We start from the raw sequence: 62231 nt of genomic DNA, 5'->3' as shown, positions 1-62231 counted from the left end.
CATACATTGATTCCCTCCCACCTGTCTTGGTCCCCATTTCCCTCCCCCCCCCCCCAGGGTATCTGCTTTTATCTCAAAGTCTTTGATCCATTTGAAATTAATTCTGGTACAGGGAGACAAGGATCCAACTTGAGTTTTCTAAAGGTGGTTAACAAATTCTGCTAACACCATTTGTTGAAGTGGCTATTTTTCTTCCATCCTATTTTTTTTTTTTTGGTTCCCTTAGTGAAGATTAGGTGGCCATAGGACTGTGGGTTGATTTCTGGGTCTTTGGTTCTATTCTATTGGCCTTCAGGCATGTTCTTGTTCCAGTACCAAGCTGTTTTTATTACTATAGCTCTGTAATAGAGTCTGAAGTTTTAACCTACCCTATTTTTGACACACACAGTGGCACATCTATCACCTGAATCTAGTTATAGGACAGTTTTACATTCCCCAATTCCTCCGAGCTCTTCTGTAGTCAAGCCACTGACTCCTAACTTTATAACTATGGATCTATTTTCTGTTCCTATTGTTTTACCTCTTCCAGAATGTCATATAACACACTGTGGCATGTTCCCAATGGTTCATTCTATCTATTGCTGAGAAGAACTTCATTGTAAGAATGTACCACAGGTCATTTACCAGTTCACACACTGAAGATCAGTTTGGTTGCTTCTACATCTGGCAAGCAGCCTCTGTCAAGTACAGAACACTCACAGTAGAAGCAAACATCAAGGTCAAATAGAAAAGGGATGGGCTAACTCTTCACAAGACTGGACATTGGAAATAATATAAGTATTTACCTTGTTTCAGGATGATTTTACTAAGCAGGCATCCTTAACAAGAGAACTTTAGATTCATACACAGTAAGTCTTAAACATATAAAATGGTATGAGGGGAAGGTAAATACAGAGTCTGATTTCTGGTCTTTTTTGGGGGGAACAACGGGTGTTCAGTGGTAACTCAGAGTTTCTGGGGAGAGTGTAAACCTCAACTACAAGCCCACCTATTCAGTGTCTTCCCCTCTGCAGACCACTGGAATGAGACAGTTTCTGTGAAGAATTTGTGTTTGAACTAGGGATTATTATAATGAATATTTGATGGATGCTTAGAGTATGAAGACCTCTGATGCAATATGCAAGATACTTGTTGGGAGAAAGCTATTCAGGCTCTCATTTCAAGACCACTCAGATGAGCTGTGCTTTTATCCCCAAATTTACACAGCTGAACAGCTAGCTCTCTAGTGTTTTCTCTATAAGTCCTGTGCGTCTCTTCTGATCACTATGCCAGGCAGGAGGAAGTCCTGCCTCACCTAGGCAATAACCACCACACCCCAGAACCGCACCCTATTAAGGGGCAGCCAACAGCTCCTCTTTTCACAACTGCCAACTCTGATGGATGTTAAGTTTTCAGCAATCATCTTTCTTTTTGTTAAATTGTTCTGTAAATGTTTTGGCCTTATTCTTGGACTTCTTCAGGAAGATTTCCTATCTCAAGTATCCAGCCATCTACTCCTGGTCGTTTTCATGTGCGGAAAACAGCCCAGAAGTGGGCCTCCAATTTCACCAATAGGCGGCAGAACCACCTTTTATCAGTTCACCAAGTCTCCTGGCCGCCCGGGATGAGTCACTGGCACTTGAGTCATTAGTACACGGACGCCTAAGCCTAGGACTTCCTGGGCCTCCCTCCCTGACTGGACGACCCTAGACCGAGCAGGGCGCATAACCGGTGCCAGGCCACCTTAGCCCACAGCGCCCCCACTTCCTGCCCGCCTTCTCCCGGGGCGCAGCGAGTCCCCACTGCCTCCCTCCCCGGCCTGAGCTCGGCGGCCCCACCCCGCGGAGCAGCTGTGCGGCCACTCCCTGCGCCAGCCTCGCGCCGGCCCAGCCCGGGGTTCCTGCTCTCGGTGGCTCCCTTGCTCCACACCAGGAAGCCTCGCCCCCGACACCGCCCCGGAGGCTCAGCGGCCCCAGACTCCACCCAGCCTGGCCTGGCGTCCCGATCCCTCCGTGAGCCCCTCGGCGACCATGCTGCGCTGGTTGCGGGGCTTCGTGCTGCCCTCGGCGGCCTGCCAGGAAGCGGACGTGCCCGCGCGCTACGAGACCCTCTTCCAGGCGCTGGACCGCAATGGGGACGGCGTGGTGGACATCCGCGAGCTGCAGGAGGGACTCAGCAGCATGGGCCTCCCCCTGGGCAAGGACGCCGAGGAGGTGGGTGCCGAGGGCCGGCCAGGGGCGGGGGAACTCAGCCAGGACCCAGGAGGGCGGTGGCTCGGCCTGGAGGGAGGCGGAACTGGGGCTTCCAGCGGGTGGGTGGGTTCAGAAAGTAGGCAAGAAGGCGCGTGGCGGCTGGATCCGATCCCGGGTCTGGATGGGAAAGGCTGCGGGGATTTTCCGGGATGTCCCGCAGGCCACACCGCACCTCGGTCCAGGGCATCCCTGGCTCTTCGCCCACCGTGTCCCATAGGTCAGGTCTTTTCTTTCTTCTGTGTTACGCCGTCAGATTGCAATGGGTCCCAGTCTCTTCCAAAGATACACTCTATCCTTCTGAAGCTGCTTTGTTACGCTCACTGAGGCTTACGGTATCAAGCTTGGAAACTTTCAGCCTTTTCCCGTTTTGCAAAGGCATTCCGAGGTGACATACGTCGATGTGAAGGAAGGGCTGGCTTGTCACCGAGCCGTTTTATCTCCTGTGAGTCATTCTAAAGATCTTCCTGAGCTTCAGCCCCCTTAGCGGGTGGAGATCAGCGTTTGGGCCTTCTCCAACCCTGCTCAAGTGCAAGAGAGGGCGATCCGATTACTACGGGGGCCAACAACTGCACCATGGTTATATTTGAAACTCTGCTGTCCAGATCTCTAGTAATGATAGACTCTTTCAGTTTGTTCTTTTATTCTTTTGTCTTCAGTGAGGTATTTTTCTTTTGCCCATCTTGCTCAACACTCACACACACACGTATATGACTACATCTATAGGTAGATTTTCTATTTCATTTCTAATCCCCATCCTTTCCCCTAATGTTCACATAGGTTTTGTCCATTTTAATTACATTTAAAAGGAACTTTTAGATCTTTTTGCTATTGTGTCTTTTAAAATTTTCTTCATTTCTGCTTATTTTCTTTTCTGGATACTCCTACTTGCAAAGCAGGCATCTGCCCACCCAAGTCATGCTTCTAGCCCTAATTTCTGATTCCTTCTACTTTCTTTGGGTCGACTCATTTGGTTTTTGTAATGAATTCCCCCCCCCCCCTCTCTTTCTGTCATGGGACTTGAACTTGGGGCCTTGGTGCTATCTGCTCAAGGTTAGCATTCTACCACTTTATGCCACAGCTCCACTTCTGGGTTTTGAGTGGTTAATTGGAGATAAGAGTCACAGAAGTGGTGCTGTGGCTCAAGTGGTAGAGCACTAGCCTTGAGCTGAAGAGTTCAGGGACAGCCAGAGTTATAAGCCCCATGACCAAAAAAACAAAAGGCTCAGGACTTTTCTGCCTGGGTTGCCTTTGAACCTTGGTCCTCAGCTTTCAGCCTCCTGAGTAGATAGGATTACTACCAGTGCTACCAGTGCCAGCTTAATTATTAATTTTTGTTTTTATGTTCTCTACTAAAAAATCCCCTCCCACCCCTGTGGTACTAGGGTTCACATTTGGTGGCTATCCATGACTTGAGCCGTGTCCCTCAGGACTTTTTAAAAAATCTTTACCTTTTCAGATGGGGTCTTGCATTACCAGCCCCTCCTGGCCAGATTCTGACCTTGATCTACCTCCCCTTCCTATGTATCTGGGATTACAAGGTTACCCTGTCCCATTATGCCAGGCCAAGTCTCTTGAGGATGAGGATCCTGTCACCTAATCCATGTAAGACAATAAGATTTAAGGCTATGGTTTGAAATAACCTGACTAACCAGATACTGACCCGCTTCAAAATAAAAATTTTAAAAGAAGCCAGGCGAGGTGGCTCATATCTGTAATCCTAGTTACTCAGGAGGCTGAGATCTGAGGATCGTGGTTGAAATCCAGCCTAGGCAGTAAAGTCCATGAGATTCTTATCTCCAATTAACCACTAGAAAACCAGAAGTGGCACTATGGCTCAAGGGGTAGGGTGGGAGCCTTGAGCTGAAGAGCTCAGGGACAGCACCTAGGCCCAGAGTTCAAGTCCCTTGTCTGACAAAAATAAAAAAAAATTAAAAGACAAAACTGAATTGTAAATGAGTTGTTAGTGATTCTATTAGCAGCACTGGTAGGAGAATAATATTATATGATCACTAGAAATGGTGGGTAACATAGGATAAACATCTTTTTCCATAGCTAAGCTTATAAGAAAACAAAGAAAACACAATGAAACTGCTTTGGTTTAGGTCTTAATTTTGTTATTTCTACTGCTGACTTTGAGTGGTTTTTTAAGTGTCTCTAGCCTCAGTTTCTGTGAAAAAGATAGCAGTAAAAGCCTCATGAGATTATTGTGAGGAATAAATGGATTAGATTATACAACGTTCTTAGAAGACTGCTATTACCCAGAAAATGTAAAATAAGTAGTAGCTTCCCTCCCCCGTCCCCCACCATTCTGTTGGTCCTGGGGCTTGAACTCCAGGCCTAGGCACTATCTTGGAGATTTTTTTGCTCAGGGCTATCACTTTCCTACTTGAGCCACACTCCACATATGGTTTGTAGACAGAGTCTCATGAGCTTTCTTCTTTCCTGTCCAACTGGCTTGGAGTCCCAGTTCTCAGATCTCAGCCATCTTAGTAGCTAGGATTATAGGTATGAGTTGTCAGTATTACTTTTTTCTAATCAGTACTGAGAGACAGGTGTCAATCTTCCTCTATAATTCTGAATTCGACAACTTTTCTTTAAAAAGCTGCAATTCCCCCATCCCCATCCAGATTTTGAGACCATGCTATTAATGTATTAAAAATCATGAGTGTTCCTTTTATGATTAAAATTTTCTTCCCTTGAAGCATAATTTTCTTGTAGTTTCCAAATTCCTGAATCATTAGTCAGAACATTCCTGTAGGATAGGTTTTTTTCCCCCTGTCACTTCTGATGAAATCTTTAGCAGTTTGAGTCCCCTCTTTTTGTGTAAAGGAAAATACTTGCCCCACACTTTAATAGGATCTGTGTTCTTTGCCTGCCAATCAGTGAGTGAGTTCTCAACCCTCTTGTTACTGTGTCATGTCTTGGACTCCTGCTGGAACTATATCAGTACTGATCCTCCAAGAAGCAGAAAAGAGGGATTTAGTAAGCAAAATATTGAGAAATGATTGTCAAGAACAAGCAAGAGTAGGCTGGGAGTGTGGCCTAGTGGTAGAATGCGCATCTAGTATGCAAGAAGCCCTGGGTTTGCTTCCTTGGTACCACATACACAGAAAAAGCCGGAAGTGGTGCTGTGGCGCACTGCACAGCACACACAGAGCACCTATAGAGCACTGGCCTTGAACAAAAAGTGTCTAACCCAGGCTCTGAGTTCAAGCCCCAGGACTGGCAAAAAAAAAAAAAGAACAAGCAAGAGTAGACAGCAAGTACGAAGTCAATAGGATCTTCAGAGTGTGATGCAAACTTTTAAGAGAAGTGTTAAAGAGGACTTGTTTAGGAAGAACTGCAGACTGAAGTGTGGTTCTGCTCAGGTAGGTTAATGGGGAGTCACTAATGGGAATCCTGCATTGTTTGCCAAATCATGGTACCAGGACGGAACAACCCAGGGCAGATATGGACTTGACCGGAGAGCTCCCATAGGTCAGAGGTGCTAAGGTGTGGCGGGGGAGTGGGGGGGTGGTTTTCTAGAAGGTTCATGGAGTCATTCAACTACTTGGACATCAATAACTGCTCCTGGTAACACACACACACACACACACACACACACACTCCTCTCTTCCTAAGGGAGGTCAGTGGGACACAGTAATCCTTTTGGTTCACAATTAGCACTCCTTCTCTTTTGTGCTATCTTTTTGATCCCACATACATCCTTACCATAATCTCTTCAGGACTTACCTTTTTTTCCCCAGGGGGTCTGAGCATCTCAGGCCTATATTGTGGCACATGCTCATTTATAGTTATGTGAGTATCAAAACATCTGTGTGGGTCACTGAGTTTTATACACAGTACCTCTGTCTCCATTGTGTAAAACTAGCACTGCCTCTCACCAGTCAGGGTCAATTTACATTTATCAAGGTGGTGACTTCGCTTCTTGTCTGACCCCTGGCCATGAGAACTGGTGGCAACCATAGCTTATAGCTCTGTGGGTCACTTCCTGTGTTCCTTACTAAGAGTCTATCCTGTTCTGAAGTCAGAAACTAATCCTGCTGGGCTGAGAGTGTGGGGACAGGAAGCATCCCTGGTGTCACTGGGCACTACTCCTTCGCTTTTCTAGTCAACACTGGTGCTCTACCATTTGAGTCACACCTTCCCTTACGGCTTTTTCTTGCCAGTTGTGGGCCTGAGCTCAGGGCCTGAGCACTGTCCTTGGGCTTTCTCAAGGCTAGAGCTCTACCACTTGAGCCTCAGCACCACTTCTGGCTTTTTCTATGTATGTGGTACCAAGGCATCGAACCCAGGCCTTCATGCATGCTAGGCAAGCACTCTACCACTAGGACAAACTCGCGGCCTCCCTTATGGCTTTTTGATGGTTATTTAGAGATAAGACTTTCATGGGCTTTCCTGTCCAGGCTAGCTTCTGAACTACATCTTTAGATCTGAGCCTCCTTAGTTGATAGGATTACACATGTGTGCTACCAGCACCTTAGTTAAACTTCTGTTCTTTATAAGTTACCTCATCTTAAGCAGTTTTTGAAATAGTAATGGAAAATAGATTAAGCCATATGTAATATAACCAGTGTTATTTAACTGGTTATGTGATATAATCAGAAAGTTTCTTGGTCTTGTGACAACACCCACACTGTATTTGCCATGTATTAGACAGGCCATATGCCACTGTTGAGGAAATCCATATAGTCTCACCTCAGGCCCTTCACCTCCCTTACCCAGCGAATGACTCCTAGCATTGAGATTCCTGTGCTATAACTTCTTAAGGCTACTTCTCAGTGCTGCTTTAATATAACTGCTTGTCTTTATTTTACACCTATATACTCAGATGACCCTTTATAAGATAACCAGGTTCCCCTTTTTCCTAGCTAAGGATTGTATGGGAAGAACTTCAGACAACAGAGAAGCTCTGCGAATGTCTGGACTAGATGTGATACGGAGTTGGCTGTTACTCACAGGAGGATCCTGTACTGGGTAGAAATGGCCTAGCAACTTAAGTTCTCCAAATCCTTTTCAGGATTTTCATACATGACATTTTCTCTTTTAGCAAAGAGATTTTTTTAATCATTATTGAAGTTGTCAGAAACTTTGTAGTTTCTTGCACAATGCTAAACATGATATGAAAATCATGGATGTACACTTTTGGGAATAAGCAGGGAGAAACTGTGATATAAGAAAAACAATGGGATGGGCATCAGTGGCTCATGCCTATAATTCTAGCTACTCAGGGGGCTGAGATCTGAGCATTGCAATTCAAAGCCAGCCCAGGCAGGAAAGTCCATGAGATTCTTTTTTTTAATTTTTTGCCAGTCCTGGGCTTGAGCTCAGGGCCTGAGCACTGTCCTTGGACTTTCTCAAGGCTCAAACTCTACCACTTCAGCCTCAGCACCACTTCCGGGTTTTTCTATATATGTGGTACCAAGGAATCGAACCCGGGTCTTCGTGCATGCTAGGCAAGCACTTTAACCACTAGGCCAAATTCCCGGCCAGTCCATGAGATTCTTATCTCCAATAAGAAAAAGCTAGAAGTGGTGCTGTGGCTCAAGTGGTAGAGTGCTTCCCTTGAGCACAAGGAAGCTCAGAGTTCAAGCTCCAGGACTGTAAAAAAAAAAGTGGAATTCCAACTATATTTATATCAAATGTTCCCTTGATTTATGTTCTAAAATCTGATGTGATCCTTTCCCTGTGGAAATGAAGGGTCTAACAGTGAAAAACAAACCAACAGTAGACAAATTCATTAAAAGGGAAAAAATTCTCTTCCCATTCTGGGAACATTCTGAACCTTTTTAATCACCTTCCCAATCCTATGACAATATAGAATGTTCACTGACTGGGCCACAAGCATATACCTTTGTCCCTGTATTTTCTTTTCTTTGCATGCTATTTATTTTATTCTGTTTGGTAACTTATTACCATTATCCAGTCAGAATTATTTCTTTTATCAGTATTCCAATTATGGTAGTTTGAAATAACTAAGTTTCCAAAGACAGTGTTCTATAAGAATGCTCTGTAAATTGATCTTTAACTTCTGAACACAGGGCGACATGGAGTCTGCTGATAAGATTTATGAAACAGTGTTTGTTGATTGATTTTGAAGCTTCATTGTGATGGTAGATCACTGACTCTACTGCCTGTTCACTGACCCCAACACATGTAGCAATTATGTTTTGGAATATGGAATTGTTAGGCCAGACTCTGTTTTTGCTGCTTGCTAGATTTGTGGCCTTGGGAAAGTGATTTAATTCTTGGGTGCCTCAGATATAAACTAGGAATTAGAACTCATAACTTTGTACAAATACTGAATTCATTTAATGCTTTTGAGCATGTTGGACAATGTTAAAAAAAAACTAAGGATATAGTGGCAAACAAAGGCCAAAGTGTTCATCACTGTGTTATATGGTAACTTGGTGACTTCCTTCCTTCCTTCCTTCCTTCCTTCCTTCCTTCCTTCCTTCCTTCCTTGCTTCCTTGCTTCCTTCCTTCCCATCTTTTTCTCCACCCTTCCTTCCTTCCTTCCTTCCTTCTTTCCTTCCTTCCTTCCTTCCTTCCTTCCTTCCTTCCTTCCTTCCTTCCTTCTTTAGGTATTGGGATTTGAACTCAAGGCCTCCAGCTCACTTGACTTGCTTGCTCAATTGCTCCTCCACAACTGGAGCAATGCCTCCAACCCAGTTTATTTTGGAAATGAAATCTGACTTTTCTGCCCACACTGCACTTGAACGCCAGTCCTTCACATGTCAGCCTCTTGCTTAGCTAGGATTACAGGCATGAGCTACTGTGCCTAACCTATAGTTTATAGGGCTATATCGTTCATCTGTGTTAGTTGGTTAAGTGAGGGAAGAAAAACAAGCAAATAATGAGTAGAGTTATCTCAAAAAGTGGACAAAGCTATTCAACAAAAATGTGTGTTATGCAATGGAACTATCAGCCTTACAGTTTGCTGTCTCCTATCAATTCTGAAAAGACCATCTATCTATTTTCCTTATTATCTTGTCCTGACTTCTGCCTTTTTTTGCCTGGTCTTACGGGTACTTCTCACAGAGGCTTATTCTTTGCCTATGTTGTCTGTGATTCTTTGCCAAGATCTGTGTTCTCTGCAGTGAAAAGGGAGACCTGTTCCTTGTGGACTACAGAATCCTATTTTGTGGAAGAATTTATTTATGAATAGGCCACTTCACATTTTGTGAAACAGCCTCTACACAGCTGCTCTGAGGGGAATGTTTTGGTGTAGCCTGTGGTCTTAGCTGTGCTTAACTGATGGAAAATGTGAGTAATTCAGACACTGGTGAAGGTCCTCTCCACCAGTCAGTGCTGAACACAGCTGGAGACAGAGAGCCAGAGGGAATAGAGACGGTCAGAATTAGCTTGTCTTAAGACTGCTAAAGGAAAGAATATTATATTTAGGAAAATCCCATTAAAGTGGGCATTTTCTTTTCTGTAACTGCACCTCTCCCTTCACCTGAGTGGGCTAAGTATATAGATACAGGAGCCTGGCACACCTTGGTTCTGGAAGGTGTGTTATAGAAAGCTGGGTGCAGGTGGTCATATCAACAATCTTAGCAACTCGGAAGGCTGAGAGCTGGAGGATCAAGATTTGAAACCACCCAGAGCAGAAAAGTGCTAAACTCCCAATAACCAGCTAAAAGCAAGACTGGAGGTGTGACTTATGAGGTAGAGCAGTAGCCTTGAGCAAGTAAGCAGAACATGCTAGAGGCTTTGGTTGTAATCCCCCAGAAAAAATGGAGATAGGAGGAGGAGGTGGGGGAGGAGGAAGAAGAAAAGAAGAAGAAGAAGAAGAAGAAGAAGAAGAAGAAGAAGGAGGAGGAGGAGGAGGAGGAGGAGGAGGAGGAGGAGGAGGAGGAGGAGGAGGAGAAGGAGGAGGAGGAGATGAGAAGACACAGCAGTAGCAGCAGCAGTAGCAGTCCTAGATATTGTTGAACTGAATGCCTCAAACCTCTTCCACTGTCTCTTTTGGACCCCCAGTTGCTGTTTTTGTGCCAGTATGAGATTCTTCTTCCACTGCCCAGCCACCTCTTCCACTATAGAATGGCCTTGCCCTGAAGCTATTTGGCTATTGGATGAAGATAAATGATAAATAACAAAAATTTGATGGAAAGTAGGAATGGGGCAACAGAAAATATAGCAGCAATCCTAGGGGAGTTTCTAGACAGAGGTTACTACCTATTTTCCTCTGAAAAGGTTGGCTGCCCTTTTACCACCAGCCATTTACAGATGTCGGTGCTCAGTATCCTTTCCCTCTGTCACTGAAACCAGCTCTGAGGCGCCGGGTCTGAATGGAAGTTTCTAGAGGAGGAGCATCCTGAGTCCTTTCTCGGTGCCCCATGGAGCGGAATGGGGACCTGCTGAGCCGCTGCTGCCCCCGCTGCGCCAGGCCTGTGGGTGCCATGCGCGCGCGCGGCCAGGCTGTTCCAGGAACCGTTGGGGGTGCCAGGGATCCTTCCTGCACGGTAGCCCCAGCAGGTGCATTGCTTTGGAGGCTTCTAGGAAGCAACTGTCTTAGGTCTCTTGTAGCTACACTTCTGCTATATGGAAATTTTTCTGGTTTTACAGCCGGGAGAACTCACAGGACTGGGGTGCTTACTGAGCACGTTGTAAATGGATGCCATCTATGGAGACCTCTTTTGGTACTTGGATTATGATGAAAATGGGTTCTTGGACTTATTTGAGTTTCAGGAAGGCCTGGAGGATTTGGGGGTCGAGCAATCCCCGCAGGTGGAAGAGGTAGGCTTCATTCGTGGGGACTCTGATGAGAGATGTTGGGCCTGGGAGCCCAGTCGAGCGGTAAAGCCACATCTCCACGTTCCTGTGCAGGACCGGGCCTTCTGTGATGTCTGTGCTTTATGAGTGCTTCGGGTTTATTTTTGTTTTTAAAGGATAACCCGACAGAACTAATACTCGTAGTTATTTTTTCTCCTTGACTAGCACAAATTTTCTTTCCCCCCAACTTTAGAGTGCTCTTTTACCAGTTAGTTACCATTTTTGTTGTGGAGGTCAACTTTTCATTGCACTCACCTGTCATTAACAGCTTAGATGGCAAACGAACAGTAGCTAGGTGGGTACCTGCCAGCTGGGGGTGAGGAGAATTGTGGGAAATTCTCTGTTATGTTTTGGTTTCTGTTCCTAGGAGGGGATGGTCTGAATGGAGTTATACTTTTGGGCTTTGACAGGGCTGGAGTATCCTCATATTGTAACTTTAATTATAAAGCTCGAGGTTGGACACCATTTCCTTTATGAGCTCTTCTCTTTCCTAGCAGTCTGCTTTATAGACCCTCCCTCAATATTATCCTTTGTGAATAGTTTTATTCCATCCTTTTTCAAGAAATTATTTCATAATTCATACTTCATGCTCACAAAAATGTTTTATCATTAGGATTTGTAAAACTCTTCCCATCAGTCATGGGAGTCGTGTATGTGTGTGCGTGCGTGCCAGTGTTGTGGCTTGAATTCAGGGCCTGGGTGTTTTCCTTTAGCTTTTTTGCTCAAGGTTAATATTCTACTACTTGAGCTGTACCTCCACTTCTGGCTTTGAAATATATTGTTTTTCTTATTAAGTTTAGTACAAAGATTTAGAAATGTCTTGCAGTGGGATACTTTTATGATGGAATTATTAGTCATGTATGTTTGTGTGTATATGTGTGTGTGCTTGCATGTATACATTAGCATATAATTAGATTGAAGTATTTAGTTAACTTAGCACTTTGGCTCATATTGACAATAAAATTGTTTCTATTTTTATTTATTTGTAGAAAATTTTTGATACTGGAGATACCAACAAAGATGGGAAGCTGGATTTTGAAGAATTTACGAAGTACCTCAAAGAACATGAGAAAAAAATGAGATTGGCTTTTAAGACTTTGGACAGAAATAATGATGGTGTGTTTTTTTTTTGTTTGTTTCTTACCAGCTGTGCAGAAACAGTTGTGCGCTTTTGAGAGTCTAAATTGATGCATATTTATTTTCTAAGATGTAATTATTCCTTGTGTTACTACTCACTTATTTATTTTAATAATCCAAGTTTTCTGCATAGTTCATATTTTAATTAAGAAAGTTTACAGATAACATGATCTACTGACTTAAAAATGGGCATGAAATGTTAACTATAGAAGAGTATGCTGATGTGACTTAAAGCTAAGTGTTTAAAAAATAGGCTGGGTATAGTTGTGTATGCAGATAATCCCAGCTACTTGGGAATCAGAGATTGAAAAGATCACAAATTGAAGCTAGCCCAGGAAAGAGACTCCCATCCTGAGAAAAAAGCTGAGAGTAATAATATATATATATATATATATATATATATTTATAACCCCAGCTACACAGGAGTTTGCAGACAGGATAGTAGTCAGAGACTGACACCTGGGCAAAAACTTGAGATTCAATCTGAAAAAACAACTAAAGCAGACAGGGCTGGGGGCATGCTCAAGTGGAGAGTGCTTGATTGTAAGGAGGAAGTCTGAGTTCAAGCTCTAGAATGGCAACAACAACAATAATAATGTATACTTGCCCTTTCTGTAAGACAGATTTGTTTTTTTTCCCTTCCTACTTCAAATAAACACACACACACACACACACACACACACACACACACACATACAATATTATAATATACCAGGTAACATAGTCAGATATACTGTAACAATATGAGATTAACCAAAGGGCAACACCAGAGATTTCTTTCATTTTGTTTGGCCAGTCCTGGGCCTTGAACTCAGGGTCTGGGCACTTTTTCAAGGCTAGAGCTCTACCACTTGAGCCACAGCACCATTTCTGGCTTTTTTCTATGTATGTGGTAGTGAGGAATTGAACGCGGGTCTTCGTGCATGCTAGGCAAGCACTCTACCACTAGGCTAAACTCCTGGCCCTTCTTTCATTTTTTTTATTAAAGAATTTATTAACGTTGATTTTTACATCATATTTTAAATGACAAGTTTAACAAACAAGTGTTCAAGGAGGGAATCTCTATTTACAATCACTGAAACTTAGTATTTAGAACTTAATCACAATTAGGCTAAGGGTTTGTATGTCATAGAAACACATTAATTTATGAAATAAAACATTATGTCTATAGAGTCATAGGTTTTTTGTCTATATAGTTACGTTTATATTTCCATTACCATGTCCATAGCTTTGGGTATGCAGTTATTGAGTCCTCGCTCTTGTACTCTTTGGATTTACTAGCCACATATTAAGGATACCACGTGCCTTTTGTTCCTTAGGTCTTGACTTGTCTCACTCAACATGATTCGCTCTAGATTCATCCACTTCCCTGCGAATGCCATTATTTTATCTTGTCTGTTGGCTATGTAGAATTCCATTGTGTATATATACCACATTTTCTGTATCCATTCATCTGCAGTAGAGCATCTGGATTGTTTCCATTGCCTGGCTGTTTTGAATAGTGCAGAGATGAACATAGCTGAGCAGGTGTCCTTATAATATCTTGGGTCATGATTTTCAGGATAGATGCCCAGAAGTGGTATGGCGGAATCGTAGGGAAGGTCTATTTTCAGTTCTTTAAGAAACCTCCACACTGCTTTCCAGAGTGGCTGAACTAGTCTGCATTCCCTCCAGCAATGTAGTAGGGTTCCTTTTTCTCCACAACCCTGCCAGCAACTGTCATTATCTGAGTTCAAAATCTTGGCCATTCTTGTTGGGGTAAGTGGTATCTTAGGGTTGTTTTTATTTGCATTTCCTTTATGACCATAGATGATGAACATTTTCTCATATGTTTTTCTGCCATTTTAATCTCTTCTTCTGATAAGTCTCTCTTTAGTTCCCTTGCCCATTTAGTGAATGGTTTATTGGGTTTTGGGGGGATTAGTTTCTTGAGTTCCCTGTACCTACTGGATATTAAGCATTTGTCAGATGTATTGGTGAATATCTTTTCCCAGTTGGTTGGCTGTCTCTCTATTTTTGCGACTATGTTTTTATCTGTACAGAAACTTTTTATTTTTAGGTAGTCCCATTTATCGAGTCTCTTTCCAATCTGTTGTGACCCTGGGATTCTGTTCAGGAATCTTTTACCTGTGCCTATGAGTTCCAGTGTCTCTCCTACTTTATCATGTAGCAGTTTCACGGTTTCCGGTCTGACGTTGAGGTCTTTAATCCACTTTGAGTTAATGCTTGTGCATGGCGTAAGGCTAGGGTCAATTTTTAGTTTTCTGCATGTGGCTGCCCAGTTTTGCCAGCACCAATAATTGAATAGACTGTGTTTGTTCCACTGTATATCTTTGGCTCCTTTGTCAAATACATGTTGCCTATAGGTATGTGATTCTATTTATGGGTCTTCTATTCTGTTCCACTGATTTTCTGGTCTGTTTTTGTGCTAATACCAAGCAGTTTTTGTTATTATGGCTCTATAGTAGAGTTTGAAATCTGGTATTGTAATACCACCAGCATTGCTCTTTTTGCCTAGAATTGTTTTGGCTATTCTAGGTCTTTTCTTGTTCCATATGAATCTTTGGATTATATCTTCTATATCCGTAAAGAATGTCTTTGGGATTTTGATGGGGATTGCATTGAATTTGTGTATCAATTTTGGCAGTATAGCCATTTTCACTATGTTGGTTCTCCCTAGCCATGAACATGGGATGTCTTTCCATTTCCTAGTGTCCTCTTTAATTTCTTTCATTAGGCTTTTATAGTTTTCATTGAATAATTCCTTTACATCTTTGGTTAAGTATATTCCTAAGTATTTTCTTCTTTTGGGGGCTATTGCAAATGTGATCATTTTCTTGATTTGGCCTTCTGTTTGTGTATTATTGGTATACAAGAAGGCTACTGACTTCTGAAGGTTAATTTTGTATCCTGCCACTTTGCTAAAGTAGTTTATTAATTCTAGAAGTTTGGGAGTGGAGTTTGTTGGGTCACTCAAGTAGAGGATCATGTCATCTGCGAATAGGGATAGTTTAATTTCTTCTTTCCCTATGTGGATCCCTTTGATGTCCTTTTCTTGCCTTATTACTCTGGCTAAGGGTTCCAGCACTATATTGAAGAGAAGTGGAGAGAGTGGGCATCCCTGTCTAGTTCCTGATTTTAAGGTGAATGGTTCCAGTCTTTCACCATTTAGTATAATACTGGCTGTAGGTTTTTCATATATGGCTTTCACTATTTTGAGGAATGTACCTCTTATTCCTATTTTTTCTAGTGCTTTCAACATGAATGGATGTTGTATTTTGTCAAATGCCATCTCCGCGTCCAGAGAAATTATCATATGATTCTTATCTTTAGCTCTGTTGATGTGATGTTTTATATTGATTGATTTGCAAATGTTAAACCAGCCTTGCATCTGTGGGATGAAGACCACTTGATCATAGTGTATGATTTTTAAAATTTGTTTCTGGATTCTGTTGACTAATATTTTATTGAGGGGTTTTGCGTCTGTGTTCATTAGAGAGATAGGTCTGTAGTTTTCTTTTTTTGTTGGGTCTTTCCCTGGTTTGGGGATGAGAGTAATATTAGCTTCATAAAATGAGTTTGGTATTGATCCTTCTGTTTCTATTTCTTGGAAGAGTTTCAAGAGTATAGGTGTTATTTCATCTTTAAACGTCTTGTAGAATTCCACAGTGAATCCATCTGGACCTGGGCTCTTTTTGGTTGGCATTTCCTTGATTGCTTCCACAATTTCGTTGTAAGAGATTGGTTTGTTCAATTTGTTTACCTCATCGTTGTTCAGTGTGAGTAGCCTATATTTATTTAAGAAATCATCCATTTCTACTAGATTTTCTTGTTTCTTTGAATATAGGCCCTGGTAGTACCTATTCATTATGGACTGGATTTCTTGGGAATCAGTTGTGATTGTTCCCGTGGGGCCTCTAATCTTGTTTATTTGAGTTTCCCCTTTCCTTTTTTTGATTAATCTTGCCAGGGGTCTGTCTATTTTGTTGACTGTTTCAAAGAACCAACTTTTTGATTTATCAATTTTTTGTATAGTAGATCTTATTTCAATCTCTGATATTTCTGATTTTATTTTTGTTATTTCTGTCCTTCTAGTTGTTTTAGAATTAACTTTTTCTTGCTCCTCTAGGTGTTTCAGTTTTTTTTTTAGGTTATTTACATGCTCTTCTTCTGTCTTTTTAATATGCACTCCTAGTGCAATAAATTTGCCTCTTAGAACTGCCTTTGCTGTGTCTCATAAGTTCCTTTGTGATGTTTCTTGATTGTCATTACATTCAAGGAAGTTTCTAATTTCATTTCTGATCTGATCTGTTACCCAGGAGTTATTCAGAAGTGTGTTGTTCAGTTTCCAAGTGATTGAATGTTTTTTGACTTTGACTGCATTTTCAGAATTAGTCTGACTACACTGTGGTCTGATAGAATGCATGGGATTATATCAGTCCTCTTGTATCTGCTTGAGTTTTCTGTATGAACTATTATATGATGTATTTTGGAGTATGTTCCATGGGCTCCTGAGAAAAATGTAAAAAGTTTCGCCATTGGGTGGAAGACTCTGTGTATATCTGTTAAGCCCAGCTGGGCTATGGTGTCATTTATGTCGATGGTTTCATTGCTAAATTTTTTGAGTTGACCTGTCATTTGTTGAGAGTGGTGTATTGAGGTCTCCCACTATGATTGTGTTTGAGTCCATCTTGTTCTGTAATTCTAAGAGAGTTTGTTTGACGAATTTGGGTGCTCCCATATTGGGGGAGTAAATGTTTATAACTGTAATATTATGGGCATGGATTGTACCCTTTACTAATATATAATGGCCATCTCTATCTTTATGTACTGATTTTTACTGAGAAGTTAATTTTGTCAGAGATTAAGATTGCTACTTCTGCTTTTTTGCATGGTGCATTGGAGTGGGAATTCATTTCCATCCTTTCACTTGGAATTTGTTTCTTTGGCAGTGAGGTGGGTCTCTTGTAGGCAACATATGGATGGGCCTTGTTTCTTAATCCAGTCCGCTGCTCTGTATCTTTTGATTGGATTGTTCAGCCTGTTCACATTTAGGGAAATTATGGAGAAGTGGTCAGTGTCCTTGTCGTTATTTATTTTTACTTCTAAGTTTCTTTCTCTTTTTTCCCACTTTGTGTTTAGTGAATTAAAGATATTTGTTTCTTGATGGGGGTTCTTGATGTTTTACGATTTGTTCTTGATTAATTAATATTTTTTTGTAATGCTGGTTTAGTGTGCACGTATTCATAAAGCTTCTCTTTGGAGTGAAATATTCTTGTTTCTCCCTCAAATGTAAATGCTAGTTTTGCTGAATATATCAGTCTGGGTTGACAGTTGTTGGTCTTCAGGACATCAATGATGTTTTTCCAAGCTTTTCTTGCATTTAGGGTTTGCGTGGAGAGATCTGCTGTAATTCGATTTTTTTTTCCCATTGTAGTATAGCTCTTTTTTTTTTTTGCAGCATTTAAGATCAATTCCTTGGTATTTGGGTCTAGTGTCTTTACTATGATATGTCTAGATGAGTTCCTTCTAGGATCTTGCCTGTTTGGAGTCCTGAAACCTCCAATAATGTGAGTATTTTCCCTTTTGAGGTTGGGGAAGTTCTCTGTTATGATTTTGGTGAATAATGGTTGCATTCCTTTGTCCTGAAATTCTGCGCCCTCCTCAAACCCTATTATACGAAGATTAGACTTCTTTGCTGCATCTGCCAGTTCCTGGAGTTCTCTCTGGTGGATTCTGACTGATTTTTCCAAGGTGGCGATTCTCTGTCCCAGCTCTTGTGTTTTATCTTCCGTTCCTGATGTTCTATTCTCCATCTCAGTCAATCTGCTGCTTAATGCCTCCATTTTTGCTTGAATTGTGGACACTGAGCTGATCATGTCTGCTGAGAGGGTATTGAACTTTTCTTCCACTTCTCTTTTGAATTCGAAGTGTTCCTTGGAAATTTCTTGCTTATGTTTTTGGAATTGAGACTTAATTTCGTTAGTCATTTCCAAAATCATCTCCTTGAATAGGGTCATGTTTCATGTCTCTTCATGTGTCATTTCTTGGGATGGTGACATCTCTCTCGTCCTTTCACTCTTGTTTCCTTTTGGGCTTTGCGTGGGACTTTGATTATTTATGTATGTCATAATTCATCTTTGTGCTCTCCTAGGCATCAAAAACTGTTGTTGTAGTTTGCTCTGTGGTCGGTAGGTGGCGGTCTTTACTTGGATTGGGACCGGTGATTCTGGGAATCTGTGTAAACCTGTGGTTCTCGGCCAAATGGATTCCTCTGCTGACTAGATCAGAGTTTGCAGTTTTTGAAGGTGTTCGGCCTGTTCCCAGAGGCTGTGTGCTACTGCATGACTAGCTCTCAGCCCAACCAGTGGCCTCACAGTAGGCTATGGAATGGATCTGTGCACTTGACAGATTTATTTTTATTCATATATAGGAAGCTCGGAAGCATGAATTTTTTTTTTTGCCAGTCCTGGGCTTGAGCTCAGGGCCCGAGCACTGTCCTTGGACTTTCTCAAGGCTAGAGCTCTACCACTTGAGCCTCAGCACCACTTCTGTCTTTTTTTCCCCTATGTATGTGGTACCAAGGAATCGAACCTGGGTGTTTGTGCATGCTAGGCAAGCACTCTACCACTAGGCCTAATTCCCAGCCCAGCATGGATATTGTTTATTCTAAATTTTAAAAATCTTTGAGATTATCTTATATTTAATGTATTTTTTAATTAAGAAGGAGCTGGGGGCCGGGAGCAGAGCCTAGTGATAGAGTGTTTGCCTAGCATGCATGAAGCCCTGGGTTCAATTCCTTGGTTCCACAAACACAGAAAAAGCTAGAAGTGGTGCTGTGACCTGAGTAGCAGAGCACTAGCCTTGAGCAAAAAGTGTCCAAGGACAGTGCCAAGACCCTAAGTTCAAGTTCCAGGGTTGGCAGAAAGGAGGAGGAGGAGGAGGAGGAGGAGGAGGAGGAGGAGGAGGAGGAAGGCAGGAACAGCAGCAGCAGCCAGGTGCTGGTGGCTAGTATCTGTAATCCTAGCGACTGAGAAGGCTGAGATTTGAAGTCAGCCGAGGAAAAGTTCATGAGAATGTTTTATTTCCAACGAACTACTCAGAAAAAGTTGGAAGTAGTACTGTGGCTCAAGTGGTAGCATTGAGTATAAAGGCGAGAGAGAGAGAGAGAGAGAGAGAGAGAGAGAGAGAGAGAGAGAGAGAGAGAGAGAGAGAGAGAGAGAGAGAGAGAGAGAGAGAGAGGGAAATGTAAAATTAAAGGAAAAAATAGATACCATGTAACAGTTAACTATCAACTTTCTGGTTGGATTTTGTCCTCTCTATTTAGAGGGGGAGTTTAGAGTCCCAGTTATGTAGGGTATAAAATGAAAGCCATGGTAGGAAAGGAAGGCACTGTGAACCTCCCATCTCCAATAAGTCAGGGAAAGAGGAAGTTTATAAAGGGTACAACATAGCCCCATATTAATCTCTCTTTACAAAGAGTCAGAGTCACCCACTCACAGAAGCTGAGCAAATAGGTTGAAAGAAAATGTTCCCGTCATAGCGGCAAACATCACATAAAAGTGTGGACATAAATATTTCAGCATCATGGGCCCTGTAGTCTTAGCTGTGGCTACTTAGCCATGGACAATCTAAAAATCAGTGGGCTCGACTTGACCGTTTTCCAATAAAAGTGTTAGGAAAGCCAAAAGTAGAGAGATGGTGCTACCTCAGGATCCTCTGCCAGGTAATTAGTGGCCAGTAATCCCAGCACATAGCTGTACACACCCATGTCCTTCACAGAAAATTCTAATAAAATAAAGATGGACTTGTGGGTGTGTGTATATGTATGTGTATGGAGGACTTGAATCAGGGCCTGGGTACTATCCCTGAGTTTTTTCCCCCCTTCAAGGCTAGCTACTCTACCACTTGAGCCCCAACTCCATTTTAAGCTTTTTGGTATTAATTGAAGATAAGAGTTTCAGAGACATTTCTTCTTGGACTGGTTTTGAATCATGATCCTCAGATAACCGCCTCCTGGTAGCTAGAAGACAATGATACATTTAATGACACATTTATAATAAATTAAACAGTATCACTTTAATTTATCTCTTTTTTTGCCTACTTTATTTTGTTTTGGTGTCAGTACTGGGTCTTGAACTCAGGTACCAGGGCTTAAACACAGACCCTTGTGCTCCTGCTTAGCTTTCTTGCTCATGACTGGTGCTCTATCTGCTTGAGACTTAGGAATTGCCACTTCTTAATTCATCCTTGAGTAAGGCCATTGGAGCTGTGGGATCTACAGAGGACTGTCAGGGTTTTTCTACATAACTGTCAGTGTTTAACCAATTAAATGATGAGTGTATACTTGTTCAATGTTCATGTTTACTTGTTCAAAGTTTGAGTATTGATGTGGTAATATGTATTTAAGCTGATCTGCAACATACCTAAATGCACAATCTTACCTTAATCATTGTAAAGCTTTCTCTTGAACAGAAGATTTGAAATTTCAAGTTCCAATCCCTTTGTCAATTCTGAGTCTGACTTTCTGCTATTTTTATCTGTTTAAAGGAAAAATTGAGGCTTCAGAAGTTGTCCAATCTCTCAAGACCTTGGGTCTAAATATTTCTGAACAACAAGCACAGTTGATTCTAGAAAGGTAAGCTCTTTGTCATTACTATTAATTATTATCGTTATTATTATTTTGTACTGGTGCTGGGACTTGAACTCAGGGCCTAGGCTCTGTCCCTTAGTTTTTTCACTTAAGGCTGGTACTCTTCCACTGAGCCATAGCTTTACTTTCAGCTTTTATTGGTGGTGAACTGAAGATAAGAGTTTCACAGACTTTGAGCCATGATCCTCAGAGCTCAGCCTCCAGAGTAGCTAGGATTGCAGATGTTAGCCACTAGTGCCCAGCCTGATGGTTATTTTCAACTTTGACATCCTGCATTAGAGAGCAGCATTTGTTTAGTGTGACTTTAAAGCATTTTTTTCTGCACTACACTATTCATTCTTCTCAATGGCCACTGTTTTTATTTCCTTTTTCTCTGTGTTCATTTCCTGTGTGTATTTTTTGTGTCTACAGGCTGGGATGGGAGAGGGAAACCAGACAGTGGGATAGCAGTAGCTGTGACAGTGGGACACAAAGTGACAAGGGCTTAGCTGTTTCTTGTCATTCTCCTTTTGCTTTCTATGGTGACAGTAGAACTAGTTGTTTCCAGAAATGTCTAGCAGAATGTGATTTAACCTTCATGTGGCCAGATGAGGGAAAATTCCAAAGGTTTCTCAGTGATCAGAGCAATATTGATTGAAATTCTCAGCACTCACTGCCAATCTGAGCATCAGTGTCTAGACTGTCAGTTCAGCTATTTAGACATTTACAGACTTAATCTTTCATTTTACAAAATAGGATTCTACCCTCTGAAGTACAGTCGTTTTTTTTTTTTTTTTTTTTTTTTTTTTGTTTTGTTTTTGGTTGGTTGTGGGGCTTGAACTCTGGGCCTGGGCACTGTCCCAGAGCTCTTCAGCTCAAAGCTACCACCCTACCCCTGGAGCCACAGCCCCACTTCCAAATTTTTAAATGCTCTTTTATTATGACCTTCTCCACCTTCCCCTTCCCTCCATAGTGGTACTGAGTAGTATTTTTTCTTTTTCAGTGGTACTGGAGTTTGAACTAAGGGCCTTGTGTTTGCTAGATGGGCGTTCTACAGTTGAGCCATTCTTCCAGCCCTTTTATTTCCCCCCGACTGGTCCTTTGTTTAATTAAAGAATTTATTAATATTGATTTTTTACATCATATTTCAAATGTCATGTTTAACAAACAAGAATTCAAGAAGGGAATCTCTAAATACAATCACTGGCACTTAGGTTTTAGAACATAATTAAAATTAAGCTGAGGGTTTGTATGTCATAGATACATATTAATCTATGTCTATAGAGTATATAGCCCATCATAGATTTTTATGTCTATGTAGTTTTTATATCGCACTGGTCCTTTTTGAGATAGGGTCTTGCTTTTTCCTTAGGTATAAGCTCAGATTGTAATCTACTTGTTTTATACTTCTTGTCCTATTGGGATGGCAGGGACTTGTGTTCAAATGTAATCTTATGGACCTTTCTGCTCAAGCTAGACTGGAACTATGATCCTCTTGATTTCAGCTTTCTCTTGTATCTGAGATGACAAGTGTACATTGCTCCATCCAGCTCATTTGTTGAGAAACTGTCTCACAGGGTCTGCCCAGGCCGACCTTGAGATGCAGTTCTCCCAATTTCAGCCTCCCATAGTAGCTAGGATTATGGATGTAAGCTACTGGTGCCTGACTTCATTCATTCATTCATTCATTCACTCATCTATTTATTTGATGGTCTTAGAGGTTGAACTCAGAACTTTGCATTTGCTAGTTAGGTCCTCTACCACGTATGCCCCTTTTTTGTTTTATTTTTTAATACTTTAATTTTATTTTATGTTTATGTGGTACCAAGGAATTGAACCCAGGGCCTTATGCATGATTGTCAAACACTCTACCACTAAACCACCTTCTCAGCCCTTTACTTCTGTCCTTTTTTATTTTGGTTAAGTTTTGTGCACTGGGGGACAAGTGAAAGTATAAGTATAATTTCATGTATGCAGATCAGAATGCAAAAATGGTACCAGAAAGCATAATGAGTATTTCAAAATTACATTTGACTGCCACTTTTCTGCAGCCTTTCCATAGAACTGCAATGGTGAACAAATGAATCAAAAGTCTGGCATGATTCTGAATTGTTCATAGGGAGAAAAGTACAGATGGACTCTATTTTCAATACAGTTTTAAAACAAGCAAAAAGTTTGTGGTAAATATTTAAGATTTAACATATTAAGTTTTTTTTTTTTTTTTTTTTTTGCCAGTTCTGAGGCTTGAACTCAGGGCCTGGGCACTGTCCTTGGGCTTTCTCAAGGCTAGTACTCTACCACTTGAGACACAGCGCCACTTCTGGCCTTTTTTCTGTATATGGTATCGAGGACTCGAAGCCAGGACTTCATGCATCCTAGGCAAACACTCTACCGCTAGGCTACACTCCCAGCCCATAACATGCCAGTTTTAAAGGTAAAAATGAGGTGCTTGGATTTCTTTTCTTTTCTTCTTTTTTTCATGTACAGTTTATTAACTGTCATGCATGACATGAGATGGCTTGCCAATTTTTGTGTTGTCTTCAATTTTTTTCTTCAGTGTTTTATAGTTTTCATTGGAAATTGTTTATATCTTTGGTTAAATGAATGCTTTGGGTTTTTTTGGAGCTATTGTATTGATTCCTTTTGTAACTATTCTCTATTGTAATATAACATTGATATTTATTTATTTTGTGTCGGTACTGGGGATTGAACTTAGGACCTGAGTGCTGTTGTTAGGCTTTCTCAAGGCTAGAGCTCTACCACTTGAGCCACACCACCACGTCAGGTCTTCGAGCATGCTAGGCAAGCACTCTACCACTAGGCCAAACTCCTGGCCAGTGATATTTTTGTATACTGATTTTGGTATACTAAAACTTTCCTGTATTCATTGAATAGTTTGTTTTGTGTGCATGTTGTCTCTGGAGTTTTCATCTACAAACAGTGGCAATTTAATTTCACCCTTTCCACTCCTTTATTTCTAGCATTTCTGAAGCACTTAAGGGCCTACTCAATAAGAGTTGAATTTCTTACAATTAGTGCTAATTGTTTTTTAACTTAATATAAGCTGGAGATGCAAATTCCTACCATTTTTGAGTATATTTCAAAATTGCATCTGAATGTTACAACAAAACAGTAAAAAAAAAGAAAAAGCAACAAGACTTCCTGAGTCCATGCAAGAAAACACAGATCATAATCCATTTATGACTACTTTCTAGTATTTAATTGTGTAGCTTTTGTGTTTTATAGCTCATGACAGAGTGCCTATGGCAGTCTTTAGTGAGCTCTCTCTGTAAGTTAGACTCTATTTTTATCTAGGTAGTTAAACATACCTAACAAGGCAATAAAATGCCTGCTGCTACTTCTGACAACTTATTATGATGGAGCTTAAAATTTTAATAAGGGTATTACATTGGAATACATGTTATTGTATAACATGGCCAATAATGTCAGCCCTCTCCATATGTCCTTCACTCTTTTAAAAATTCTTTCAGCATTGATGCAGATGGGACAATGACAGTGGATTGGAATGAATGGAGGGACTACTTCTTATTTAATCCTGCTTCTGACATCCAGGAAATTATTCGTTTCTGGAAACATTCTACAGTGAGTTCCCTTTGTGTCATTATACTTCCTTGAGACCACATGCCATTCACAGAATTACTACACTTGAGCCTGGGTGCCCAAACCCCAGTAGCCTTAACTGGAAAATCTGTTAGACAGATAGGCAGAGGGTCTTTAAAACCCTGCCATCTTGAGGACCACCTTCAGGAATATGCTGTGCAGCTTTAGATGGCACCTACATTTTCCACCACGAAGAAGTCTAAGAGTCACATATTACCCACAATATCTCAAGCCCCATGACTGCTAAGGGCTCACCTTGTCCTTTGTTGATGTGGCCCCTGGTCCCTTGTGGAACTTAAGCTTGTTTAGTCAGGTTCCTACATTTATCTCTGGCATAGGCAATGAACTCACTAAAGGTTATGCAATATTTTTGGTTATGCAATCATTTATGCAGCATTTCATACCAGTTGGCAATTCAAAAAGCTTTTAAATTTTGATTTTGATCAGTATTCTGCTGAAATAAGGTGGTATTGAAATGAAATTTCCTCTGTGCCATCTCCTCTGGAGGCCACTGGGGACCCTCCTGAGGCAGAGTGGGCTTCTCTTCCATATTCATTAATGGATTTCACCAGTTAAATGAAGCCTAGAGTGCATATATTGTCATTAGCAACAATGCCTAAGCACTATGAAAATTGTTGGTGATTAATATCCTTTCAACTGTGAGTATAAAATAAAATAATGCTGCATTTGCAGTTCAGTTGGACATGTTTTATACTTGTATGAAGTATTACTTATTTTATTGATAGTAAAATGAAAGAAGAGAGGGTCACCTCCATGGCATAGCTCTTTACCCTTATATGCTTGCCTATGAATCTTTGATGCCAAAATGACTTAGATAATTATGTTATAAGAACATGATTATAGAATTTTGTTTCTTTCAAGCTACATTTATAACCTGTAGCCATGTTTAGAATAAGTATGATGAATGATTATTTCATTAGTATTTTCCTACTGGTTAAATCTATTGCATCCTTTAAGTAACAAGCCAGATTTGTAAAACTATAGAGAGTTAGTATTGAAACTGAGCTTAGGGATAGTCTCATGGTATTTGTTTCATTTTATAATGTAATATGCCATGGTTTGTATGTGTACTTTTTTCCAAAAATTGTTTTATTTTATTGTCGGGGTAATGTACAGAAGGATTATAGTTATTTAGGTAGTGGGTGCATTACTTCTCGCACATTGATACCCCTTCTCATGTTTTTGTCTCTTATTTCCCTTCCCCCACCCCCTCCCAATCATCTTGTTTTGAGGTAAAGATTATTTTTGAGAAACTGCCAAACCTCCCTCCCTCCCTCCCTCCCTCCCTGTCTCTCTCCCTCCCTCCCTCCCTCCCTCCCTTCCTTCCTTCCTTCCTTCTTTCCTTCTTGGGCTTGAACTTTGGGCCTGCACACTGTCCCTGAGCTTCTTTTTGCTGAAGGCTAGTGCTCTATCAAGCACTAGACAATAGGCTCATGGACTTTCTTGCTTGGGCTGGCTTTGAATTGCAGTCTTCAATTCTCAGCCTCCTGAGTAGCTAGGATTATAGCTGTAAACCACCAGCATTGGGATTAAATTTTTAAAAGTTGTCATCACTAATGCTTGTCTAGCATCCTGGAAAGTATCACTAGATATAATTCACTTTATGAGATGAAAATGCTGTTATTTTATTATAAGTTAAACAGACAAAAGTCACCCAGTCTGTAAAGAAAGAATATACTGATTGATTTGGTAAAAGTGGCTGTTATTGATTTCATAAAAACTAGTAATTAAATGTGGTCATGACTGATTTGGTAAAATTGGGAATTGCTTTAGTAGAAATTGGTAATACATTAAATGAATGTCATCAACAATTTGGTAAGATTGGTAATTAATGATTAATTTGGTAATTGGTCGTTAACTTTTTATTGGTAAATTCGATTGGTAATTATTTTCATTTCTTGTGAACTGATAATGTTTTACATTTAGTGTCAAAAAAATTATAAATCATGTAAGTGCTCAGATTGGCTTATTGTAAGTTCTAAGGAGCATAGGTGATCTTAACTAACATAAAAATGGTTCTCTAGAACTAACAACACCAGGAACCTCTCATTGGATGATCTGTTTTCAGCGGAAGGAGTAAGGTTGTCTTTTTCTCCCATGTGCACAGGGGATTGACATAGGGGACAGTTTAACTATTCCCGATGAGTTCACGGAGGAGGAGAAGAAGTCCGGGCAGTGGTGGCGGCAGCTGTTGGCGGGAGGCATTGCTGGGGCTGTCTCCAGAACTAGCACTGCCCCTTTAGATCGTTTGAAGGTCATGATGCAGGTGAGTTCCAGGCCTTGCTCAGGACTCGTGGGCTGCATTGAAAAAAAGGCTCTAAGTTTCTGTTTTTAAAATGTGCATATGTTAGTTGTACAAGGATAATCTGTGTAAACCATGGAACCCATCAGCCTTCTTGCCGCCTCCATCTCCTATCCTACTTTCCCTTCTTACAACAATTTCAACAAGTGAAACAGTTCTGTTTTTATGCGTATGAATAACCTATGTGGACCATAGTCACCCTCTTGTTAGCCTTTTCCCCTTTCCCATTAATCCCCCCCATTCCATTTGAGACTATTTTGCTTCCCTGTTACTTTTTTAGACTGTGTATTAAGTATAGGAAGCAGTTTCACTGAGATAGTTTAGACATGCATATATTGTGTTTTGCACAGAATAACTCTATTGTTCTCCCAGTCCTGTATTTCACAGCAGCTTTTACTGAGCTTCCTTATGCTCTCTTCATACGCATTTCCACTGTATTTCAAAATTCGTTCTCTCTTTCTTAAGAAGTTTCAAAATGTTCCAGTAATAGTCTTTCATAGTTTATAAGAACCCTCTGGGTTTGTTTTTTTTTTGCTGTTAACCCTTAACTCAGTATGTATATTTGTGAGTGTTCTTTTTTTTATTTGTGAGTGTTGTGTCAAACCTTAAACTTTTGGTATATATGTGTCAGAGCTTTTAATCTTTGGCATTCTATGATTATTCAAATGTTTAACTAAACTCCTCTAGCCATTATTATAATGTTCTGTTTATTAATTACATTTTCCTTATTTTTCATGTTACTTTATTAAAAGTGGGCTATTTATGAAATCTAGAATCATGGGATAGGATACAGTTTTTTAATTAAAAGATTTTGTTTTCACTGATTTTTTTACATCATATTTCAAATGCCATGTTTAACAAACCAATATTCAAGAAGGGAATCTCTGTACAACCAGTGGCATATAAATTTTAGAACATAATTAAAATTAAGCTGAGATTTTATATGTCACAGATACATATAAATCTATATAACATTATGTCAATAGAATATAACATTATGTCAATGAAGTTCTATTTATATCTTCAAGACCATATCAATAACCTTGGGTACCCGAATATTGAATCATTGCTCTTGTACTGTTTGGATCTAATACCATATATCAAGGAGATCATGCGCCTTTTGTTCCCTTGGTCTTGACTTATCTCTCTCAACACGATTTGCTCTAGTTTCAGGGATAAGGATATAGTTTTAAAAATTACTCAGAAGCTAAGATTTGCAGAAAAAGATCTGGATTTATAAACTGGCTTTCCAGTGTAATATTAGGCTGGAAAGAAGGGAATGGAAGCGTATTAATACTAGAGCCTTGATGCTCATGGTTACCTGGAGACCACATGGAGACAGAAGCATACCTGCTCAGCTGGCTGGGGCTGCACATGCTCAGTTCATTTCTTCCATATCACCACCCAACTTCCATTAAGGATGTGCCTCCTTAGAACAAATCTCACATTTCCACTTAGTGCTGAATTTAAGTCCATTGCATGGCCTTTTTGACTTGGGAGGATTTTTATATGTTCACTTTTCTTTGGGGTGCCATTTGCTTGGGGAAACAGATTTTCACAAAACTCAAAGGTAGGGAGCTATTCAGTAGGTCACACAAAAATTTAAACACCACTGACAATAACATGGGACTAGCCAAAAGCTTCTCCACATTCGTGGAACTGAATGATATTTGGAAAGTTTCATTTAAATTAAAAAATTCTTTTGATTTAAAAATATTATTTTATTAAACTTTGTTAAAAGCTGTATGTATAAGGAATTCATGTAGCTTAGCTAGGTAGATATTTATTCTCATGTTATCCATGGAAAAGAACCCAAGATTGTAAGAGTTCACCAACTTTCCCATTCTAATGAGCTAGACCAGGAATCGCATGTCTTTACTGCTTGAGCTCATGGTTCTCACACTGTATGCAGCCATTGGGGGCTCATTTTTCTTCATTCTCAAGTTATAATGTAACATCTAACAGGATGACCTTATAAGGCAAATAACCTGAGACACTGAGACACTAAAATATCCTACTGAAATGTTGTAGTGCTTACAAATTATTTTTAAAGTTGTTTTTTTTTGTTTTCTGTTTTTTGTTTTTTGTTTTTGCCAGTCCTGGGCTTGAGCTCAGGGCCTGAGCACTGTCCTTGGACTTTCTCAAGGCTAGAGCTCTACCACTTGAGCCTTAGCACCACTTCTGGTTTTTTTCTATGTATGGGGTACTGAGGAATCGAACCCGGGTCTTCGTGCATGCCAGGCAAGCACTCAACCACTAGGCCAAACTCCCGGCCCTAAAGTTGTTTTTTTTTTAAATATATATATTTACAACTTCTTTTTGTGGGTCACGGGGCTTGAACTCAGCCTGGGTACTGTCCCTGGCTACTGCCCTTCCCTTGAGCCAAGTCCCACTTCTTATTTTCTAGAGGTTAGTTGGAGTTTCAGGTCCTTTTGTGCTGGCTTTGAACCTTGAACCTTGATCCTCATATCTCAGCCTCCTGAGTAGCTAGGATTACAGGCATGAGCCATGGTGCCCTACTATTTAAAATTTTTTATGTTGAAGACTTTTGTACAAAAATATTCCTGATCTTAAAAAAATGTTTTTTGGTGGTATTGGGATTTGAACTCATTCTCGCTAGGCAGATGCTCTATCACTTCAGCCATGTTTTCAGCCATTTTTTTGCTTTAGTTATGTTTCAGATATGATCTGGTATTTTGACCTGGGCTCACCTCAGGCATGGACCAAAAATCTTGACTTATTTGATGAGACATTTGTGAGATAGGTCTAATTTTTCCCCAGGACTGATCTTGAACTACGATCCTCCTGATTTTCCTCTCCTGACTAGCTGGGGTTACAGGTGTGACCCAGCCATGAAGCCTGGCCCAAGTTCTAAGATTTTCAGGATGTATCTGACTTTCAAAATTGTTTAGGAGCAAGCATGATGTTTTTAAGAAAAGAGGAAGGAATTGGCATATGTGTTTTCCACTGGGAACAATAGCACATGGAGTTTGAAGAAGCTTAAAAGAATCACTCGCCTTTTCATGAAGTCTATTGTGAAGTTTATTTAAACAAAAATGAATTTTTCTGGACTGCAAATTTGAGGTGGTTTCCACAGTCATCTTTGACAGACATAGTCATGATTTGATAGACAGTACTCAAAAAGATTATACCCGTGGTCCTGGTTTATTACAGCATAGAGATAAAGATTAAAATCAGGCAAATAAAGGAAGTACAGAGGGCTAACTCTAGGGAAATACCAACTACAGAGAATCTCTTGTCCTCCTCCTATGGAGTCTTAATGCTGTGCTGTGCTTGATTAGCACTGGTGTGGAACAATAAACATGGGCGCAACAGGGAGACTCACTGCTCCTCCCCCCCCGCCCCACACCTGCCTATGGTGTCCAGTGCTTTTATTTGCACCACATTCTGTTCTGGCTATATGGTTGACCTTAAGTCTTCAGCTTCTTTCTCTATCTCCTTTCTCTCTCTTTCCTTTCCTTCCTTTCCCCTCCCTCCCTCCCTCCCTCCCTCCCTCCTTCCTTCCTCCCTCCTTCCCTCCCTCCCTTCCTTCCTTCTTTTTTTCCTTCCATTTACTTTTAGTGATAGTTTTCATTGTGTATATGGTGAAACAACTGGAACTAAAATTATTTATTAGATTAATTCATTTCCATATACAGCTAAACATAAATTTTGGGCACATTTAAACAACTACATTGTGGCGTCAGCCAAGTCAATTCATCGGCACTAACTTGATTCATTGGCTTCTATGCTGTAGAAGCACACTGTTTTAAATTTATTTCCTACCAAGACCTTGGGAGATAAACTGTAGGTTAAGGCCCATTTCCCTTTTTGGTTTCAAGCTATGTGCATTTTAATTTAAGAGCATTCTATAGCTTTTTCGTATATAATGTCCAGATCATTTTTAGACCCATTTGTTGCTCACATCTAGATTACTGTTTGGGAGTTTTCTTTTATTTCTTTTGTTCCAAAGGGTAATACATCACATGGCTCCTGTTTCCTTACATATATTGTTCATAATCACTTAATTCTGATCATGTTCTCTCCATTTCCCATGCTGAAGATACCAACTAAATTCTTAGTAGTAGAGTCTGACACAGATTTCTCCTCAAAAAGAAGGAAAAAGCATGTGGTAATAATTCTTCCCATCACTTTATTTTATGTTTCCTGGCCATTATGGTATTAAAAGAGATTATACGACTCATTTAGTACTGTATCCATACTATACAGCTGGTTTTATATTATTTTGCTTTTGTTTCTAGGTTCATGGTTCAAAATCAATGAACATATTTGGTGGCTTTCGGCAGATGGTAAAAGAGGGAGGTGTCCGTTCCCTTTGGCGAGGAAATGGCACAAATGTCATTAAAATTGCTCCAGAGACAGCTGTGAAGTTCTGGGCTTATGAACAGGTAACTTTGTCATCTTTGGAAATTGTGAGCAAAGAGAAGTGACTAAGTGGATTTCAGTAAAGAGTTACATACATTGACTAGAGAATTCTGTTAACACAAACTTTTTAAAAAATGTATTTTAATGTTGGGATAATGTATAGAGGGGCTATAGTTACATATGTCAGGTAGTTGGTGCATTACTTCTTGAACATTGATACCCCTTCTCATGTTTTTGACCCCTTTCCCTCCCCCACCACCTCCAAATCATCATGTTTTCCCCCTTCCCTTCTATATATACTTTTTAATATTAACTCCATGAGGATTTCTTCTAAAAGATGGACTCAGTAAACTTCAGTGATTCCTTGTGACTAAATTCTGAAATGCTGAATCTCATGATTTACAAAAGAAAGCATTTTTTTTGTTGTTATTCTTGGTGGTATTAGGGTTTGAACTTAGAGCCTTGTACTTGTTAGAGAGATGCTGTACCACTTGAGCCATGCTCTCAACCCAGTCTGTGTTCTTTTCTAAGTCATTCTTAAAGGGTAGACTCTCAACCTATTTGAGTCGCTAATAAAAGTGGCACATTAACATACATTTTGCAAAACTGTCCCCCTCTATTCTGCAGAGAGAAGACTTCTAAGTTGAAGTTCTTTGTGTGCTATTGCTGTAACCTAGAACTAAGTTTAGAACAAAAGCTCCTTAAAGGCAGGGCCAGGCCTCTTACTGGGTACTGCCACACTGAAGTTAAGTGTAGTACTTGAGGTTAAGTGCTAAGTAAGTGTTTGTTGAATGAATAAATGAGAGTGTTAAGTGAGTGCACTTACCTTGGTCTGAATCAGCTTCTCTGCTTACTTTTCATTGACTTAGACTGTAAAAGGAAATTATATAAGAGTAATAAATATTACAGTCTTGTTATTCCCATGATCCTTAGCAAACTATCTAGTTGAGCATCTACAAGTTCTCTTCAGTTCTTTTTTTCTTTTATTTTTTGGTTGTGATAATGTATAGAGTGGTTACGGTTATATTTATCAGGTAGTAGTTGCAATTACTTCTCACACATTGATACCCCTTCTCACGTTTTGTCCCCATTTTCTTCCCCCCACCCCCCAGTCATCTTGTTTTACCCCCTTCCCTTTCCTATTTCAAATAAACAAATAAACATATATACAATATACCAAGCAACAAAGTCAGATACTGTAACAACAGGAGATTAACCATAAAGGCAAAAAAAAAGAGAAGAGAAATAACATAGTACATTAAGAATAACAATCACACAAGCTAAAGTTCTTGTTTCTATATCCTAGAGATGCTTTCTTTTAGTCTCATCCTATGTGACCTTATATAACTACTTTTTCACATTTTATTTTTTATTATCAAGGTAATATATAGAGGGGTTACAGTTACATTCGCCAGATAGTAGTGTACCTAGATTTTGAGCTATTGTAATCCTTTTCTAGCAGAGTCCTAGAGGTGTACTAATTATTACAAATGAGAGGTGGTGGAGCCTGGGTTCCTTTGGGTCTGGCTTACTTCACTTAATATGAGTTTTCCCAAGACTTTCCATTTCCTTACAAATGGGGCGATATCATTCTTTCTGATGGTAGCATAGAATTCCACTGTGTATAAGTACCTCATTTTCTTGAACCAATCATCTACTTAGGGACTCTCTTTAGTTCTGTATTCCATCATTGTTTATCATGGACTATTAGGGCCTTGAAACTTAAATTCACCCCACAATTTCTGGTTGTGTTTTACATAAATTTAGGTTATTTTGGAAAGTGTCTTGATATGGAACTGCAGAATACACTCAAGTAGATTATAAGGTCTAGTGTTGTCCTTAGCTTAGGAAACTAAGCAACATCAAAGAAGCATTGACAGAATTTCAGTGTGCATAGTTCCATATAGTCTGTGATAAATTTTCAGCTGCATCTTTAACAAAAAACAAACCATGTTCAAAGAAAAGAAACATTGAAGAACATAACTGGAACCCATTGTGGGGAAAGGTATTTTTCATTTTGTGAATGTTTGAGCATTCAGATCATGAGTATTGCATTTTCTAACCACATAATTTGGTTTCATGATAGGAAAGCCACAGCCTAAAAATAAATACGCAAAAAATGCCATTATTTCAGTAGGAGGGAGTTTGGCGTATCTGAAAGCAAACATACACACCACGCTTTTCATCATGCTTCAGTCTTACTTTGGTTACTGCTGGCTGGCGTCTGGCCAGCCAGCCCACTGCTGCCCTGCGCTCTCCCATAGCACTCTGATCTCTGCAGACTGCCTCATCAAGAGAAGCTTCTCTACCCAGTGTGGCCTAGTGCCCTTATGGTCCTCAGGGCCTGTGATGTGGCTTCATTTTCTCTCCTTGTACAGACACTCCACTCGTCCCTTCAGGCTCTTTTCAGGCCATCTTTCTGAGAGAAGCATCTTCTGGGCATTCCATCCCAAACCTGTACCCCCTCTGCCAGCCTCATTACCGTGTTGGCTCATGGACTAACCAGTTCTCCATTGGGTAGTAGAGACCAGATTGCTTTTCTAGTGAGTTCTAAATACCAGTATTTACTGGTTAAATGGTATGTTGTCTATATTCTCATGTCTTCCAGAGTACCCAGAAAGCTCAGTTTTGGATGTGGATACGTTCTACTTATGGAATAACTAGTCATTTAGATAGCTAAGCCGTGTCTTGTCTCTTAGATGCCTCAGCAGTCTTGGGATGAAGTTGTAGTGTTTGGGTGGTCATTACCACAGCTGGCCCCCCATCACTGACAGGTGGCATTGTGCTCAGTGCTCTCCTGCTTCCAGCTGCCTTCTAAGTTCCAACTGCTTTCCACTCCAGTCCTCCTCCCTCCTCTCTCTCTTTCTCTCTTCCTCTCTGTACCCATGGATCTACTCGTATATTGTGAAGCTCTGCATCTCTACTTGCATATTCCACAGCAGTACTTCAGACTCAACAGGTTCACAATAAAAGTCACCCTCCTTTTGACCTTACTCATTTCCCTGTTCACACACACACATACACACACACACACACACACACACACACACAAACACACCATTCCTCTTTCTTTTCTTTCTTTCTTTCTTTTAGAACAGAGAAGGATTTTAATAGCTAACTTCATACCACCTTTTAGCTTCATAATACTTCCAAGTAAAATGATGGGTAACTATTCTGCCTTTATATCATAGTGAACTTTATTATCCTTAAGGTTTTATTCAGGAGTGATTTCTTTCAGGTAATCTTGTGCATGGCTCCCACTGTTTTGTTTACAGTTTTTCCTTAGTGAGTGTTGTTGTTCCAGTGCCTGACACCTGGCTTTGTGAGCTTTCTTAGGTACTAGTTATTTGTTTTCACAGTTTGCATTCCCAGCCCGGTACCAACAAACATTTGTAAAATGAGTGAGAAGACAATGCTGCAGGGACTAGAATTAGAGCCTATAGCTGCTGCAGTCTCCAGCCATTTAGATGAGGGGAAGATGGAGATTATCATGGAGGAGTGGCGCAGCACAGAGGCTGAAGGAGCAGAGCACTACGTGGTTCTGTGTCTCAGGGGGAGTGGAGGGCATTTCTGCTTGGAGGATGATGAAAGCAGGCTCAGGCCAGATATTCTAGGATTCTATTCATCCCGAATACTGTGAGGGCCATTAGGCGTCTTAGGCTGGGAAGTGGAATGACTGGATTTACATCGAAGGAAGATTAGCTTGGAATAGGAGTATTGAAAGTATTGCAGAAAAGTGAGGTTGGACTGCAGGTGGGGACATTATGGAAGTATTTTATGGAAATAATTTAGATGGCACTGTATCCCTTTCCTTTCCACCCCCACCTTTTTTTTTTTTGAGGCAGAGAATTACCCATGTATCCCAGTATGTTTCTGCCTCCCAGGCACTGGGATTATAGGCATATATCACTATACTTGTTTACATTCCAGATATGTTCTTAACAAATTTCATGAAATGATTATGACAGTGTAACAGGAAAAGGAATTGGGTCTATGCTGTAACATCCTGGTCATTCAGAAAACAGAGTCCTTAGACATACTTGATCTCTTTAGTGGAGAGTACTATTGGAAAACTTTATGAAATGGTAATATATCTAATTTTTATCATGAGCAGAGAGACACAGTATTGCTAGGAGAAATGAATCCTGTCTTGTAGCTTTTAGGCCCTTTAGACTTCAAGAAGCAGCAGCTGCCTAGTTTGGGAATGAAGGTCACTGGAGTGGAAGTGGGGGTGAGAATCTCCCTGGCTTTCTCCTTCTCCATATGTGTCTGCTTCTCTCTGATGTAGTCTTACCACCTCTCCCTCTGGAATCAGTGACTGCTTTCCCAGACCTGCTCACTATTTCTGAGAGAAGGAATTTGAGGCTCTTGGCTAATTCCATAGCCTCTGTAAGGGAAGAATCTTTTTTCCATATGTGTCATGACAATCTGCTAGTAGTAATAATAATAATAATACCTACTGAACATTTACCATGTGCTCCACACAGTGCTCACTGGATATCATGTTAGTTAATCCTACCAGCAGCCATGGCTTGGGCTAACATAGATATGGCAATTTGAAGAAGTTCCTGAACTTGTTAGGGCCACTTGGTCAGAGGTTCTGGCATACATCTTCCTGACTCCAGCTCCTCTGACAACAGCATCCAGACTAGTTAATTTTTTGACTTCATTTAGATCATATTTCCAATCAGCTCTGTTGGGTCGCTTTGGTCCTGCTGGGCCAGGAAGTACTGGGGTCAGTGTGCTAGTATAATTAAATGTATGGCTACCAAAAATTATTCTCTAAGTTGTTAATATTTGTTTGTTAAATATTGACAAAGATGGTTTGATCACTGCTTCGTTTTTTAGTTTTATTTGCACTGGTAGAAATCAATTTCTCTTTATAAAGAAATTATAGGTGCAAATATCTAAAACTAATCTCTTCCCCTTCTTTGGGAACTTGGAATGAAAGCTGTTATTGTGTTTTAAGCCAAGGCACAGCTTGTGTTCTTTGAAACTCTAACTGGAAAACCACTCAGTAAATGGAAGATGCTAGCACTTATGCTTTGCTCCTCTGTTAGCTATTGGAAATGTAATGCAGCATTTTGATCCGTGATCGTTACACTATCAGTGAGGTCATTTGTAGCTCGTGATTTGTATTTTGCTAATGTCTTACCTTGGGCTACCCTAATGAAATACCACTGATTATGGTGGCTTTAACAATGGAAATTTATTTCTCATAGTCCTGAAGGATCCAAGGGCCAGACAGCTTGATTTCAAGAGAGGATTAAAAACTCTCCTTCCTTCCTTCCTTCTTTCCTGTGTGTCAGTCTTGAACTCAGGGTCTCAATGTTGTCTTTTAACTGATGTTCTACCATTGAGCTACAGCTCTACTTCTGACTTTTTGGTGTTTTATTGGAGATACCTGTCTCATGGGCTTTCCTGCTAAGCTGGCTCCTCAGATCTCACCCTCCTAAGTAGCTGGGATTACAGGTTTGAGCCAGGCAACGGCTGCCTTCTTGCTGAGGGGTCAAATATCCCTTTCCCTGTGCATACATCAATGAAAGGCCATCTCTTTAGGCTCTCCCCTATAGGAATGCTCATCCATCTCAAGTCCTCTACCATTATGACCTTATCAAATAAACTTGCCTTAAAGACACCATCTCCTAATCCATTGCTTTGGGGGTTAGGACACAGCTGAGGTCATAGCAGTTATTAATGTGCATCTAAAAACTTATCCATGCAGTACAAGAAGTTACTTACTGAAGAAGGACAGCAAATACGAACTTCCGAGAGATTTATTTCTGGTTCTTTGGCTGGCGCTACAGCACAAACATTTATCTATCCCATGGAGGTAAGTATCGCTATGCTGTGTTTGTATGTGTAGCTATTTGCATCAGCTACGCATTGTGTAATAAGTTCTCCTCAATGAACAGCTCAAAGCAGCATGCATCTATTATCTCACTGTTTTCTGTGGATCAAGAAGCTGGGAGGGGAAAAAAAAAGAAACTGGGAGCAACTAAGCTGGGTTCCTCTGGCTCAAGGCTTTTCACAGCCTGCTGTCAGGGTCAGGCTGTGCTGCTGTCAACTTCAGGCTGAATGGCTTGCTCTAGGCTTGATTGGAAGCTTCAGTTTCTTCTCCCTTGGGCCTTTCCCTTGGCTTCCTGAGTGTCTTCACAATTTGATGGTGATTAGAGAGCTTGTGAGAGCAAGCAGGTGCACTCAAGGAGAACACTGCTGTCTTTGGTCCCAGATCAACCCCAGGGGATGGGGGGACCACACCATACTGCTGGAAAAATGAATCACTGGGCTATCTCCCAGGCTGGCTGTCACAGGTTCCTGGGAACTATTATTCCCGTTCCTCTCCAAAGGGTTTCTGAACATTCATTTTAATATAAAACCTCAGGATTTGGTTATATGGTGGCAATTCTCCATCAGAATATGCATTGGCAAACCAGAGACCTATGGACTGTTTTGTGTAGTTTCCAGTTAAGAGTGCACTTTACATTTTTAAAAAATAGAGGCTGGGCTCGGGTGGTTCACTCCTGTAATCCTTGCTGCTCAGGAGGCTGAAGTCTGAGGATCTCTGTTCCAAACCAACCCAGGCAGGAAAGTCTGTAAGATTCTTATCTCCAATAAACCTCTCATAAAAAGCCAGCAGTGGTGCAGTGGCTCAAGTGGCAGAGTGCTAGCTATAAGCAAAAAGAAGCTTGGGGACAGCACCTAGGCCTTGAGTTCAAGTTCCAGGACCAGCAAAATGGTGGGAGGAGAGAAAAAAGGATTTTTAGAGGAAGTGAGCTGCAAAGAATGAAATACTATCTGACCTTTACTGAAAAATGCCAACTGTTGTCCTAGAACAACCATAATCTTGTAGAGGTGAAATGTGTACGGTACTGACACTAGAAAGTTTTTTCTTTTTTTGCCAGTCCTGGGCTTGAGCTCAGGGCCTGAGCACTGTCCTTGGGCTTTCTCAAGGCTAGAGCTCTACCACTTGAGTCACAGCTTTTTCTGTGTATGTGGTAGCGAGGAATTGGACCTGGGTCTTCATGCATGCTAGGCAACCACTCTACCACTAGGCCAAGAAAGGTTTTTAATAACTTGTGGGACCTAAATAAAATACATCCTTAGCTTCTCTCACATTGTGGTATGTATGTAAATAACAATTGCTTCTATCTGTTTATCTACCCCACATATCCCTTTAAGACTTTTTCTAGTGTCTTCCCTCTCAGTTCATAGCATCACCCTCCCATCTTCCCAACAGCTCCCATATTGTGCTCCAAGCTGGAAACTTTGACATTGTCATTTATCTTTTTTTTTCCCAGTCATGGGGCTTGAACTTGGGGCCTGAGCACTATCCTTGGACTTTTTCTCAAGGCTAGAGATCTACCACTTGAACCACAGCACCACTTCCAGCTTTTTTCTGTATATGGTACTGAGGAACGAACCTGGGTCTTAGTTCATACTAGGCAAGCACTCTACCACTAGGCCAAACTCCGGGCCCCATCATTTATATTTTATACTTTCATTCTCCTTGTCTGCCATACCAGCATTCTGTATCTTTCTCTCTTTCTTTTGCTCGCTTTCTTTCTTTCTTTTTCTTTCTTTCTTTTGCTTTTTCTTCCTTTCCTTCTACCTTTTACCCGCCCTTCCTTCCTTCCTTCCTTCCTTTCTTCCTTCCTTCCTTCCTTCCTTCCTTCCTTCCTTCCTTCCTTCTTTCTTTCCTTCTTTCTTTCTTTCTTTCTTTCTTTCTTTCTTTCTTTCTTTCTTTCTTTCTTTCTTCATTTTGCTCTTTCTTACCCCTTCCTTCTTTCCTTCCTTCCTTCCTTCCTTCCTTCCTTCCTTCCTTCCTTCCTTCCTTCCTTCCCCCCCCTCTCTCTCTCTCTCTCTCTCTCTCTTTCTTTCTTTCTTTCTTTCTTTCTTTCTTTCTTTCTTTCTTTCTTTCTTTCTTTCTTTCTTTCTTTCTTTCTTTCTGTCTCTTACCTTTCTGTCTTTCTCTTTCTTCATTTCTTTCTTTGATGTTGGTTCTTAGGCTTGCCCTGAGCGCTATCCTTGAAGTTTTCTAACTAAAGGCAGGCATCATTTGAGCCATATCTCCACTTCTGGTTTTTGGTGGTTAATTGGAGATGAGTCTTTCTGGGACTGGTCTCAAACCACAGTCTCTTCCTGAGTAGCTAGGATTACAGATGTGAGCCACCAGTGCCTGACCACACCAATTCATCTATGATCACACGGGTAGGGTTATGTTATCTTCATTTCCTCATGATTTCCCCCTTCAGATCCTCTGCCCACGAAGTCCATCGACCTGACTCTGGTCTTGGCCTCTCAATGGAGGTGATACATGAGGAAGAGCATGGCCAACAAATAGGGTAGTCATTGAATGACACAATTGGTTAGGTAGTTGTTGCTCCTGTTGCTTTCCATCATAAATGCGTATAACTACCTTATTACCTTCTTTCCTATCTAGGTTTTGAAAACTCGACTAGCAGTTGGCAAAACTGGGCAATATTTTGGAATGTATGATTGTGCCAAGAAGATTTTGAAACATGAAAGCATTGGGGCTTTTTACAAAGGTTATGTTCCCAATCTGCTAGGCATCATACCTTATGCAGGCATCGATCTTGCTGTGTATGAGGTGAGTTGGTAGCAGTGCTTCACCCCGGCTGATGTGGTTCTAAGACATGCATTCTTAGCTCTCTATAAAAGTATGCATACTCTGTTTAAGAGCATGCGTTTTGATATGTCTTTGCAGATACCTTGGGTATGACATCCTGTATGTACAGAGTGACTTTTGTGTTAGCTTGCTTTGTGAATTATTTTTGTACTCAATTTGCTTTGAAGATGGTATAAAGGATTCTCCCCATCCCTCCTCTTCTCCCACTCCCCTACTCCCTCCTCTCCTTGCTTCCCTTTCTATTTCCTCTTTCCTTCCTTCTTTCTGTCCTCTCCTTTTCTCTACTCTGCACTCCCTTTCTATCCTTCTCTTCCCCTTCCCCTTTGCTCTCTTTAATTTGAATTAATATTCATTTTAATTTGAATTGATACACATCAATAGCATTAAAATTTTTATTGTAACAATTTCATACATGAATGCATCTAGTGTGTGTGTGTGTGTGTGTGTGTGTGTGTGTGTGTGTGTGTGTGTGTGTGTGTTAGTCTTGGGGCTTGAACTCAGGTTATGGGCAGTGTCCCTGAGCTGTTTTGATTAAGCTAGAGCTCTACCACTGAGGTAATGCTCTACTTTCAACTTTGTTTTTTCCTTTTTGGAAGTTAATTGGAGATAAGACTTTACTTCCTGGTCAACCTTTAAACTACAATCCTCAGAGCTCACCCTCTTGAGAGGCTAGGATTATAGACTGAGCCACCAGTGCCTGGGTTACATTTTACTTTGAACAAACCCTTTATCCTTTGAGGGATTTTTTTTTATTCTAGAGGAGGCAGCAAAACAGTGTCACATTTTTTTTTGGTTAAAATCCATATAACTACTGAACAGACAAATCAAAATACAAATCTCAGATCAATCCTGTGAAGTCATTTAATATTTTATGAGTCTGATTAGCATTTATGGAGTATACCCTGTTCACAAGCCCCTGGGTAAGATACTAGAGCTAGGAATTAGAAGAAAGACTTAGGCTGGCTTTAACAAACTGAAGGCTTGAGCTGGGCTCATACCTATAATCCAAACATTCAGGAGGCTGAGATGGAGAGATCAAGAGTTTGAGGTCAGTTTTCACCACATAGTGAGCTCCAGAAAAATCCTCATCCACATAATGAGACTGTTTCTCAACAGAGCAAGGGCTGGGTATTTGTCTCACTTGCACAAGGCCCTGGTTTGACTCCTAGTATTTCAAAGGTGGGGGGGAGGAGAGAGAGAGGGAGGGAGGGAGAGAGAGAGACAAGAGAGAGAGAGAGAGAGAGAGAGAGAGAGAGAGAGAGAGAGAGAGAGAGAGAGAGAGAGAGAGAGAGAGGAGAAGAGGGTGGGGGAGGAGAGGAGAGAGGAGGGAAGGTGAAGATTGGAGGTGGACAAGATAAAAACCAAAGCAGTGTGATCAGATGTGTATAATAAACCTAAGCCAGGACATGTTGAGGAATATAAATAATAATTCAGGGGAGGAAGGAACATATAATGAAGACTTTCTTAGAGGATATTATTTCTTAAAAGTAGAGCTTGATTGACATATATGTACATATGCATATATGTATATTTAATCAGTTCACGTGAAGCAGACAATTTAATGACCTTTTGGCATATCACATAGTTAATTTTAAAAATTATAGTAAAATAGAATATAAAATTTACCATTTAAACCATTTAAATATATCATTAAACAGTGTTCTATTCATAATTTGTGCAGTTATCACCAAAATAGAATTGTAAAATGTTTTGTCAGCTCAAAGATCTCAGACACTTTAAAATCAGTGGGCAGTCCTTTTCTATTTCCCCACATCCTTTTATAATCTCCAATTTACATCCTGTTTCTATGAATTTAGATGAATTTGATGTTTCATAAGTGGAATATCTCATGATATTGTTATTTTGTGTCTGACTCCCTTCCCGTAATAATACCTTCAAGGTTTATTCATGTCCTAGCAGGTGTAAGATCTGCATTCTGTCTGCTGGCAGAGTACTTTTGTATGGTGTGTCTATGTAGTCATGTGACGCATAATGATATTTAGGCCAGGGAGGGACTACATAGATGAGAGTGATTACAATAGAACTAAAATTTTCCCATCATCTTAGTGATATCATAGATACCTTTGAATCACCATTGCAACGTGCTACTCAGATGCTGTGATGCTTGCTTGTACTGTAAATGAACTGACTGCACTACCAGGTATGTGAAAGTTTAATGGCTGTGCATAGGACTTGATAACACTGACAGAAAACTAGGTTGCTGGTTTACACTGAGTGACTATACTATGCTACTTATGGTTAGAGCGCTGAGTCTCCTGATTGCAATGTCTCTTCTTGAGTTGTGTTATGATACAATAGAGTATAAAAATTACCATTAAAACTACTGAAGTGTATCATTGAGACCTGGAGGGTGATATTTTGAGACCAGCCCAGGAAAGAGTCTGACAATCTTCATCTCCAAGAATAACCATCAGAGAATAACCATCAATTGTTAGGGCTCCCGGCCTCCCTGCTTTTGTTCCCCTTCTGTAACTAGGATTACAGCAGTGCACCACCATGCTTATTTGTTGAAAAAAGGAGCTTGCTACTTTTTTGGGTGAGGGTGGGGCTGGGCTGGTCTCAAACTACAGTCGTCACAATTTCTTTCTGCCAAGTAGAGAAGAAATGTTCTTTATAACTTAGGACATCTTCTGTGTTGTTGATCTCCATGTCTGGAAGAAAATGAGCAGCCAGTGCAGATCTTCTGAATTGCTACTTTTCTCCCCAGAGCTGTTGCTGACAACCTGATGCTCCAATACACAAAGAAGTGATTCATCTTTGTTGAGGACAAGACTCCCTGTGAGTGTTAGTATGAGTGAAAGCAGCTAGTTGTTGATTATTTTTCTCCTTGTTTCTTTTTGGGGCAGCTCTTGAAGACCTACTGGCTGGAAAATTTTGCAGAAGACTCTGTCAACCCAGGTGTCATGGTGTTGTTGAGCTGTGGGGCCTTGTCCAGCACCTGTGGGCAGCTGGCCAGCTATCCCTTGTCTTTGGTGAGGACAAGAATGCAAGCTCAAGGTGAGGTTTCGGTTAAAGGATAGCACTGGTAACAGGGCTGGGTCAATGGAGTGCTTTTGGTTTTGGTTTGTTTTTGTTTTTGCTGGTCCTGGAGCTTGAACTCAGGGTTTGGCCCGAGCTTCTTCTGCTTAAGGCTAGAGCTCTTATCACTTGAGCCACAGCACCACTCTGGCCTTTGCTTACTGATTTATTGGAGATGACAGTCTCATAGACTCAGCCTCCTGAGTAGCTAGGAGTATAGGTGTGAGCCACTGGCATAAGGCTGGATTTTGTTTTTGTTTTTATTTTGCCAGTCTTGGGGCTTGAACTCCAGGCCTGGGCACTGTCCTTGGACCTTCTCAAGGCCAGTGCTCTACCACTTGAGCTACAGCACCATTTCTGGCCTTTTCTTTCTGTGTATGTGATACAAGGAATTGAACCCAGGGCTTCGTTCATGCTAGGCATGCACTCTACCAGTAGGCCACATTCCCGGGCCTTTTTTGTTGTTGTTTTCAAAGGGCAGAATTTTTAAGCTTTCCCAAGATTGCCAGTCTTCAGAAATTCATTTTTTTAAATCTTCCTTTTCCAATGCCATGGACATGGTGCATGTTTGTGCATGATTTATGTAGCAGAATGAGTTTTTGTGTGTGTGATAAAAGTGTAAGGTTTGGTGTCTTTTTTGCTTTTTTCTTTCCTTGCTGGTATTAAATTGAGCTCTCACTCTCATTTTGTTTTTTGCTTAAGGCTGGTGTTCTACTTAAGTTCCATTTTCCATTTTTACCTTTTCTGCTGATTAATTAGAACCACACAGACTTTTTTTCCCCGAGCTGGTTTTGAAACTTATTCCTAAGTTCTCATTCCCCTGAGTATCTAGAGTTACAGCTGGAAGCCACTGCTTTATGGCAGGGTGTTTTTTTTTGTGAATGAGAGTGAAAAGACCTATTAGCAATATAAGTAATGCTCTGGTACTTGATAAATTCTTGAGAAGTCATGGCTGGAGTTGCTATTTGTGTGCTCGATCTGGAACTCTTCACTGGGACAGTTTCTTTACTACTTAAATGACACTATGCTGCTATCTGGATTCTTTTGCCAGTTATTCTCTTGTTACCACTGCCGGGTTTTAATGCTGTTCCACTCATGCCTTTCTTTTCCTGTTATTTAGCTTTTCCTTGGTCAGTTTCACTCACTGTTGTTCATTCCTTTTATTTTTACTTTTCACATATGATTTTTAAATTCTCTTTAAGTAGTATACAAAGGGGTTTCAATTCAACATGTCAGTTTGTGAGCAAAATGTGTCTTGATCAATGGTATCTCTTTCATCATTCTCCTTCATCTTTCCCTCATTCCAGTTATGTTTGTCTGTCTGTCTGTAGGTATGTATTACTGGTCTAGGGCTTGAACTCAAGGCCTTGGTACTGTCTCCGAACTTTTTCTTTTTTTCATATATTTTTAATTGTAATTAGTAGAAGGGTTTCATTGATCCCCTTTCTCATGTCTTGCTCCCCATTTCCCCCGCACTGTGAACTTTTTCTTTTGCTCAAGGCTAGTGCTGTACTGCTAGAGCTACAGCTCCATTTCTGGCTTTTTTGGATTGCAGGTAGGGGTCTCATGGACTTTCCTGCCCTGGCTGGCTTTGAACAACTCAGCTTCCAGAATAGCTAGGATTACAGGTGTGAGCCACTGGTGCCTAGCTTGTTCCTTTTAATAGTAAATGCTGTGCATCTATGGCTCCATCTCCAACCTGTCTCCAAGTGTACCTATCCCTCCTTTGACCATAGGCTACTCTACTAATTACTAATAAGTTTTGAGCCTGGCTGGGCGCTGGGCACTCTCGCGCGTGCTGTCAGACCACTCAACAGGGTTGCAGAGTAGAGAAGGCATAAGGAGTAAACACACAAGCTAGGAATACAGGTCGGAGCCAGATGATCACCTGGAAATTAAGACAAGTGAGGGAAGTGGGGGGGAGGGGTGAAAAGGGTGACATGGATCAAGATGCACTGCTCACCAACTGCTTTGCCGAGTGGCAGTTCCTTTGTACAACTACTCAAAAATAATAAAAATAATAAAAGTAATAATAAAAAATAAAAAATAAAAAAATAGTGGTAGAGTGCTTGCCTAGCATGCACGAAGACCCTGGTTCGATTCCTTGGTACCACATACATAGAAAAAAGCCGGAAGTGGTGCTGAGGCTCAAGTGGTAGAGCTCTAGCCTTGAGAAAGCCCAAGGACAGTGCTCAGGCCCTGAGTTCAAGCCCCAGGACTGGCAAAAAAATAATAATCATAATTTAAAATGATAAAAAATCAGCTAATAAAACAAAAGCATGTCATGACGAGAACCGTTATTTATAGGAAGAGAGCACACTGTGAGGTGCTCTATGAAAGGTATTTTCTTGGCTCTCCTGGGTTGTATTTTATCCTTGTGTTGCATTTTGGATATGCTTTTGGAATTTTTGGAATATGAATTGTTTATTGTAACACTCATGAATTATGCTTGAGTATTAAATTAGCATATCTATATTTTTTTTCTTCCCTCTAGCTATGGTGGAAGGATCTGAGCAGTTGAACATGGTGGGCCTCTTTCAACGAATCATTGCCAAAGAAGGAGTACCAGGGCTCTACAGAGGCATCACCCCAAACTTTATGAAGGTGCTCCCTGCTGTGGGCATCAGTTACGTGGTGTATGAAAATATGAAGCAAACGTTGGGTGTCACCCAGAAATGAGAAGCTGAAATGTCTGCCTTGGCATGATGAGTGGGAATTTCCACATTCTCTGCAATGACTTCTAGAATTGCAACATGACCACAATCAAAGCAACTATATGTATCATTTTCTTTTATACAAAAGGGAAGTGTCTTATCAGTGATCATTTCAAACATTTGGGCTCAATTTTATGTATTCAACGAGGTTTCTTTTTTAAATCATAGTTTTATATGTAAGTTTTGGAAAAACCACAAACTACACTTTATCTATTAATCTTTTTATAGATCAGTGCCCTGCATTATAAATCTGAAAATGTGCTTGCTTAAACTGTGTTTGTTTTGTGTGGTAGAATTGTCATTCATTGATCTGTGTATTCTGGTTGGTTTATGCCAGTTCCTTGATATCTAAATGTCTCTTTTTTAAAAGATCAACACAATGATGAGAAAACCTTGGGACAGACTTATTTTATATACTTCAAATGTCTTAATAAATTTCTTAAAATTTCTTCATGGAATCATTAATTGAAAATCAGTGTACTTAGGAACGGTGAGATAATATTTATTTCAGTGTAGTCATTTTTCCATTTTATTTCCATTATTATTTGGTTCCTGGAGCTGTACTCTGATGGTCTTACGTTACTGTTAAATTATCACCACGAGAAAACTTAATTGCGATATTCTGTTTATTCTGCCATTGCTTGGAAAAGTTTTGCTGGAAGCAAACCTTTCTTAGTTGCATCTATGTCAGAATCACACCCTTCTTCTGTTAGTCCTTCATTTCCTCCTTTGGGAATCAGGTTCTGCTTCTTGGGACCATTTGTTGTAATCTGAATTTCATCTCCTAGTGATGTGAAGTGTTGAACATGAGCAAGTGGTATGCTGATCATTTTTTCTTTGCTGAATTGTTTTGAACCTGCTGTTCTCGATTTCAGCAGCAGAAAGCTGAAAAGAGTACATATTAATAGTAATACATATTAGTCACATACATTAAATACTTGTATTTAAAAGGCCAAATATGTAAAACATCTGTTATTATCCACATTTTCACGCATCTCAAGTTTTAGAAACACAATAGACTCCTCAGTTTATAATAGTGGTAACATTCGGAAATTCAGAAGTTACTTTTTTTTTCTTCGCCAGTACCGGGACTTGAACTCAGGGCTTGAGCACTGTCCTTGGGCTTTCAGAAGCTATTTTTATGGTCAATTCTTTTTCTTTTCTAATTTGAGTGCTTAGAACTTAGAAAGATATTTATCAATTGAAGTTCTTTAACTTTAAAAAAATTGGTTCAAAAACGAATTTTATTTTTCTTATAGATAGCCAACATAGATTTTTCACAAAAATCTAGTCATATAACAGGCACTTGCTTCTTTTGAACCTACCTCTTTTCATTTTTGAATCAAACAAAAAATAAATGTGTGAAACGTATTCTCTTATACAGTTTTATCTAAGTAATAATACATTACTTATGCTTGATACATATCTTAATATTTTTATACAAGATATGATGAACCTGAGACTTCTTTATCTTCAGGGTTATTTGTACTTTTGGAATAAAACACATAAAATGACAATATTAAAGTACATGATTAGTGCTTTCCTTTGTGTAACTCATAAAATTATGGAAATGAAAAGCTGTGCCAACATGTTTTTAAAATTTCAAGCTGGTGAGAACTATTGAAAATATTGGCACTTCATTATGAGTTGAAATTGTTCCTCATAGGTATGAATGTTATTTCATGTGCCTCTTGCTATCTTTTGAAAAAAAGTGATCTTGTATTTTTTGGGAAAAGAAAAGTTTCAGGTTGAAGATAACTTATTTCTGGCATGATTGCCTCTTCCCATTTATATTAAATATATTTGTTTATAAAATGACTTGTTTCTTCTTTGTGAGAGAAACTGATCAATAATGCACACACTGGGCCTTGCTTTACCAACTAGGTTTGCAGCCATAAGTGCTAAGAAAAATCCAACCAGGAGATTTTTCACCACATCTTGGTGTGAAGTATATTTGTACTGAAACTATGGGAGTTTACTGGCAAGTCAAACTGGTGAAAAAAATTACAATGCAGATGACAAGAAAGTACAAAATTCGATTTAGATAAATCGAACAAAAGACCAGAAAGAAAGTCTTGCACCATAGCTTAAGGACTTTCCACACTCTGGAAAGAATGTTTTTCAGCCCCTGTAATACTTGGAAATACTGCCAGATTTGTTTCTTGACTTGAAATCCCGTCTCCCTGCCAAGAAGATGGAGCTTCATGCCAACAGGGGTTGTTCTGATGTCACTTGCTCTTTGAGCATCCCTCAGAGTTGCATGTGTAAGCATGCAGCATGCTTTTCTTCCCCAAACACAAATGTCAGCAAGTTTTTGGAGAAAAACATCCCAGAAGAACAGTGACATTGGTGGTGAAGAGTGGCTCACCGGTGCTCCTGTCCTGAGATGGATGGGGTAGCAGGAACGTTTGAGGGAGAACCTGGTGTGATCCTCTGCCACAAGACACAGCAGGGTTGAACCATCCAGTGCTCATTGCAGTCCTCTTGGTGCATATTCCTCCCACCACTCCTCACTCATTCGTTCTTTTAGGGAGTATTTGTCACGCATCTACTGTGTGCTAGATGCATTTAGGGGCTGAGGACACATTCCTGAGCAAAGGCTTAGTAGCTCTTGTCATGTAGGGATAATATGGGGAGGAAAGGCAGGGATAACTTAAGGTAATGTGGAACATGTCAGATGGTGACAGGTGTGCAAGGCAGGGATGAGGTGAGGGGACAGGTTTGCAGGGGTCTGGGAAGAGAACAAGGCTGACAGCCTGGCTGCAGTGGCTGAGGGTGGAAGGAAGGACATGAAGAGAGAAGCAAGACAGAAGGAGATAGAGGACTATCGGGGAGGTGTATTATCTGGGTTCTCTCCCCTCCCTCTTCCTTTGCCCTATCCACCTCTTTAGAGACGAAACAGTCTAGGGATTTTCCTAAGTATTGCAGAGAAATACAACCTTAACAAATGAACAAGGCTGTACAGTTCACTTGCTTCACTGTCTGTGAAAACCTGTGTTTTGTTTGTCTTTATACATGTTTTACAGTATCACTAGCAATCTGTTGCTTTTTTCTGGGGTGGGGAGGCTGATCCTGGGCTTAAACTTAGAGCCCAGGTGCTGTCTCTGAGCTTCTGTGCTCAAGGCTAGTGCTGTACCACTTGAGCCAAGGCACCCTTCCTGCTTTTGGTGTTGAATTCGAGATAAGAGTCTCATGGACTTGCCTGCTTGGACTGGCTTGGGTCTCAGGCTGAGATCCTCAGATCTCAGTCTTCTTAATAGTATAGCTGGGATTACTGGCGCGAGCCACTGGCGCTGGCAATCCTTTAACAATTTCTTTTGGGTAGTTGACTTTAACTTGTTTTGAATCCACTTGTACGAAGTCAGACAATCATAACAAATGAGTGTTTTCTATTTTTCTAATTCTGAAGTAGGGGCGGTCCATCCTGTTTGTGGATGCTTCCTAAGCTACCTTAAGGACCTAGAGTGACCATAGCTACCTGGATTCCTACTCCCCTTCCCCCCAGTCAGCCACAGCTTCCAGTGCACACTCACTGGAATCTCATAGCAATCTGTCCAACAGTCACTGCAGACATGCCTCCCTCAGCTGGTCTTCGCTGTCCCAGAGCATACATATCCCTACCTGGACTTCAGTGTACCAACTGGGCGCTCAAAGAATGGCCTTTCCTATTTCCTTCAGAATCACATGAAGTCGAGCTAGAGTCTCCCACACCACTGGGTGTTGAGCCAGTCTCCTCTGGAAACTTGTGGTCCTCCTCAGTCACTGGCAAGGAGGCCTTGTTCCAGGATGTGGTCCTGGTCCATTCGTGTGCCATGCTTGGCATGGGAGCAGTGGTAAGCTCGGGACCACACAAATGGTCTGGCCTTTCTGTTCCGGAAGGGTGAGTAGTTGCAAAAGGAATTCAGGACCAGCACCTAGGCCCAGAGTTCAAGCCTCAGGACTGGAAAACAAAAGAAAGCGAAAACAAAAAGCGAAAACAAAACAAAATACCACCACCACCACCACCAAAACCAACAAAAAACCACTTTTTCCTTTTTCTGTGTGTATGCTGATTTGATGATTTGCCTTTTATGGACTGCTTTCTTATCTTGTCCTTACATTCTTTTTTTATTGTAATTAATAAAACGGTTACATGATATTTGCCAGATAGAAGGTGCATTAATTCACATACATTGATACCCTTTCACATGTCTTGGTACCCATTACCCTCCCCTCCACCCCCCTACCCGTCTTGGTTTTCCCCCTTCCCTATCAAATTTCAAATAACCAAATACAAATAAATTCAATATATCAGATAACAAAGTGAGATACTGTAACAATATGCGATACCCAAGGGACAGCAAAGGAGATGAGAGATAACATAGTACATTAAGGACAACAATCATTCCTTATATGGTTTTTGTTTCACTATCCTGGAGGTCCATTCAATTAGCTTCATACTATATGGCCTTATGTATCAAGGTTTTGCTCTATTGCAGATCTCTGGTAGTAGAGCCCAAGGTTTCTACTGATTATGACAAATGAAGGAAACCATTGAGCCTAAGTTCCTTTGAGTCTGGCTTACTTCACTTAATATGATTTTTTCTAAGTCTTTCCATTTCCTAACAAATGGGTTGATGTCGTTTTTTTCTGACAGCAGCATAGTATTCCATTGTGTACAAATACCACAACTTGTTGATACACTCATCAACTGAGGGACATCTAGGTTGGTTCCAAATCTTTGCTCTGGTGAATAGTGCTTCAGTGAACATTGTTGTGCTAGTGGATTTAGTATGCCCTAGTTTCTGGATGGTTGGGTAAATGCCAAGTAGTGGAATTGTTAGGTCATTGGGGAGTTCTATGTTTAGCCTTTTGAGGCACTGCCATACTGCTTTCCATAGTGGTTGAACGAGTTTGCACTCCCACCAACAGTGTAGTAGTGATCCCTCCTGGCCACATCCCCTCCAGCAACTGTTATTATTCTTTTTCCTGATCCTGGCCATTCAAACTGGAGTGAGGTGGAATCTTAGAGTTGTTTTGATTTGCATTTCTTTTATGACCAGAGATGTTGAGCATTTCTTCATGTGTCTATAGGCCATTTTTGTTTCTTCTTCAGAGAAGACTCTCTTTAAGTCTTTGGCCCATTTTTTAATGGGATGGTTGTTACTTTGGAGGTTAGTTTTGGAGTGATTCAATTTTTTGAGTTGTTGATATATTTTAGATATGAGGCCTTTGTCCGTTGTTTGCTTGGTGAAGATCTTCTCCCACTCTGTAGGCTTCCTGATTAGTTTACTAGCTATGTCCTTTGCCATACAAAAGCTCTGCAATTTAATGCAGTCCCACTTATCCAGCCTTTCTCTGATTTGTTGTGATTCTTGGTCCTTATTAAGAAAGTTTCGACCTGTGCCAAGGAGGCCTAGTGTATCTCCTATTCCTTCCTGTAAAGTTTTCAGTGTGTCAGCTTTTACCTCCAGGTCTTTGATCCATTTGGAGTTAATTCTAGTGCAAGGTGACAAAGAAGGATCCAACTTTAGTTTTCTGCAGGTGCTTAACCAGTTCTGCCAGTACAACTTGTTGAAGAGGCTGTCTTTCTTCCATTCTATTTTTTTGGCTCCCTTGTCAAAGATTAGGTGGCCATAGGTCTGTGGTTTAATATCTGGGTCCTCAGTTCTATTCCATTGGTCTTCAGGCCTGTTCTCGTGCCAGTACCGAACTGTTTTGATAATTATAGCCCTGTAATAGAGTCTAAAGTTTGGAATTGAAATTCCTCCAGCGCTGTTCTTTCTGCTAAGAAGTGTTTTTGCTATACGGGGTCTTTTATTATTCCATATGAAATTCTGAATTGCCTCTTCTATTTCTTTAAAGAGTGCCATTGGGATATTGATGGGTATTGCGTTGAATTTGTAGATAGCTCTTGGCAAGATTGTCATTTTCACAATGTTGATTCTTCCAATCCAGGAGCATGGGAGGTTTTTCCATTTCCTCAGTTCTGCTTCAATTTCCTTTTTTAGGGTTTTAAAGTTTTCATCAAAAAGGTCCTTTACATTCTTAGTTAAGCTAATTCCTAGGTACTTTATTTTCTTTGAGGCTATTGTGAAAGGAGTTTCTTTCCTGATTATTGCCTCGTTCCTCTCACTGTTGGCGTAAAGATAGACAGTTGATTTTTGAGGGTTAATTTTATAGCCTGCTACCCTTCCAAAGTTTTGAATCAGCTCAAGGAGCTTGGGAGTAGAGTCTATAGGATTCTTTAAATACAAAATCATGTCATCTGCAAAGAGGGATAGTTTTACTTCCTCTTTCCTTACTTGGATCCCCTTTATGCTTGCTTCTTGCCTTATTGCACTGGCTAGGAATTCTAATACTATGTTAAAGAGGAGTGGAGAGAGTGGGCATCCTTGTCTCATTCCTGATTTTAGAGGGAATGGCTTTAGCTTTTCACCATTAAGTGTAATACTAGCAGTGGGTTTGTCATACACAGCCTTTATTAAATTGAGGAATGTTCCATGGATTCCTAGTTTCTCCAGAGCTTTTAACATAAAGGGGTGTTGGATCTTGTCAAATGCCTTTTCCACATCTATTGAGACAATCATGTGATTTTTGTCCTTGCTCCTGTTGATGTGTTGAATATTAATTGATTTGCGTATGTTGAACCAGTTTTGCCACCCTGTGATGAATCCAGTTTGATCATAGTGTATAATTTTTTTGATGAGTTGTTGTAGACGGTTGGCCAGTATTTTGTTGAGAAGTTTTGCATCGATGTTCATCAAAGAAATAGGTTTTCTTTCTTTGATGAATCTCTGTCTGGTTTGGGGATGAGGGTTATACTGGTTTCATAGAATGAGTTTGGTAAAGAACCTTCATTTTCAATTTCATTGAAGAGCTTGAGGAGTATTGGTGTGAGCTCTGCTTTGAAGGCCTTATAGAATTCAGCTGTGAATCCATCTGGCCCTGGGCTTTTCTTGGGTGGAAGTTCTCCAATTGCCATTTCTATTTCAGAGCTTGAAATAGGCCTGTTGAGTTGGGTTAGTTCTTCTTGGTTCCATGTGTGTATGTTAATATTGGCTAGGAATTCATCCATTTCTTCTAGATTCTCAAATTTGTTGGCATAAAGGTTTGAGAAGTATTCCCTCATGATATTCTGCATCTTGGTAATTTCTGTTGTGATATTACCATTTTTGTCTGTGATTTTGTTTATTTCAATATGCTCTCCTCTTTTCTTGGTAAGATTTGCTAAGGGTTTGTCAATTTTGTTAATTCTTTCAAAGAACCAACTCCTTGTTTTGTTGATTCTTTCTATAGTTTTTTTTGGATTCCAAATCATTTAATTCTGCTTTGATTTTAATTATTTGCTTCCTTCTAGTGGGATTAGGGTTGGTTTGTTGCTCTTTTTCCAGGAGCTTAAGGTGAGACATTAACTTGTTGGTTTGCAATTTTTCCAACTTGTTGTAGGCACTCAGCGCTATCAATTTTCCTCTGAGTACTGCCTTTGCTGTGTCCCAAAGGAGTTGGTATTTTGTGTTCTCCTTATTGTTAAATTTCATAAACTGTTGGATTTCTGTTCTGATCTATTCGATGACCCTTTGGTGATTCAACAATGTGTTGTTCAGTCTCCATGAGTTACAGGGTTTTCATTGGTGGAGATGTGCATTCAGTTCCAGTTTGATGCCTTTGATGTCTGAGAGCATGCAGGGAATAATTTCAGTGTTTCTGAATCTGTCCAGGTTTGTTTTATGGCCTAAGATGCGGTCTATTTTGGAAAATGTTCCATGTGCTGCTGAGAAAAACGTATATTGTGTTGTTGCTGGGTGGAATATTCTGCAGATGTCTGTTAGATCTAGTTGGTCTATATAGTTGTTCAGTTCTAAGGTTTCTCTGTTGAGTTTTTGCCTTGTTGAGCTGTCCATAGGTGAGAGTGCTGTGTTAAAGTCACCAACAATCACTGTATTTCGGTCTATGTATGGTTTCAGTGTAAGTAAAGTTTGCTTGATGAAGTTCGGAGCTCCGAGATTGGGTGTGTAAATATTTAGGATCGTTATGTCTTCCTGGAGGAAAGATCCCTTTAGTAGTATGTAGTAACCTTCTTTGTCTTTTCTTACTAATTTTAGTTTGAAGTCTATTTTATCTGATATGAGAATGGCAACTCCAGCCTGTTTATGGGGGCCGTTAGCTTGATAGAGTTTATTCCAACCTTTCACTTTCAAATGATTGTTTTTTTGGATAAGATGTGTCTCTTGAAGACAGCAGAATGATGGATCTTGCTTTTTGATCCAACTAGACAGCCTATGCCGTTTAATTGGAGAGTTAAGTCCATTGATATTGAGAGTTAGGATTGAGAGACATTTATTAGTTCCTACCATTTTTAAAAGCTTTTATTAGGGCCTGTGTCTTGACAGTTCTTGTGGTTCTTAGATGGTATGCTGTTTAGGTGCCATTTCTTTCCCTATATTGCATTTATTTTGGTTTTCTATGTATAGAACATCTTTGAGAATTCTCTGTAGTGTTGGTTTTGTTGCTACATATTGTTGCAGCTTTTCCCTGGAATGGAATGTTTTTATTGTTCCCTCAGTTATGAATGAGAGCTTAGCAGGGTACAGTATTCTTGGTTGGTAGTTATTTGACTTCAGGGCATGACATATATGTTTCCAGTTGCTTCTTGCTTGCATGGTCTGTGCTGAGAAATCTGGGGTTATTCTGATTGGTTTGCCTTTATAGGTTACTGGTCCCTTTTCCTTGGCTGCCTTTAGGATCCTTGTTTTGGTTTCTATTGATCCAGTTCGGATTATGATGTGGCGGTGGGATGTTCTTTTCTGGTCAGGTCTGTTTGGGGTTCTATAAGCTTCTTGTATCTGGATGGGCCTGCCCTTGTAGATATTTGGGAAGTTCTCTGAGATGATTCCCTGAAGTATATTTCCAATACCATTGACCTCTTTCTCCAGACCCTCCTCAATACCAATTAACCTTAAATTAGGCTTCCTAATTGTATCTTGGACCTCCTGAAGCGCTCTCTCATATTTCCTAGATTTGGATTGACTCATTTTCTGTTCTTTCTCTATAACAACTAAATTATCTTCAGCCCAGGAAATTCTCTCCTCTGCATTGTCTAACCTGCTATCAAAGCTATCTACTTTATTCTTCATCTCCCTTGCTTCTAATTGCTCATATTTGATGCCTTGCATCTCTTCTTTTAGATCATGTATGGATTTCTTTAGCTCCTTGATTTCCATTTGAGTGGTTAGCTCAGTAGCTTTATTTTCTTTGGACATTTGCTGGAGTTTGGTCACCCTTTTATTTGTGGATTCTATGAATTCATCCATCTTTCTTTGAAAAACCTTTCTTATGGCCTCCTTTATGGCTTCTTCTTTTTCACTTATCACCTTGTTTATGGTCCTCTTGTTTAGCTATGGCTTCCTCCCTTATCTCTTTCTTTATATTTTCACATTTTTCATTAATGATGTTTATCAATTGCATTTGTATAGCACTTGGAAGAGTCTCCTCTAGGTTTGCCAGTGACTGTTCCATTGTCTGTTTACATTGGGTGGGGGATGTTGTTTCTTGATTTGACATTTTTCTTGAGTTTCTCTTTCTGTCCATTTGAAAATGGGAGCAAGATTAATACTAAACACGATTATAGTTTTTCAGATATAACCAACCTAGACCTCTGTAGCTGGCAGACACTAGGTGTTCACAATTTTTGATTGGTGTTATCACTCTTTCTTTTTGTGTACTTACAGACCAGTCTAATACAACCACTGATAAGCGATTTATACCCAAAACAATAAGCCTCTCAATCCAATCCCTATTGTCTTTAAGTCCTTCTGAGCCTAGAGTATAATTGAACACCTAGATATACAGTATTGCTCAACAGACATCAAGTGCAGGTCCATGCATTATAAGGGTTGAAAAACGAACAGAGGACCAGAGATAGAAAAATAGAATGAGAGAGGTCAGGGGAGGTACAAGAGGATTAACATAGGAGTGTAAGATTATTATAGTAATGAAGAAAAAGTATAGCGTAAGGACAACTGACCTAAATTCATAATTAGGTAGCGTGTTTGAGTACAAAGTTTGGAAAGTATTAGAATAAAACTTATGTGTTGCTGCATGACTAGCTCTCAGCCCAACCAGTGGCCTCACAGTGGGCCATGGGATGGATCTGAGAGCTTCAGGCTGAGCGCGCTGGGCAGACATTTTCCTGTGCTGCTTCCAGGGGCGGCCCCCAGCCTAGGGTCTGGGGATTGAGAGTTTCAGGGGCTCTCAGCATGACCAGCAGGAGACCCCTCTGTTCCCAGGGGCGGTGCCCAGCTGAGGACGTGGGCTCCAAGGGCGGAGCCGCGCCTTTTTGATTCTCAGAAGGGGATCTTGGCTGCTGGTGGGCCCTTCAGATCCCTGCTGTGTTTCCAGTGCTTTGTCAGAGAGTCTGTGACTGTGGGGGACCCCTCGGTGTGTCTTGCTCAGGATTCCCAGCTGAAGGATGCCACGCTCAAGAATTGAGGGTTGGGCAGATGCTGGCTCCTATTTTCCCGCACCCCCTACCCGCTGTTGTAAGGCAGGGTCCCAGCGCCCTCTGCTCTTCAGATCTAGTGGCCTGGGAGAGGAGCCTGGTGGGCGGGTGGGAGTTGGGACAGCTCCCCCTCCCTTGGCGGGGTGCTGGGTTTTAGGTAGCCCGCCTGTCATCTCCAGTCAATGGCCTGAGGGAGGGGCTGTTGAGGGAAGGGACAGGATTCTAAATTCCTTGCCCCCCTGCTCCTGCCAGTCTTTCTCGGGCGGGGTGGAGGGGTCTGAGTTAAGTTCTATTGCTTGGCACCCGCTCTGCTTTCCCGATGTGTTTGGGGACCCGCTGTGCTACTCACGCCTCTGCGATCCATCTGTGGGTGCTCCACGTTCTTTCACTCCCCTTGGGACTCCTCTGCCACCTGTGTTCCGTGTCTGGGTTCCGCTGCTTGCTGTTCTGGTTCCATGTCTGGGTTCCACTACTTCAGCCACTCACTGGCCCGGTTCTATGCTGGTTTCTGCAGCGGTCAGGCTGCCCGGCCTGGTGCCCTCTGCCCGCCGCTTTTCGCGGCTTGGAGCCAGGGGAGAGAGGTGGGGGAGGGGTCCTCGCCTTCTGAATTTTTTGAGAAAGTTGGATGTGAGTTTATCTGGATTTTTTTTTCCGGTTTGAGTCCTTCTCCGTTGCTTTTTGAGTTTTTTGTTGTGGATTTCTTAGGATAATTGGCTCATGGGACTCCCTGGTTCTCTTTTTGTGAGAGAGAGCTAGGCAGTGTCCCTATTGTCTCGGTGCCATCTTCCGTTTTTCTTTTCCTTACATTCTTTCAAGGTCTGCTTCTGAGAGAACACAAACTGATCTGGAAATAGCAGCAGAAGCATTTATTTAGAGGTTACAAAGGAAAATATATAAGCAGTTAAGAGAACTACAAGTAGAAAAGCAAGATTCCAGGTGGGAAGGGTTGAAAAAAAAAACTTCATACATTCTATTTTAATATAGATAATAACACAGATTTTAAACTATAGAAAATAATACAGTTGTTTGGTGTGTATGTGTGTGTGTGTGTGTGTGTGTGTGTGTGTGTGTGTTTCTGGGATTGGGATTCAGGGTGTGTGTGTTTGCAGGTCACTGCTCTATCACTTGAGCCCCAGTCCCAGCTCCAAATATTCCATACATAAAACAAAGGTGACAGATGTGATCTCAAAAGAGAAAAGCATAAATAGATCTGAGTGGGTTGGTCTGATCTCCAGCTGGCACCCACTCATCTTTACCTGAATACTGAATATATTAAGCAATTTCAAAAGATAGCCATAAACCAGTGTGGATTACTCTGAACAGATGGATTTTTATGCAGATTTTTGCAGCTTAACTATGTGCTTTCAATCATTCTGACAGAAGTTAACTATACTTTCCATCTGTATTTTTACTATTGGACTGGAAAAAAAATACATATAACACATGATGATCACTGGAGAAATAAGAAGAGATCTGTTTAAAAATCAATATTCAGAGGCATGTAAAAGCTTATTTGATATAATCAGGATGCAGTCATGGTACGTATTTATGGAGTACAATGTGATACTTTAATACATATAAATCTTGATGTTTCTGCTTGAAACACACCATAATGAGTTCAATGTCCTCAATGTGCCAGTAGGTGGCAGACTTCTCCCAGCTACCTCTATGGAGTTTGGGTGCCTGAGAGAACACAAGTCCGTTTTCACAACTTTTCTCCTTTTGCCTTGACCTGGAAAATCACTGAGCTACCAGGGAGGCCTGATTTAGATTTCCTGCCCAGACCACCGTCACCTTGTTTAGAGTAATGAAATTAGGCCTGTTACTGTCCTGGGAGTGATGAAGACAAAGAAGGCTCTTTATGTGTTACCCTGAAAAGAAATGTGTGTTTTCTCTTCATGCAGACACTTTCCAAAAATAGGGGAAAAAAAAATCTTATATTTTTCCCATCAAGTGAGGCACTATTGAGGGAAGAAATGCCACAGTTCACAAGCAAAGTCAAAGGTACACGTCCACTGTTGAAGGTTACAACTCCAGAAAATATCTGAAAATATTTACAGTGTAAAAATAATTTGAGAAGTGTCATGATGTCACTTGCTGAAAATAGTTGGAGAAGTGTCATTGTAAACTCAAGCTAGTAGTTAGAAGAGTGGGGAAACAAGGGCAAAAATAAAATAAGCAATACAACACACCCCAAAATTCAGTTGGCTCCATTCTCTCAGGGATTTTTGTTTTCTTTTTCTCTTTAAGAGTTGTTTTCATTGATTGGTGGGGTGCTGTAGTGACATATTTAAAAGAGAAATAAGGGCCAGGAGTTTGGCCTAGTGGTAAAGTGTTTGCATGAAGACCCAGGTTTGATTCCTCGGTACCACATACATGGAAAAAACCCGGAAGTGGTGCTGAGGCTCAAGTGGTAGAGCTCTAGCCTTGAGAAAATCCAAGGACAGTGCTCAGGCCCTGGGCTCAAGCCCAGGACTGGCAAAAAAAAAAAAGAAAAGAGAAATAAAATTTGGATTTCAGATGAATACCAACTGCTTTTGGCTATGTCCCTTGAAGAATAAATGTGGAAGAAAAGAACCTAGTAAGAAAATCAGGCAAGCCTCTCTACTTTGATATTAATCTGAAATAGGCATTGGGCTCAAGAAATAAGTAGAAATTTCACCCTGAGAAACATTGAAATTAATTTGGATGTGGAAGAGACAAGTTGGATTCTGAACCAATGGTATGGATGGCCCTCACCTGGTCCACTAGCTACTGGTCAGTTTCCCCAACTCTTTCCCCACTGGCAGGAGCCATGAAAAAATGTTTCATGCTCCTTCCTTAACTCTCACATCTTCCTGCTTCTTGGCCATTGCTCTATGGGATGTTTTCAGTTCTCTCTCTCTCTCTCTCTCTCTCTCTCTCTCTCTCTCTCTCTCTCTCTCTCTCTCTCTCTCTCTCTCTCTCTCTCTCTCTCTCTCTCTCTCTCTGTACATGCTGGTACTGGGGCTTGAACTCAGATCCTGGACACTTTAGCTTTTTTCCCTCAATCTTTTTGGAGGTTAATTGGAATAAATGTCTTGTGTGTAGTTTTTAAACTGCGATCCTCAAATCTCAGCCTTCTAAATAGTAAGCATCACAGGCATGAGCATAGACACCTGGCTTCAGCTCTCATGTTTTTCTTTTTTGGTGCAGTGTTCTGAGTAACGAGGTTTACAGGTGTGAGACACCTGTGCCTGGCCTTAGCTCTCATTCTTTACCTCCCAATTGTTTCTTCTTCCCTCATCTGCTAACTTACCACTAACAAATAGAGAGAAAAAGAAAAGAAAAGTCTTTTCACTCTATGAAAATGCCATTCTAAATGGCTTTGGAAGAAAAAAAGTTAGAAAACATAAAAAAGAACACTGAGATGATAAAACTGGTCTTGTTAAATTGTTAAACTCTTTTTCAACCCTGTCATTGAGGTGTTTTCAGTTATAACTCTTTTCAGTTCATTTCCCCATACTCATAGGACAAAAAATAAATCTGTGCTTGAAATGAAAGCATCCAGAGACTGTTAGGCTGAGACCCAATGATTTACCACTCAGGTTTTAGACAGTGGTAAGATATTCCTGACAATCAATATTTAAGTCCATAATAAAAGATGGTTTTTGATTCTTTTTAATCAAAATGGGAAATCAAAGATAATAAAAGGTTAAAATGGTAGATAGAGCTCATTGAAAGGGCTAAGGGCATATTTATAAAGTTTCCCATTTTTCATTATTATTCTTTTATACTTGAAGCTTGTTTACTGTGTGACACAAAAATCTACTTAATACTTAAATCCTGATTAATACTAATAATTGTTTCACTAGTTCTTTTCCCCCTCTGTCTATTTCATTTTGTCAAGATAAGGTTTTATTATCTAGTCTGATGGGCTTCAAACTTTCTGCTTTTTCATCCTGGGTCTCTCCTATGCTGAGATTACAGGTTTGAGCCACCATGCCCAGCATTCAAAACAGTAAGAATATGGGGATGGAATTTAGCCCCACAGATTTTTTTTAGGTGTCCCCAAGAGATCCAATATGCAGCCAAGGTTCAGAATAACTGAAAACTAGTTTGAATATTGCAAATACTATACGTAAATGATGTTATGAACATTTGGGATTAATCTACTATAAATAAAGGGAGATGTTTTGCTGAACTCTTTATTTATTTATTTTTTTAAAATCAGTTCTGGAGCTTGAACTCAGCAGTGCCTGAGCACTGTCCTTGGGCTTTTCTTAAGGCTAGTACTCTATCACTTGAGCGGCAGCACCATTTCTGGCTTTTTCCATGTATGTTGTACCAAGTAATCGAACCCGGGTCTCCTGCATGCTAGCCAAGCACTCTACCACTAGGCCAGACTCCCGACCTTTGCTAAATTCTTTTAAGTAGAGAAGACGGATTGGATAGGAGATGGAAAACTACAGATTCTTTGGAGGCTGAGATATGAAGATTGTGCCTGGAATCCCGCCTGGGCAGGAAAGTCTGTGAGACTCTTATCTCCAATTAACCATCAAAAAGCCAGAAGTGGAGGTTTAGCTCAAGTGGCAAAGAACCAGCCATGAGTGAAAAGCAGCACCCAGGCCCTGAGTTCAGGCCCCAGTACAAATACGAAAGAAATTACAGAGTCAAGAATGACAAACTTTTTTTTTCTACTTCACTATAACTTTTATTTATTTTTAGGTAGTTTTACAAGGAAGGTATCGTTTAACAGAGTACATGAATACAAAACAATGCATCTTGATCTGTGTTCCTCCTTCAACAAACTCATCTCTCTTCAACCCACCCCTTCCTTTATCTGTTTTATTTTGATTACATACATTTGAAATATATAACTTGATATTTTTTCCATATATTTTTATTGTAATTAATAGAGGGTTACATTATATTCATCAGATTGAAGGTACATTACTTCACATACATTGATACCCGTTCTCATGTCTTGGTCCCCATTTCCCTCCCTCCACCCCCCACCCCCATCTTGTTTTCCCTCCTTCCCTATTTGATTTCAAATAACCAAATACACATATATACAATATATCAGATAACAAGGTGAAATGCTGTAACAATATGAGATAGTCAAGGGACAGCAAAAGAGATGAGAGATAACATAGTACATTAAGGAGAACAATCACTCATTATATGGCTTTTGTCTCTATATCCTGGTCCTTCCATTTAGCCTCATACTATATGGCCTTATGTGTCTAGGTTGTTCTATTTTAAATCTCTGCTAGGAGAGCCCAAGGTTTCTACTGATTATGACTCATGAGGGAAACCATTGAGCCTATGTTCCTTTGAGTCTGGCTTACTTCACTTAATATGATTTTTTTTCCCTAAGTCTTTCTATTTCCTTACAAATGGGGCAATGTCGTTCTTTCTGACAGCAGCATAGAATTCCATTGTGTACAAATACCACATCTTGTTGATCCACTCATCAACTGAGGGACATCTGGGTTGGTTCCATATCTTTGCTATGGTAAATAGTGCTGCAATGAACATTGTTGTGCTAGTGGATTTAGTATGTTCTTGTTTCTGGACGATTGGGTAAATGCCAAGTAGTGGAATTGCTGGGAAGAATGACAAACGTTTTGACCCAAGCAAGAGACAATGATCAAGTTGCTTTTTTGCTTGAGATGGGAAGGTGTGAATAACAAAGTAGACAGCGTGAAAAGATGGAAGATTGAAATTTGAGATGTTTGTGAGGTATTAAGGTCAAACACTTGTAGGGCCGGGAGTTTGGCCTAATGGTAGAGTGCTTGCCTAGCATGCAGGAAGACCCGGGGTTCAATTCCTTGGTACCACATACATAGAAAAAAGCCGGAAGTGGTACTGAGGCTCAAGTGGTAGAGCTCTAGCCTTGAGAAAACCCAAAGACAGTGCTCAGGCCCTGAGCTCAAGCCCAGGACTGGCAAAAAACAAAACAAAACAAAAGGCACTTGTAGAATTCCAGGGGAGACATAGAGATGGTCTCAGGAGCCAGCACAGATAAGAAGGAGAGGATTAGGCCTAGGAGGTCTCAAGCTGGGGCTGGGAAGAGGAGGAGGAAGCAGAAAATGTAGCTGGGAGAGGGACAGGCAGGTGAGGTGGGGGAATCCTCTCAGGGGAGAGTAGGTCTGAGAGTACAGTGTGGGCTTTGTTTCTCTGGAGACCACCGGGAGACTGGGAGGAAAAGAAGTGAGAGGAACAAGAGATACATCTGATCTGGCATGCTAGGGCAGACTTGCTTGGCCCAGGGCT

The 62231-nt window shown here is 40.6% G+C and overlaps 1 protein-coding gene across 5 annotated transcripts; it reads left to right on the top strand.

The window, feature by feature from the left end:
• The first annotated feature begins 1690 nt into the window (after positions 1-1690).
• On the top strand, positions 1691-47304 carry Slc25a24 (solute carrier family 25 member 24). Of its 5 annotated transcripts, none has more exons than XM_090334299.1 (10): positions 1691-2192; positions 11999-12125; positions 20697-20784; positions 24270-24381; positions 26528-26686; positions 30985-31131; positions 36834-36941; positions 39552-39719; positions 42626-42776; positions 45292-47304. In XM_090334299.1, the coding sequence occupies exons 1-10, from the start codon at positions 2010-2012 to the stop codon at positions 45474-45476; spliced, it is 1428 nt and encodes a 475-aa protein (XP_090190425.1). In that variant the 5' UTR covers positions 1691-2009; the 3' UTR covers positions 45477-47304. The 5 variants fall into 5 exon arrangements, with proteins under 5 accessions (XP_090190425.1, XP_090190427.1, XP_090190428.1 ...); XM_090334301.1 differs by lacking the exon at positions 1691-2192 and adding an exon at positions 10654-10712 and having other exon boundaries at positions 45292-47302; XM_090334302.1 differs by lacking the exon at positions 1691-2192 and adding an exon at positions 10679-10752 and having other exon boundaries at positions 45292-47302.
• Positions 47305-62231: the final 14927 nt, after the last annotated feature.

Source organism: Megascapheus bottae, chromosome 6, assembly GCF_031878675.1.
Source record: "Megascapheus bottae isolate mThoBot1 chromosome 6, mThoBot2.hap1, whole genome shotgun sequence".
Classification (NCBI taxonomy): domain Eukaryota; kingdom Metazoa; phylum Chordata; class Mammalia; order Rodentia; family Geomyidae; genus Megascapheus; species Megascapheus bottae.
The sequence above is the reverse complement of the archived record's forward strand: the minus strand, read 5'-3'. Positions and strand labels throughout refer to the sequence as shown.

Bases quoted from the DNA above. Each gene is read 5' to 3' on its own strand.
- Slc25a24 (XM_090334299.1), top strand. From the start codon at position 2,010: ATGCTGCGCTGGTTGCGGGGCTTCGTGCTGCCCTCGGCGGCCTGCCAG. The intron at 2,193-11,998 runs GTGGGTGCCGAG...ATTTATTTGTAG, and splicing joins TGGGCAAGGACGCCGAGGAG to AAAATTTTTGATACTGGAGA. The intron at 12,126-20,696 runs GTGTGTTTTTTT...ATCTGTTTAAAG, and splicing joins TTTGGACAGAAATAATGATG to GAAAAATTGAGGCTTCAGAA.